The sequence below is a fragment of the Thalia democratica genome, chromosome 5 (genome assembly GCF_965202585.1).
Source record: "Thalia democratica chromosome 5, ktThaDemo2.hap1.1, whole genome shotgun sequence".
NCBI lineage: Eukaryota > Metazoa > Chordata > Thaliacea > Salpida > Salpidae > Thalia > Thalia democratica.
Window position 1 is genome coordinate 72,235,733 of NC_139169.1, and position 72,089 is coordinate 72,307,821.

Here is a 72,089-nt window from a genome sequence, read left to right on the forward strand (position 1 = left end):
TAGCAATATATATTTTTTATTTCACTTAGAATTTAATCTACAAAATTTATTACAAATTTTAAACTTATTATAAACTTAAACTTTTGAGATGACATGATTTTAAAATGAATATGAATAACTTTAAATAGTTTTAGCCAAACATTGTTAATGTTTTCCTGAGTATGTTTAGGTATGAATGACTTAAAAGTTGCATTGATTTTCTTGTTAAACAAAATAAAACTAAAAGACACACTAGAACAAGAACCAGTACATGCCTTTTACAGCAAATTAACTTTAAGTTGTCGATAGATTGAGGTTGTAAGACATTAAACTATTATAATGAAAATGCATAACAGTACTTACACATGTTACTTGGTAAAAATTATGTAACGAAATAGTAATTTCTTCAATTTTTTGATTGAGACTGCACGTACACACGATTCGGGCGAATAGTAATAAACTAAAATATTTGAACTATTTTCAGACCAAAATTTACTTTTATGTCAAAATACTAACATGTAATAATAGTTTTAGATTAAGTCTAAATAAAATATTAAGTGCATTAACATACGAGTTTAAGCAATTTTTTTAGCTGTAATGATATATTGATTATTCATGGATAAAAAAAGCGCTTAGAAAGTTTGGTCTAAGGACCTGGTGTACGAAAAAACCTTTCGGTTATCGAGTAGTACACCACATGCTTATATATTTTCTTACTAGCTATTACACATAATTTTATTATCATCTAAATATTTAAATCTTTAGTAATAAACCAATCAATTAAACGAAATAAAAGAAAAAAAAACTAAACTAACAGTAACTGAATTTTGTGTTCAAAATTTCATTTATTTTATACTTTCAATAAAACGTTTTTTTACAAAAATAGCTTATATATTGAACTTAAAAGGATTTTTTTATTAATAGTTTTAGCATAATAAAACAGGTATGCTATTTGTTAAATTAGAATTTTCTTTTTTGAACTAAAGACGTTGACTCTTTTTACTGTTTTTATTTTGAATTTATGTTATATACAACAACAACAATTTAAATTGCTCAATTGCAAAGTACAAATAAATAAATTTAGTAAAGTTTACAAAAACTTTTGCATCTTTGTTTACCAAAATGCTTTTTATTTTAAATTTGAACTGGCTGAAGATTAAGACAACTTTTTTGTCTTTATGAAACATATGTTCCAGTATTTTTGAAATCGTCATTTCAATAAATTATTTAAAAGCCCTTCAAGTGGGCTTAGTAGAAGGTGTTCAAGTTTGAATATTGACCTTATTTTAATAAAATATAAATATATATATATATTAATAATCAAAAAAAAAAATATATATATAAAATAATCGATTTTAAAGTTTAAAAAGTTTTAATTTCATCTTGAAATAATCTAAATTTCAATTTTTATCTTAATTTTATCTTTATCCCTTTCAATCTACTGTACTAATATATAGTTACTCACTGAATTTTAACGAATTTTTGCCAGTTTATTGTCGATTGATAAATTAATTTTTGGACAAGCCGTTTTGCATGATTTTTGATAGTTTCAAAATTACGTCATAATCTATTTATGCTAAATTTTTTAACTGTCATTTGTTTGTTTTGTTTTGTGCTTTATTTTAAACTTGTTTTGAAGCTGATGAGTGCATAAGCACGAAACTCGAGTCCTTTGAGTTTTACATCTTTAAATAAACCTTTATATATATATATATTTTGTTTTAACATTTTATTACTTGTATACTCTTGCACTTAAGTTAATTTAACTGTTTTTGTTTAAATGTAAAAAATTCTTTTACACCCACTTTTGAAGAAACACAAATTAGGTTGAGCCAAGTTTTATAAGACTGATCATTTGCAAGAAATGTCTTCAGCACAGAGTGACACTTTAGCACGGCGACATTTTAGGTCGGAGTGTCACGATACTTTTTAATTAGAAAGACAAATAATTATTAAGATTGTAGTAAACATAATGTTCATTATTGAACTGTACACAGTCAGCATTCTGTTGATTACGCACTTTAGGCGCATTAAAGTGTGATTACAACGGGACAATTACTTACTAAAGTCATTTAAAATAAAAAAACCTAAATTAAAAAACGTATATTGAAACTGAAATAGATAAATTTTTATTAAGTTACCAGAGCTTTAAAAAAATAAAAGTAACTTAGTTATTCGCATTTATATTTCAAACTTTTTGTTGAAAACTAATGCTTGAAATTAGTTTAAGTTAATTTAAAAAATTTTAAGAAACCTAGAGCTTATATATGTTTTTAACTTTTTAAAAACAGTATAATGTTAAAAATATAGATATAAAAGTATTTTTAAACTGTTAAAGTAAAATAAGATAATAAAATTTGTAAATTAACTTTTTTTTCTTCAGTATATTAAAACATAACTAACAGTAGACTATAAACTAAAAGTTTCATTTAAATCTAAACGTGTAACACATTTAAAGCTTATTAACTTCTAGATTACACTTTAAATAGTTCGTTTTTAAATTTTTAAATATAATAGTACAAATGTTATATAAGCAAAAAAGATTCTTTCAATCATGATAAATAAATAATAACTTTTGTAAAAAAAAAATTTGAGCTAAAGTATCACTCTGTGCTAATGTGATGTCGTGCTTTTCTGACCCGTTCCCAATTATTTAGGGACCTATATAAAAAATGGTTACTACTAGTGTTAGACCCTCAGATCATGAATGCTAAATGTGTGGCCCTATCCTATGAATATTTTAAAGTTCTATTTAACAACTATTTATTTTAGTTGAAAATTGTTGTTCATTATTAATGAACAACAATTACGATGCAATAACGAACTTAATTTGTTAGATTCTAAAAATGTTTACAATGTTTAATAGTACAAAACTACAAACACAGTAGGTTTACTGTACGCACTAAATCTAGAAAAGTTGTACAAAAAACTAAAATAAAAATATTTCATTATAATTTATAGAACGAAAAAAAAAAACATGAACTGATATGATCAAATCAAAGATAAAACAAACATTTACAATTATCAAATAAAAAACTTATGTTTGTATTTATTAAAATAAAGTTATAGTAAGTATGACCAAGTTAAGTAATTAAAAAGAAGAAATAGGAGCATTTAAATATTATAAGTAAGTAAATTAGTATTAGATAATTTCCTGATAGTTAAAAGTTACTTATTAGAATGAGAAATAAGAGAATTTCAAAGTGGAAGCAACTCTTCATTTTGTTCAGGTTCAAAATCCACCCGCGATCAAAATCTACCGTCGTTCAAAATCCAACCAATCAAATTCTAGAACCGCTTTCCGATCGAGGGTGAGGTTTAGGAGTAACAGTGATAGTGAAAAATATTTAAAATAAAGTATAAAAAATATAAAAGAAACTAATAATTAAAAAAAAAAAAAAAATTGGTGGATTTGAACGCGGGTTAATTTTGATATTGTACCGTCCATTTACTAAATTTAATTTAAACATTTTTCAGCTTAGAAAAATTCCCTACTTTGAGGACAAGCTCACAAGCAGCTAAAATAGATAAATAGCATTTGTATTTAAACATAATCATTTCTATTTAATATATAGTATAAACTACTAGGTTATTAAAAAAAGCTAAACATTAAGAACTGTACTATATCAATACTTAGCTTTTTATAATTGTTTGTAACTATTTTTTTTTCATAAACTTAATAAAGTAGATAAATCATTTTAAAAGCATAAAATTTTAACAACAAAATAAAATAACAATCAAATTTTAATTTATTATTTGATTACGTCATTATTTTCAAAAGGAATGGGTAATTACCTAGGATGATGTTGCACCAATATCAAGCTGAAATTATATCATCTTCTATTTCTTTTTTAACCACAGTTTTAGGCAATAATTTACATTTCATAATTAATAAAATAAAATATTGGGCCAACACCATCCTAGTTAATTACCTATAAATTATTATATTGATGTAATCGCCTTATATTGTAAAATAAAAGCGATTAAACACTAAGTTTTTCTAGTTCATGATCAATAAGTTAAATTTTGTTTTAGTATTTATAAAATATAAATTTAAAGCTTAAAAATATTAGGCTTAAAACACTAATTTTTAGGCTAAAATTATGGTTAAAAGGACATGGAATATTTATACAACTTCAGCTTGATATTAGTGGGACATCATTCCATGTAATTACCAAGTTTTGTTCATTTAAACAAGCATTAGGGTTTTTTTGTTAATTTAATACTATTAAAATGATTGTTTTTACAAAAATTAACTTTGGTGTTAATATGAAAGCTTTAAATACAAAATACAAGCCAGTTTTTACAGAATTCAAAAATATCATTTAACTTTTTAGATATTTAAATTTTTGTAAAAATTTTCTGATACAAACATATAGACTGCAAATCTTTTGGAGTCAATTTTCTTGGAAATTTTAAAATTCACTAAAAATCTATCTCCTCCTTCATTTTTCAAGCAATCTTCTTCAAATTTTCATGAAATGTTCCATACATTAAAAGGAAAAAACATTACTTATGAATTTTAATAACTAAAAAAATCAAAATTTTATCACAAAAATTAAAAAAAAAGTGTATTTAAAAAAAAAAAAATTTATTAATTTTTTTTCTAATTCCAAAGTAACGTTTTTTGTTATTGTATAAAGGTTAGACTGTGAAAGTTTAAAGAAGATTGCTTGAAAAATGTAGGAGGAGATAGTTTTTAAATAAAATAGTCTTTTTTTTTTTTTGCTGTTTTAGTTTTCCCTTCCCATAGGGAACCTGTTATGCGGCCTGACTTTGATCGGTCATATCTTAAAAAAGAATTCGAATTTTTTCAAAACTATAAAAAGCATCTTGAAGCTTAGAAAAAATTCTATAAAATAAGATCAACTTGTAAAAAAACATGGCTAACCCCCCTATGGCCATATTGAAGATTTGTTCATTGCATTTTAGGTTGCAATACTAATTGTCTTTGACTTATTTTTATTATTTTTACTTACACACTTTGGAATGTGCTCTTTAATTGTAGATTCAAGGTGCCTAGAGGTTTGACCGATATAGCTGTTTGAGCAACAGCATTTAAACATGTAAACCACACAACTTTTATGTTTTTTAGAAATGAGTTCTTAACCTTTAAGACTCAAAACAGAACTTGATGTAAAAATAACTCTGGGTTTAGCAGCACGGTATACTTTTTCTAACTTCTTTGTTTCAATCCAAATTTTCTTTACTTTTTCACAATTGTATCACACTAATGAAAAATTATTAAAGTATATTTCTTATAAACAAAAGACAATTGCTTGCTTAAAATGAAATACAATGGCAGACTAATGTCCAACATTAATAACTACTTGTGCTTTATAGTTGCATTATTTATCACATTTTTGTAAAAAACAATACATTTTTAACAATTCATTTTATTATTAAAAAATAGTTGCTGTCACAAAGGATTTTTTCTATGTTTAGCTTACGACAGTTTTTTTTAGTAAAAATGGCCAGTTAGTTATAGAAAGCTACCAACCTATGGCTTATTCATAGTTTAATAATTTAATTGTTATATATACACTTCTATTGTTGTCCAATGAGACGATCTTGATTGTTTTCATATTTATTTGCATAGTCTTGGATAGAGAAAAAGCACCACATGACATTTTTACATTATTACATCATTTACATTATAACATCATCTTGTGTTTCTTCCAATATTAGTATATGTGTATAAATACTAATTGTGAGGCTGGTATTTTTTCATAACTAGCTAAAGAGCTTAAAGATAGCAGGTTTTACAGTTGATACGTTTGTTTTCTGCTTAAAATAAGTTATAAAAATTTTTTTAGTATAATTCTTTCGTATTTGGTAACGTAAAATGCACAAAAAGAATTTGTAAGCACTTACAGTTTATAATAAAACTTAAAAACTGTAGAGTTTTAATTAGACAGGCTTGATAATAAAAAAAACTCCTGTCCTGATTAGAACAAATAAGTACTTAAGTTTGCAAACAAAATATGGTTTTCATTTTGATATAGGTCTTAGACCCAGGTTTAAACTGCTACTTTAGTGCTTTTACAAGCTATGACTGACATATTGACTATCTTTCTGTAAAAAGTTTTTTGTTTTTATATCTGATATATTTATTAATATTTTATAAACTTTTGCAGTTAAATTTATGCTTTTTGAATAAAACTTAATAAATAATAGTTATGACTACAGTTGATACAAACACAAGAAATACATATAAACTGCTATGAAAACTGTTTGAGATAACATAGTATTTAATTTAGTTTCAGTCAGTGTTCTGAAAAAAAGAAATTTTAACTTGGAGTTTGTTAGAAAAAATTTCATTTGACTAGAAAAAAGGTTCTAGTTTTTTTGTTTAGTTTTGATTAATAGTCTTTGAATTTGAAAAAACAAATTTTATCTAAATATTATATTTTAAATTTGTGTTAAGTTTTTATACTATTGTCATTTTAGTATTTTATAATATTTATAATTTATTGAATATGTTTTATTAATATATGTATTGTAACAAATACTACAGTCATAAATGTTATTAATTTTTAGCTTGTGCTAATTACCTTACTTACATTAAATGTTTGATTATAGCTAAAAAATTTAAACTTATTATTAAAGTATATTTCACACTCTGTTGGTTAGACCTAGAGTAGTAGTTTATAAAAAAAGCATTTAGTTTACATAAACACATTAACGTTTTGTAGATATTATGCAAAAGTTTAAACTAGTTTTAAAACAAACAAAAACTTTACTGATACGAAATTTTCTATTAAAATGGCGATCCAGGGGTGTTACACTGCAGGTTTGTAGAAAAATGTGCTTGATTGATTAATTACAAAATACTTCAAAAAGTTTATTTTTAATTTTAATTTTGTTAAAAATCCTTCAAGTCTTTGTAAAAGTTTTGATATCTGGTATAATTTTTCACTGTTAAGTATTTTTATTATTGCTTAAGATTATTTTTTAAGTTTAGGCTCATTAAATAATCTTTGGTTTCAAATCAGTGTGAAGTACTTTGTTCAAAAGTTACAAATAAATGAGTTAAACAATAAAATTCACCATATTTGTTTGTAAATATTTCAGGAGGTGCTGTGGCCCATTTACTTTGTCGTGCTTCTTGTCATACTGAAAATCACCGCTTACAAACCAACTAGCTTTCCTGCTGAGCCCAGGTCGCAACCTGACTCCATATTTTTGTCCAACTTCACACAGCAAGACATAACTTTGCTGTATGAGCCAAATGGAACTTATCAGAACGAGTTAGTTGTCATAATGTTTGTCACATTAGTTTTTGTTTTTAAATGTGTTTTTTGATGAAGTTTTAAATTTTGCTTTGAGAAGATATTAAGTATGACTTCATCACCTTTCAGATTTATTAGTTTTTACTGGATTTTAGATTTTCCTACAACTTTACGGTTGTAATAAAACAACAAAATGATAACTATAACCTGTGTTTATAAAGCAATAATTCTTTTAAAGATGAATTACTAAAGTCTTCATACATACACTCTAGTGAGCATTTTTGTTAAGTATGCATAAAGAATTTAATGTATAGATGTTTATCTGCTAAACATATTGTTTTATTTTGTTTTTAATATATAACTACCTTTTGAAAGGTTAATATTCTAAAACAACAATTTTACCTTGGAAGTAAAAATTATATCATTGAAAAACTATATATAACTTTTTATTGAGATTTCTTGATCATAAAATGTGCAAACTCTTTAAAAGTTTTAAGAATAAATTGATGCTAAAACGAATACTTTAGTAAACGAAAAAAAAAGCTTAAGATTAAATGAAACTTATGAATAAATTTGTTTGTATGTAGTTTTAAATTGATCTTTGTTTAAATTTTTATTTAAAGCTTTTAAATATAACTGTGCAAGTTAAATATGTTATTTAACACCAGGTTTCAGTGGCAAAAAAAATTGTGACCTTTTCAAAATAAATAGTAAACTAGTTTAATACTCACTATTTTACTATTTTATTATACCTGAAAAGGTTGCAATTTTTTTTGCCACTGAAACCTGGTGTTAAATAAAATTTCTAATTTGCACATTTTTATTTAAATAAGCTCTTTACATTTCAGTAAATTGAGCAACCTTTTTTAGTTAAGACAAAAAACTTTATACTTAAAGCTTTTAATAACAACGTTATAAGCTTGTTTTAAAAATACTTTTTTATGTGTTTTATTACTTTAGGCTTGACTAACTTTTTTTTTTTTGCAGAGTAGTCCAAAGAATCTTAAGTCTCTCAAAAAGCTCTTCCATTTTAAATGTTTCTGGTTTCAGCAATACAGTCAGTTGAGCTTTTAACATAGAAATATTTCAAGTTTTTCCTTATGTCTACTTGCTTATTAAAACCCTTTTTATTTACTAGAATGAGATGGTGGCAGAGTACAAAAGTCTGGGCCAGCCGCCCTCAGTGTACGGTTTGAGCTTTAGCGGCAGCAGTAATTACGAGTACACGATCAGGGCCGCTTCCAGTCAAATTCCGTCTGGGAGGCAAATGTACTCACCGCAAAGTAGTTTGAATATTTATGTGTAAATCAGTACAATAAAAAATAGTTTTTTTTAATCTGTAAATAGTTTTGTTTAACAACTATTTTGCGTAAATAAATTTTGAAATAATAGAAAATATTATATCTTTCTATAAATTGAAGTTACAAACATTTTTTAATAAAATTTCCGAGATTAAATTAAAAAAAAATAATTAGTTACAAATGTTTAAAACAGCTGACTGCAGAGTTGATAATTACTGTCCGGCTACTCAGTATCTAAACCAGGGTTTTTTAGCCTTGCAGGTTCTTGTTGATACTGCCATTGCACAGGTTTTTATATTCTTTATACATATTTTTTATAATAAGTTATTTTTATAAGTATCAACTGTTTTAGTTACAAACAGTGTAAATTATAAGTTTTGTTTTAAAAAATATGTTTTTAGCCTGTTAGACTAAACTTAGCAAATGACAATTTGACTTTAAATATCTATCAAAACTAGATTTTGTTTGATATGACAAAAGTAACCTGAATACTAATAAATTATTAATGATTTACCTACCAAAAATTACCTTAGAATATAAGTTTTTGTATTAAAATATTTATTCTTTATGTACTTTATTTTTATAATGATAGAGCCTGTTAGTATTATTCATCACACACAAAATAGTAATAAACTTTAATTTTAATTTGTAAAACTTTTATCAAATCAAGCTATCAAATAGGATTATTTTTACTAAAACATTTGTCTTTAATGAGCTCTATATTGAATACTAGAACCTCTTAGCTATACTTAAACACACTAAAAATTGAAAGTTGATTTTGAACAGGGAATAGAACCATCGTTCACTCTGCCCGACGTGAAAGTTGAGGAAATGGAGAAGGACGGGACGATAACGAACGCGCAGACGTTTCAAATCGTCTCCTCCCTGTACCTCGTCATGTCCATGTCCTTCTTCATGCTGTCAGTTGATGTTATTAATTATGTTTATTGAAATCTTAACATTCATGCTGTCAGTTTTTAGTTGTTGTTGTTGTTGTTGTTGTTGTTGTGTGTCCGTTTTGCATAATACCTGCGATTTTATCTCGAAGTGTGTGATCAACTCAAGTTTTTAACGAGAAGTACTTACTCTTCATAAGAATTAGTTTAAGTTTTTTATTTTTATCGTTAAAAACCCCAGAGGTACAGGTGTTATTTTATTGTAAAAGCTTCTGTTATGAATTTAAAATAAGACTTACTAGTAAATTGCTATTTGACTTTTGTTACTATTGAGTTTATTAAAATCTTAAAATTTGTAAATCCAGTTTTCTATTGTAAACATTAATTACTGTTTTCAAAGGTTCCTTCTTGTTTTTATTGTTACTGAAAAAGAAAGGAAAATAAAGGAAGGGATGAAAATGATGGGACTTGAAAACATCGCGTTATGGTTTGTTTATAGTGTTCACTAAGTTTTTTTTTTGATTAGTTTTTAGCTAAAGTTTTACTTAAAAACTTTTCTTAAGTTTTTCCGAAAGGAGCTTACTTTTTTATATCACTTTTGAAAAACGAATTATTATTTAATTTTATTTTTCAAACTAATTACTAATTGAAAAACATATTGTAACTTTGATTTGTGTGTGACATCATTAAAACACGTCTCTTTTTAATCAGTACATTAAAAAAAGTTCTTAAAATAAAAAAATTAACGCAGTACACAATAGTTTATAGTTTTCCACATTCGTTAGTTTTTGTTTATAAAAAAAATATTGTTTTTTAACACAATTTCTTTTAAAACTTGAGTTTGCTTACCTTTCAACCAAAGTTAACGCCGGTTTTTTGTTACAGGTCGTCGTGGTTCCTTACCTACCTGATAATAATATTCTTCATGACTCTGGTGATGTCCCTGATATGCAAGTTCGGCCAGCTCTACCCCAACAGCGACTTCTTCCTCATATTCCTCCTTTTCTTTGAGTATGGCGTCAGCATTGTCAGTTTGGTTTTGTATTTGATAACAAGTAAAAACTTTGACCAAAGAGAATTATCCTTTCTACTTATAGATACTAAGTCTTAGTAAATACCAAAACATCCTCTTGGATTTTTTTGAAATCTAGTTAAAACTTTATGTACACCATTTTAAACATTTTAGTATTTAGTATTTTATTTAGGTTTAGTATTTTAGAATAAAAACTTTGACCAAAGAGAATTATCCTTTCTACTTATAGATACTAAGTCTTAGTACCTACCAAAATATCTTCTTAAAACTCAAAAATTTTATTACAGGTTTATGCATTTTGTTCTTAAAAGTTAAAAGAAACAGCATAAGTTATTGATTTTTATTTGTTTTTGATATTCATTTCTGTACTAATATTTTAATATAATATCATACTTAAGTATAAAAGAAGATTTATTATATTATCAAAAATATTATCACACAACTATGAACTAAGCAAACCTAGTCCAGTATGTTATTTTAACTATCTTCTTTATAAATTGCCACATTCATAATTCATGCGTTATACACTCAACAGGAAGTGTTGGCGTTCATGCTAACCCCGTTCTTCTCGAAAGCGCGGTCTGCGGGCGGTTTCGGTTCGCTGATCACGCTCATAATATCGCTGCTGTACCTGGCGGTGGTGTTCATACCCGATGTTACCAACACCATCATATACCTTCTCTCACTGGTCTCCCCAGCCGCCTTCGCCATCGCCCTCAACCAGGTTTGTGTGGTTGTTTTTGGTTAATTATAATTGAAAAAAGGAGCAAATACTTAAACTTTAGCTTCCCATAAACACTTGGTTTGTGTGATTTGAAGCGAATTGGTTTTGTTAAGTGCTTTTTTGTACAGGTAAATAAAAGTAGAAATTAATAAATTTTAAAGCAGGAGCGGAGAAAATGATATAAACTTTTGATAGTTTAGTATAGATGTTGATTCAGGGTTGCCAAAAAATTCTAAAATTTGGAAAAACCTGGAGTTTGAGAAATTTTGAAAAAAATAAACTGGAAAAACCTGGAATTTTAAACATTTATAACATGTTGTTAAGTACTAAAATTTCGATTTGACACAAAAAATCTATCATTAAATAAAAAAAAATTGTCTTGATCAAAATTGGTTATTTTTGGTTAATTATAATTGAAAAAAGGAGCAAATACTTAAACTTTAGATTCCCATAAACATTGATAGTGAGCGTTTACTTTGTATTGTTTTATGTTAACAGTAATTTCATGTCCTTAATCCAAAAAAAAAAGCTTTGTCAGCTGCAAATGAAATATTAGTTGCTTAAATTTTTATTTTATTTTATATTGTTGTATTTTGTCTGGCTTAACATAAAATGATGGCTTAAACAACTTCTTTTTCTTTAAAGAGCTGTGCTGATAAAATGTTTCAAAATTGGCTATATTAAAGTTTAAATTAAAATATTGAAAGTTTTAATAAATGCAAATAAAAAGGTGTAAAAAATGTGTATGTATGTTTTACTTTTAAAAAACTTTTAGCCCTTGATGCTTTTTATAAGACATTCATTTGAAACTAATGATGCTTAAGCGTTTTTAAAATAAGTTGCTTCCATTAATAATTCATATTTCTTAATACTTTTTGTATTTGTCTTATTAAAGTTCTTAACTTTAGTTTATTTGTTTATGTTTTCTATACCGTGTTCTAAAAATCAATTTTAGTACTTTTGAAAACCTTATTTTTTGTTGTAAAAACTTAATAGACTTACTTATAAACAACTTTCAGTTGTAAAGAAAAAAAAACAATATATTTTTTTTCACACATCTCATTTCATTGGGTTGCCAAATATAAGTAGGTGGTTATTATTTGTTTTAAAAGCTTGATAAGATTTTAGATAAAATTCAACGATAAACAACAAGTAAAACATTTTTTTGTTTTGATTTCAAGGTTGCCATATATGAAGAAGGGGTTTATTTATTTTTTTAGTTTTAATAAAATTACATTTTTATATTTTAATTTCTAGGTTGCCATACTAGAAGTGGGTGTTATTTATTTTTTAGATTTTAATAAAATTACAATTTGTTTTTTTTTTCAAGGTTGCCATACTAGAAGTGGGTGTGGCCGGAGGAGCCACATTCTCCAACATGGACTCAGGGGCTTACCCCGTTTCGATACCGATTATAATGATGGCGGTGGACATTCTGATATATGCCGTTTTGACCCTGTACTTCGACAACGTAGTGCCAGGTAAGTGTTAAAAAAATGTTAACTACATCCATTGTTTTAGAGTACCTTTTTTTTACATCTTTTATAAAAAAAAAACAATTAATTAATCTGTTTCAATTAAGCCCAATCACTTATTTAAAGCACGGTTTCCAAAACTCATTTTCACCATCACTCACTTGTCAGAAATTCACAAGCCGTCGCCTCTTTTGCTAGCTAAATACCTATCTACCTTTTTTTCCACTATAAAGAAGGCGATATCACCTATTTTTGAAAAATTTGGTTTGGTCTTTTTTTTTTTCAAAAAATATCAAGAGTATTGTTTTATACAAATGTAAAGTATGCGTGTTTAAACTAACACTAGTACTTAGGATTTTAAGTAAGTTATTGATTCTTCAAGTTTCAATATAATTGCTTTTATTTCTTAGCTTTTCACAACAGGGTAGTAAATCCGTATACTATCAAAATCCACCCGCGTTCAAAATCCACCCGATTTTTTTTACATTTTCTTTATTTACTAATTTATTATAAATATTTTTTGAATTAATTTTATTTATTTTTTGTTTATTTTTCACTATCACTTTTACCCTTACCTTGATTCGGTATGCGGTTATCGAATTTGATTGGGTGGATTTTAATCTGGTGGATTTTGAACGTGTCCCAGTAGATCAGCGTGTGAGCAAAATTATCCGTTTAATTTAAGGGCATAGGGGGGGGGTAAACACCCTTTTTTGGTTTTTTATCTTATTTTATATAGTTTTTACTAAGCTACAAGATGCATTTTACAGATTTTAAAAATTCAGAATAATTTTTGAAATATAGCCGGCCAAAGTCGGAGGCAACGATAGGAACCTTATGGGAGGCGCAAACTAAAATAGCAAAAATAGACTACTTCATTAAAAATCTATCTTCTCCTACGTTTTTTGAGATAACTACCTCAAATTTTTAGGAAAGGTTCCTTGATATATTTAAAAAATTCTGTCGGAAGGAATTTTAAAAAAATTAAAAAATAAAAATTTTATATAAAAAATAAACAAAAAAAACATTTTTTTTTTACTTTTTTTGTCATAAAATTTTTATTATTTAATTTTTTTAAATTATGTTCCGAAAGAATTTTCTAAATATTGCAAGGAACATTTCCTGAAAATTTTAGGTAGTTATCTCAAAAAACGTAGGAGGAGATAGATTTTTAGTGATTTCTAGTTATTTGCCGTTTTAGTTTGCGCCTCCCATAAGGTTCCTATTGTTGCCTCCAACAATTTTGACCGGCTATATCTCAAAAATTATTCTGAATTTTTAAAATCTGTAAAAAGCATCTTGTAGCTTAGTAAAAACTATATAAAATAAGGTAAAAAACCAAAAAAGGGTGTTTACCCCCCCCTATGCCCTTAACCTTAACTATTTGCTTAATTACCAATACACTTTTTCTTTCACTCACCAAAATTAAGAGGATTTATTTTAAATTCAAAGAACGTACGCGCAGCTCGAGAGCAAACTGATCCGTTTAATTCAATCTCAACTACTTCTTCTATTGCCCATTTACTTTTTATCGACAAGATTGTTGTAACAGTAATTGCATACTTTTAAACAACTTCTCAACAGGTAAATAGAGTTGTCAAAGAACATAATGTTAAAAATGCATAAATTTATTTGTTGGTTTTTACTATCACGAATCTCTGTCTACATAAAAATAGTGAATGATTATCATACAAGTTTTAAACATTGTTCTCAGCTTGTTACAATACAAACTATTAATAACATTTTAATTATTTGTACAAAAATAATAATTAATAAATAATAAATAATCACAAACTTTTCTCACACACCAGGCGAGTACGGGCAGCGCGAGAGCTTGTGGTTCTGCTTGACTCCTTCCTTCTGGTGCGGGTCCTCCACGGAGGTCGTGGTGGATCAGGAGGAAGATAAGGATTATGACGACGACCAGAACGTGGAGGAAATTCCCGAGGAGTTCCGCGGCAAAAAAGCAATCAGGTTCGTTCGGGCTGGAAAAACGTTGAGATCGAAAAATATGTTGTTGTTTGGTGTGGTATCTAGTTCACATGTTTTTTATGAACAGTTTTAAGGTTTAACTACAGTAAAACTACAAATATAAAGCTTATTTAAAAAAGTGAAACTAAATGTTTCGCTGCTACAACATTTAAATCATAAAAGTATTTTTAATCTGTGATTAAGTATACTTTTTTAATGTACTACTGACCATCATACTAAGTAGAATGTTTACATAAAATTATAAGGTGCTTAGTTTTATTAATTCAAAAATTAATGGACATGACTCAGTTATAGCATTACTGCAACAGCCACGTGTTTTATTATTATTAAATAAAAATTACAAATTATGTTGCTCTTATGAATTTAAAACTTACAAGTGCCTTAACAACCAAGTTCAACAGTTTATCTATCAAACAAATTTTATTATATTACATTCTCATACAGGATAACTAATTTGACGTAGTATGAAAGCATATACTTTTAATGTACTGTTTACCATTCCAAGTAAAACTTTTACATCAAACCCTATTTTGCTAACTTTTGATATTTATTACTTATAAACATGATCGAAGTTTAGCATTACCGCAACATCTTACATGTTTTGTGTAATAGTAGTAAATTAACTTTTACCAATAAAACACTTTATCTAACAAAAAAAGATTAAAACATAATGTTTGTTTTCATGATTTTATAAATTAGAACTCTTTGATAACCAAATACAATAACTGATCTGATAGAACTATTATTATTTTAAACTGCATACAGAATATCAAACTTGACGAAAGCTTACTACGGGGAAGGTCTCCTGATGGCCGACAGGTCGAAAGTGACCAGGGCCGTGGACAATTTCTCTTTGGACATATACGAGGGACAGATAACCGCGCTGCTGGGCCACAACGGAGCCGGGAAGACCACCATATTCAACATTCTCACTGGTCAGTTTATATAAACAACATTCTCACAGCTCAGTTTATATATTCAACATTCTCACAGGTCAGTTTATATATTGAACATTCTCACAGGTCAGTTTGTAAAGCTAATTTTATAAGTTTAAATTTTTACCTTTTCACTGGTCAGTTTTGTTGGATTGTCGCCTTTTTGATAAGCATGTGGTATTGTTTGATTAGACGAAAAAGTCAACTTTTTTATCAAAGTTAGCTTTCAATGCTCGATGTTTTTAAGCTGAAAAGTATGCAGCTAATCATCATAATGGTCAGGAGCTGATATAACTTTTAATTTAAACTCATAATTGTGATTTATACTCATCATATTTTATTTGAACCACTTTTCATCTATGACGCAAACATCAGGATTCGTGGAGGCGACGAGCGGGTCGGTGAACGTGTACGGTTATGACGTCAGCAAGTCGCGTGACGTCAGCAAGGTGCGTCAGATGACGGGGGTATGCCCCCAGTACAACTTGCACTTCGACGAATTGACGGTTGAGGAGAACTTGGAGGTGTTCGCCGGCATCAAGTGCATCGAGGAGGAAAAGTGGGAGGGCGAGGTGTGTTGGTGTTTTTGCAAAAAGTTGATTAATTAATTAAAATCATTAAAATATAAAACTAGTTTTTAATTTTACTTTTTAGTTTCGGCGATTGTATTTGTAGTGGGAGAGCGAGGTTCGGTTTATTTATTTGTTGCTACAAATAAATAGTTAACTGATTAATAACTTCAAAATAATAAACTGGTTTTTAAATCTTTACTCGAGGTCTGTTGTTTTTACTTTGCTATTCCGAATTTCTCTACAAAGTTAAGTTGTATTTGATTAATATGCTAAAGAGATTAAACTAGTTTACAAATTTAATTTTTTGTTAGTAATGGACAAATTTTGGTGCATTTCGGGTTTTTTAAAGTTTGTTTTGTTGCGTCACCCTAATTTTAAGTTTTTTAATATATATAATTAAAATATATAATTATATATTAAATATATAATATAATTTTGTATTTTTGTTGTTATAATTATATGTGAGCTCATTTTGTTCACAAAATTTTTTGTTATAAAGAAATTTAAACTAGACTTTTATCCACTTTTAATAATTTCTTTTTAGTTAGTATCTTCTACATTGTAAAAATTAACTACGAAAAAAGTTTTAAGTGTTAATTTTTAAAGTTTTCATTAGATTTTAGAATCTAAAATCTGTTTGAAGTTATGAAAATTGTATAAATGAATGGTTGTTTAAGCTTTAGCACAGTGTTAAATATTTACATAAGATGGAAGTGTTTTGAAATTTTATATTATTAAAGCTATTTTTACTTTTAATTTTGCAATAAAGCCCCTTGAGCGATAAATGGAATTTGAAAAGTTATGATACGACTAAACTAAATTAGTAAGATACTATGAATTTATTCTTTCAAGAATTTATTTTGCAAACTAAGTTTCGGTCAAAGACCTCGTCAGATACAAAAATAACTTTAGTTTTTATTGTTTGCAACTAATATAAAACTAAAATTAAATTGTTAGTTTTATCAGCTGTGATTATGTTCTCCAACATTAAAACAATAATTTAATTTATTACCACAGTAAATGTTGTCTTTGATTTCATGGAAATAAGTTATTAGTTATATTTTATTAAAGTTTCTTATAAATTAAAGTTTTAATACTCTAAGACTTACAAAAAGCTTTAAAATATTGTAGTGATTTAAAATGAAATTTTTAATTAAAAATCGGATACATTGTAAAAAATTAGTTTTTATCATAAACTAATAGCAAGTTTTTTATTTTAACTTTTTTATTTTTAGAGTTTAATATACTTCTAAAAAGGGCTTAATTATATACTGTTAACAAGCTATAAGCAACTATATTACTTATAAAAAAGTGTGAAGTTTTCGACTAATTGTGTTTAAAAGAAAAATAAGTTTATTGTTTGTAAAATAATCACAAACTTCCCACTGTTATATTTTTAATATAAGTAAAAATTTAAGCATAATAAGCTGTATGAAGTTTATATTTCTTAAAGCTTTTAGCTTCTCCAAACGTTTTTTTCATTAGAATAAAAAAAAGTGGTTAATTTGATTGATCAAAAAGTTTTGATTTATTAAGTTTTAATTCTCCTGAAATTGCTTGATATCCTTGAAATAAAATCTATTGTTATACTACGTCGTATAATATTTATTTACTATTATTCTGCTATAGTCATGAAAATTGATATGCTATATATTTTTCAGGAGAAAAAATGTTTTAGTTGTTCTGCTTTAGAGCTTAGTCATTCAGTACTTATGTTTTATAATTTGAAATTTAAAATCTAAAACCTATACTTATTTTTTGCAATGTATTACATAGTTTTTGTTACATTAAGACAACAATATATTACAATATACTAATTTAAAGTAGTTTGGATTGAGTTTTGAATAAAAGTTAGTGTATATTGAATTAACCTTAAGTATTTAAACTAAAAAAAAAGTATTAGAAATTTGTCTTAGTTTTATTATAACTAAACTGTTTAAATATTCAAGACACCGTTTAAATATTTAGAATTAAAATGATAGTTTCAAACTTACAAAACTAAAACTTTCATGCATACACATATAACATTGCAGTCTAATTAAATTAAGATTATTTCATATTTATTTATAGTAACATATTCACAAGCAGATTAAGTTTTGTTATCAAAAAATAAAACAATTCCAACATTAAATTGTTTTTAACTAAAATAGTTAGATAAAATTAACAGTTTTATTTATATAACTACAAAGTCTAAGATAAATTAATGATTTGTTGTTTTTTAAATTAATCTTTACTCACTTAATAACATCAAACAATACTTATTTCGAAAACCTTTTGAAAAATTCCGTACACATCTAGTTTATTGTAAAAATTTCCATAAAAGCTTGGAAATTGGTGACACAATCTTATTTATTCTTTTTTCGAAGTATTTGTGAAAAAAAACTGTATTTCATTGAAAAAAAAATCAATTTTAACAGATGAAGAGAGTATTGAAGTTGGTGGATCTGGAAGATCAACTGCACTCAATAGCAAAGACGCTATCGGGAGGTCAGAAGAGGAAGTTGTCTGTAGGCATTGCGATCATGGGTGACCCCAAGGTTTGTAATATAGTAATTAGTTTCTTTTTTAGTACAATCAACACGTGTATTTTATACGAAAACTTGAGTTGTTTGTTTAAATTGCCTTTTAAGTTCTGTTCAAATGTGTTTCGAATAAACAAATACAAGTTCAAATATAAACAGAAACCAGTCTGAATACTATTGAAGGGTTTCCAAAAAACCTGGAAATACCTTGAGTTTGACAATTTTGACAAAATTAGACCTGGAAAACCTGGGATTTTAACTAATTTTTACATGTAAAATAATTAAATTTAGATCAGTTCCAACAAATTTATCAAATACAAAAATTTTTTTTGTGTTATTTAGAATTTTTTATTAAAAACACTTTTAAAGTGTATTGTAGTATCTTTATAACTTTTTTATAACATTTAAGACAGTTTTTTTTTTACCTTAAATTTAATTTAATACTTGCAATGGACTAACAAGTTTTTATTTTCGTTAGCCTGAAATAAGTTCAGAAGAACTAGAAAAAAACATTAAGATTTTTTTGGCAACTTTGCTATAAGTTTGGTTGTAAAAATAACATTTAAAGACCTAGTGGTAAGTAAATAAGCAAAAGGAAACAACATTTATACAATTATCATAGATATTTTTTGAATACCTAGCAGCAAGAAAATTGTTTTTATTATAATAATTAGTTATTTACGTCCATGAGAAAATTCAAGGTTTTATTCTATCAAATAAAAAATTCTACAACTTGATAAATTTTAAAAATCTACGATTTTGTTATTTGGGACTGTATTTTAAGAGTATTTTAAGAAAAGTAAATAATAAATTAAAATAACTATATTTTTATACATAGACTTTAAAAAATATTTTCAAATTAAGAAACACTGTTTTGGTTATTTTTAAAATACATACTAATTATACTAATTACATACTAATACAATATTTGGAGTACAAACTATTTATAAACTGTAACATGTTAATTTTGTAGTAAAACTGCTTTAATTTACTGAACCAATAAAAACTTGAATTGTTTGTTTAAATTGCCTTTTAAGTTTTGTTCAAATGTGTTTCGAATAAACAAATACAAGTTCAAATATAAACAGAAACCACTAAGTCTGAATACATTTAACGTTGTTATTTAAAAAAATGTGTTTTATATGACGAATTTATTTATAATCAATCAAGAAAGTATAATGATTAGTCTTTAATTTTGTTCACTCAAATTAACATTGTAACAAATGTATTTATTTGTTAAGTGATTAAAAAAAGATAAAAGATTAAACTTTAATTAGTATTAGTATACTTTGAGTCATTGAGTTCTATATAAATAAAAAAAATGTTGCTGAAGAAAAAATTACAACTAATAAATAGATTTACTTAATTTTTAAGTTAGCTTTTAGTACTGGTAGGTGTACATTTGGTTACTCTACAAAGTTTTTAACAGCCATATTTTAAAGAATTACAAGCTTTACAAAAAGTTAAACATTACATAATTTAATCTATATTTAGTCAGTGCCAAATGTAAAATATATTGTACTGAACTAAAATTATTATTTTTCGATATAAATACTTTAATTTGAATGTACTGTAATGGATTAAACTTATTTTTAAGTTTATTTTTCTATAAAGCAAGGTCATGGACCTCAAAACATTACAAGTATTAAAGTAGTAAATAAAAGTCCTTTGTTGAAAGCTAATTTGTAATTTGATAACTTTATTGTTTTTTAACGGACTTATTTACATACCGACATAATAAGTAATGAATCAAAAACTTTATTATTAGTGAAATAATAAAGAGTAAACAGTTTGTTGTAATTTGATAACTTTTTTGTTTCTTCCGCAACTATTTACCTAATGAAATAATTACTATTGTTGAAATTTTATCGCGTCATTCCGATTTATTCATTTTGTTTGCACTACACTCATGCACTATAATGATTTATGTTTTTCTGATTATTCGAAAAGCAAGCGTATATTATGTAAACCTTTAAGGACTGTTTTGTTTAACAACTAAAAAATTACAACTTCTAATGTTTTGATATTCAGATGTAAGTTAAAGTTTTTTAGGGTTTGAAATTTTGTAAATTTTTACACAAAGCTAACACAAATGTACACTAAAATAAGTAAAAAAAAAGTATTTTTTTGAATTGTGACTTATAAAACTTTCTTAAATGCATTGATATTTTTTACAATTCTTTAATAGCTAAGAATAAATAATAAATTTACATAAATTCATTATCTTTGTAAATGATTTTAAACTACCTTAAGTCACAACCATAAATAAATTTATTAGTAATATGGTTAACAATTGTATTTATAATAGGAAATTTCCAATAGACAATCTTTAGATTTTACAATACTAATATAAAAATATAGGATAAAATAATTTAGTCTCAATTAATTACAATTTTTTTTAGCTAATAAACTGTTATTATTTTATAGAAAATAAAATTTTACTTTTAAAGATTGAAAACAATACATACTTATTAACTTATAATTAGATGTTAAAAAAGACCTTAAAAAAGAAAATGTCTGTGGTAGATTGTTATTATAATCTCGTTAAAATATAAAAAAAATGCTGTAATTGCGTTTTAGTTTCTTTATATTTGTATGATATAAAAATACCTAAGCTGTGAAAATAATACAAAAAAGTGTTTGTATTTTGCTATTTTATAGTACTATTGCTAACTAGATTAGATATGTTTTAATTGTGTGAAAGAATAACGCAGTTTGTGTTTTTTTTGTCTAACATATTTGACTAACATTTTTGATTTATTTTGTCAATTTAAAGATAAACTGTGATCATAAAGTGTTTATTTTGATAAATAGAAGTCTTTTTATTTTGTAAAAACATAAATTAAACCCTAACAGCTTTTTCTAGTGTATTTTAATGCAGTTTTTTGACAGATTGATTTTCAACTTTAAAGTGGTGTAAAGTTAATAAAAACATTTATATTTACGCAATAAGTTTTTTAAACTATTATGTTCAATTTCCTAACTCACAAATATAATTTATTATAATTTTTTTTTAATTTGTTTATTTGTACGAACGTATAGCATTTAGAGTATAAATGCTGCATACACAATTAATTTTTTTGATAGTTTTGATAAAAATAACTCTTATAAATAGACAAGGTGTTTAGATTAATAAAATTATTAAACAAAAATTTCTGTACAAAATTAAGATAATGGCCCTTTTTTTCAGTTTAAATTTAGTTATTTAAAAATTTACATTACAGGTATTCGAACTGAAAAATAATAAAAATAAAAAATAATTTATTTTAGCTTGAACTTTTTTGAAAATGTTTTTATGTAACACATAATTATATATCTTTACCAGATCCTAGAACTGAATGAGCTGACATTTAATTGTTTTAAAAATCCCTCTTACAAATGTTGTTATTGAAAAATTATTAAAATGTTTTTTATTCAACGATTGTCAAATTAAGCTAACGCCGTTTCTCCTAAAAGGATCTTAAGAGCATTTTCAGGTGACAATAAAATGATACAAAGCACACAAATATGTAAAATTATATTATTGAAAATTTTCAAATAAAAAGTATGATAATATTTCATCAGATCCTGGTACTGGACGAGCCAACAGCGGGGATGGATCCGCTCTCCAGGAGGAAATTGTGGAGTGTTTTGCGCGAGAGGAGGGAGGGAAAAGTGACGTTGCTGACCACACACTTCATGGACGAAGCTGATATACTTTCTGGTAAGAACTGATATTAATAATCGTAAAGTTATCTCTTTAAAAAATTGCTATATTTACCAAAAAGTTTGCGAGAGTATTAAATGAAATATTTACTTATGACGATAGTGAATGTTTTTAAGCTATTAATGCCATAAGGGGGTGAAATACTTTTTTTTACAAAAATTAACTTCGGCCTTTATATAAAATCTTTAATTACAAACTATAAGCCAGTTTTTATAGAATTAAAATATATCATTTAACTTTTGAGATATTTTTATTTTTTAAAAAAAGTTTCTGATACAAATGTATGGACTGCAAATTTTCTCGGAAGTTTTAAAAATCACTAAAAATCTATCTCCTCCTTCATTTTTCAACCAATCTTCTTCAAATTTTTAGGAAATGTTCCTTACATTATAAGAAAAAAACGTATCTTATGAGTTTTGATAATTTAAAAAAATAAAAATTTTATGATAAAAATTGAAAAAAAGTTTTTTTTTTTTTAAAAGTTTATTTTACTCAAAATTTTTTAAATTCACAAGTAAGGTTTTCTTATATTGTATAAAGATAAGACTGTGAAAAAGTGAAGAAGATTGCTTAAAAAATGTAGGAGGAAATAGATTTTAAACAAAATAGTCTTTTTTCGCTGTTTTAGTTTTCCCTTCCCATAGGTAACCTATTATGCGGCCCGACTTAGACTGGTCATATCTCAAAAAATAATTCGAGTTTTTTAGAACCATAAAAAGGATCTTAAAGCTTAGATAAAATTCTATAAAACAAGATCAACTTGTAAAAAACATGGCTAACCCCCCTATGGCCTTAATATTACTGAAATATTCCTTAAACAATACTGCTGAAATATACTGTAAACAAATACTAAATAAAACTTAATATTTTTATTCAGACAGGAAAGCGATAATAAGTAAGGGAAAGTTGAGGTGTGTTGGATCTTCATTGTTTCTCAAAAACAGATTCGGTGTCGGCTACCATCTCGGGTTAGTTGAAAGTTGTAAAATATTTTATTAAAATTTGATGCTAGGCTGCAACTTTTAATGTGAGTTTATGAAATTTATTTTTTTAAGTATTGTTATAAAATATTTTTTTTTATAAACTAGTTTGAAAATAACAACTAATGTTGAAATTATAAGAAAAGCTTCATACACATTACTGCTTAGTTCTTTCACTAAAAAATTTATATTTGCTGTTTTTTATTTATTTATTAGTTTGTTACACAATTTGTACTGTTCAGTTAATTTTTCTCAACTTATGAGATTGTATATGTATTACATTAATTGCATTTAATCATTGGTATGTAATCTTTCTACGTTACTGTGAATTATAAGTTAATAAAATTAAATAGCCATTAAACAACTGTTTTGTAAGTTTTTATTAGACTTTGAATATTTTTTGATAAAGTATATAATATTTATAAAAAACTTGTACTAACAGAGGAGTAAGTAAAAGTACAGAATTTTTTTTCGAATATAAATCTTATCCTTACAAATAATACACCCAAGTTAGACAGAATGAAGCTAAGTTACTAAGTTGCATTTTCTCCCTTATTACAAACGTAAAAAACGTTTGAACTTTAGTCGCGATGTCTGTCAGCTGTTTGTGTAGCGTACTTCATAATTGAAAATAGTGTTTAAAATAGTAAGGTTACAAACTATGTATACTTTAATACTGCTGTTCAATATTACAACAGTATATGCTTACTAAACTAATTTGGTTACGTAACGTCTTACTTAGTTAACTGTCAATGTCATAATTATTCACTTATTTATATATGAACAACTTATTATTTTCTTCATGCTTGTTTATACATTGTTGACTTGTTTATATTGTACTTATTTACCTGGTTAAACAAAATTAACTCTATAATTAAACTACTTTGTATTAATACATTTTAAAAATAAAATAAATTTTGTTATAACTCTTAGTTAAAATTATTCAGATTAGTGAAAGAGGATCTAATACCTTAAAATATTTTTAAATAGAATTTTTTTTAATGGCTATGGCGAAAACTAACATACATTTATTATTATTGTTTTTATATAAATTTTATTAAAAATACTCAGAGTGGTGAAAGAAGAGGGAGCGGTTGAAGAGAAGATCACGTCAGCAGTGGCGGATCACATCCAGGGATACGATCTTAGCAGGGAGAGTAACCACGAGATTGAATACACCATGCCAATTGATCAAGTTGCTAAATTCTCAGGTGTTTGTTGTTTTTAGTTTTTAATTATTAGTATACTTTATTTATAACCACGAAATTGAATACACCATGCCAATTGACCGAGTTGCTAAATTTTCAGGTATTTGTTGTTTTTTTTATTTAATTAATAATATATTTTGTTTACAACCACGAAATTGAATACACCATGCCAATTGATCAAGTTGCTAAGTTTTCATGTTTTTGTTGTTTTTAGTTTTAAATTTTAGTATACTTTATTTATAACCACGAAATTGAATACACCATGCCAATTGATCAAGTTGCTAATTTCTCAGGTTTTCGGTGTTTTTAGTTTTATTATGTGATTATTAATATATTTTATTTGTTACCCAAAATTGAATACACCATGCCAATTGATCAAGTTGCTAAGTTTTCATGTTTTTGTTGTTTTTAGTTTTTAATTATTAGTATACTTTATTTATAACCACGAAATTGAATACACCATGCCAATTGACCGAGTTGCTAAATTTTCAGGTATTTGTTGTTTTTTTTATTTAATTAATAATATATTTTGTTTACAACCACGAAATTGAATACACCATGCCAATTGATCAAGTTGCTAAGTTTTCATGTTTTTGTTGTTTTTAGTTTTAAATTTTAGTATACTTTATTTATAACCACGAAATTGAATACACCATGCCAATTGATCAAGTTGCTAATTTCTCAGGTTTTCGGTGTTTTTAGTTTTATTATGTGATTATTAATATATTTTATTTGTTACCCAAAATTGAATACACCATGCCAATTGATCAAGTTGCTAAGTTTTCATGTTTTTGTTGTTTTTAGTTTTATTATTTGATTATTAATATATTTTGTTTGTAACCACGAACTCGAATACACCATGCAAATTGATTAATTTCTAAATTCTCAGGTTTTATTGTTTTTTAGTTTTAAATTATTAGTATACTTTATTTGTACCCACGAAATTGAATACATCATGCAAATCGATCAATTTCTAAATTCTCAGGTATTTGTTGTTTTAACTAAACATGTTTTTGTTTACTAGTTTATTTTATTTATAAATACCAAATTCAATACACCATGCCAATAGATAAAGTTACTAAATTCTCAGGTGTTTGTTGTTTTATTGCTGGTAAAAAACTAAATGCTGTAGTTAATTATTCGATTGTTGTTTAATTGGTATTCGTTTTTTTTTTTTTTTTCTTAGCTATTAAAATTGCACTGTTTTTAACATGCTTTTAGAAAATTTTCTGCTCAAAAAAAAAAAAATCCTCAACTTACCTAATCTTTTAGTAAAGTAGGATGTTAAAAACTATTATGCTCAGTTTTAATTTATTAGTCTAACTGATAATTCATGTTACTTATTGATATATAAAGAAACTTCTCGTTCATCTTCTGGAAGTAAAGTATTACGAAGTTTATTACGAGTTTTAAATAAAAATCAAAAGTTAAGTTTTGTATAATTTACAATGTCAGTTCTTAATGTTTGTGTATATTTTATTGTTCATAAATCAATTTAATAATTTAAAACTTTAAGCAGAGGTATCACCTACCTGAAAAGTAAATTTAAATTTAATCTAATAATGTACATGACAACGGAACATTTTCACAACAGACCTGTTCAACTATCTCGAGAAGGAAGGTTCAAGTATTGGGGTGAAAAATTTCGGTGTTTCCATGACAACGCTGGAAGAGGTCTTCCTGAAAATAGGAGAGGAAGAAGAAGAGAATGAAGAAGAATCTTCAGAGAGCAGCTCTTCAGGTTTTTTTTGTTTTTGAATAATTTGTAGTTACTTTTAAATGTTATTTAAACTTTGAAAAAATAAAAATTTTAGTGAATCTTCTGTAAACTTTCAAAATACCTGAACTTAAGATTTTTTGTGGTCGTGCAAAACATTTTTTGATTTTATATTTTTTTTCACCTTTGATCTTTAACTAAGAATTCAGTCCTTCAACAAACATGACCATTAATTTTCATTTTTTACGTTTTCTCTTATTCAAAAAAAGTTCATTACATCACCATATATAAGTTTATCTATTATACAACATTGTTTATTTCAAAGTTAGTTTGTAGCAAGCCATTATATCATAGCGTACTTTCTGTTTATGTTTCACTTTTAAAGTATTTTGCCCTCAGAGAGGTTTTAAGTTCAGCTTTTGTTTTCAACGACTATAAAAAGAGTGGTCAAAGTTTTTCAAATATCGCTAATTAATTGTTAAATGAATATATTTAGTTTTAAAGAGTTTAAGCAGGTTTAATTAATTTACTTACTTAAGTACTAGTTTGACAACTAACTAGAAATGTTACTAAATCTTATAAACAATTAATAAAAATAAAAACTGATCAAAAATATTTATCACTACATTTGCTTTTTACAGGGTTTGCCAAAAACCTGGAAAAACCTGGAATTTGACAATGTAAGCTAAAAAACCTGGAATTTGAGAAATTTTGAAAAAAAAAAACTGGAATTTTGAACAAAAATCACTAAAAAACCTGGAATTTTAAACAATTTTTACATTTTAAGTACAAAATTTTGATTTTACACAAAAAAATTATCATATAGATAAAAAAAAATTGTGATCATCAAAAAAAAATTATTGAAAACCACATTTAAAGATACAATTTAAAGATTTAAGGAATCTTTTCAATGTTGTTATACTATTAAAGACCATTTTTTACATTAAACTTAATTTTAAACTAAAAATAGACCCTAAAACGTCTAACTTTAAAAACTTGAATAAAATTTGCCAAAAATGTTTGGCAACCCAGTTTTTAGAAAACAGGTATAATTTTAAATAACCTCCTGTAAGTCTATTCTGCTAGCATCTAAACAATTAAAAAATGTCACAGAAATATTTTCGGACACAAATAAGCTACTCAAGAAAAACATAGTAGGAACTACTACGTACAGTAAGTTGTAAGATTGCACGATTCTTTTTATCTAATTGGATCACTAACTTCACATAAATTATTTTGTACAAACATTTTTCACAGCTACCACATTAACACTTATGGTAAATGTTGCAATTCTTTCTTACTAATTTTTTAACTTTTTTTCTGTTTGCATGAGTGGTTTACAAATTTGTAAACACAAGTAATTTTTATAGAGATACTTATTATTTTTTAAAACCCAATATGGATTTTTATGACACCTATTGGATGAAGTTTTGGTGTAAAAATTTGAAAATTAAAAACAATAAATTGTTTGTTGTAGTTTGAAATATTCTTATTTCGTTCAGTTGTTATACTAATCTACTTATTCACAAGACGTTGTATCTAGTGTCCTTTCAAAGTTGTTGAAAAATATGTTTGATTTTTTCTAGTAAAAAAATCTTATAATTAATAAAATAAAGCTTCAACAAACCAGCACAAGTTCACATAAAACACTTTACACAACTTAATTTCGAATAAAAATCTTAAGTATCTAAAGTTAATTATAATTTTCTGGGTTAGTTTAAATGAATAGTTGTAAAAAGTAAAACGTTTTGTGAACAGAATTTATACTATGTAGAAACATTTAAGATATGTGAACCATTAAATTTTATTAAAACATTTAAACTATGTATTAAGTGAAATAGTTGTAAGAAAAATAAAGTAAATAATAAACTATGAACTTATCCATTCTTATAGTTTTGTTTGGTTTATACACTAAAAAAACTATTTTACAAAAACTAAACAGATTTTTTAAACATTTTATAATCCAGGTAAGCACTTATAAGAGAATAAAAAATTAAGTTTTTTCAAAACTTGTCTGTATCTACTTGTTTATAGTTGAAATGTTTTTGTTAAGTTTTTAGTTTACTTAAAAAACATTTAGTTATGTTATTGAATTAATGTTTTGTTTTTAAAAGTATTACACGAATTTTTTTTTTAGTTTTAAAGAGCAACTTATGAAATAATTATTACGATCGTTTTTAAGACTTCTGTTTGAAACGTGTGTTAAATTGTTTTCTATGAAACAAAAATAATTTTAAACTAATGTCTTTTTAGTTTTGGAAAAAATAGTATTGTTAAGTTTCAAAGTGAAAATGTTTTATTAATTTTAAACTTTTAATTATTACAATTTGAAAGCGCAAATTATTTCTGTAAAACGCAAAAATATTTTCAGTGCTTCCCGAGTTATCCGAAGGCAAAAAGCAAAACGTCAAAGGCGGCAAATCAAACGGAGCGTTCGCCTCGTCACAATGCGGTGACGTCACGGTGGACATGACGTCATCGGCGTTCGACCCGCGCGTGTGCGAGGTGGGGAGAAAGTCCAACTACCACATATGGAAGGCGCTGACGTACAAGCAGTTTCTCGTTTACTTACGCAACGGCGCCTTCGTCATATTCGGGTTCTTCTTTCCCATCGGGCTGGCAGGTTCGTTTTTTGGTTTATTTATTTATTAATCCTCAAATAGTTGTTTAAGTAAACATTTAATAAATAAAAAATTATTTTTGTGTTATAAAAAAATGTTGTTTAAGCTTGAATCTAAATATTTTTATGGCTACCTTAACGAACCAAAGTTTTTTTACCATTATTTAACTTTCCAGATAACGCTTGAAATTTTTCGTTGCAAAATTAACCTGTTTAGAAAAATTATTCTAATAAAAAACAACAAAAATTTCTCACAGTCGGCAGCGCGGCCCTGCTGAACATCCAGGGTCCCGGCGACGACGGAACTGACCCCACAAAGCTCGAGTTCACCCCGGCCCTCTACCCCTCCGACTTCCTGTACAAGAACTCGACCGGCCACCAGGTTCAAGACTTTTTGGTTGATTCGGGCGGCGAAGTTGTCCTGGACGGTCTGGACGACATTCTGGAGAGGTCGTACGTCTTCATGGCCGTCGACCTGAAAGAATACCTGAAGAGTAATGTTAGAAATTATTTGTTTTTTGTAATAATTTTTAAATTCTTTTGCTCTTTATGGTTTTCGAAGAAAAAATTGAATCTTGATTTTTTTATTTCATCACATTTAATTTATAGTTTAATTTTTTTTTATTGAAATACTTTACATTGTTTTTCGAATTTCGAATTCTACTACTGGGTTTTCCAAGCTCGTTATTTATGAACAATTCCTTGGCAGAAGTTTAAACAATTCTTTATTAGATATCGCCTCTTTATTAATTAACGCTTTACAACCAATAAATACTTCCCGCTTTGGGAAATCCCGGTCTACTATAAGAAAGCTATACATAGTTATTATTTTTTTGCAAGAAATATTCTAAAATACTGTTAAACCACAGGTAACTTACACTGCATTGTACAACTCAACTGGAGTGCACACTCTACCGGTTATAATTAATAAAATGAGCGAATCTATATTGTCTTTACTGCTTGATACCAGACAAGCACTGAAAACCACTGTCCAGAGATGGCCCAGTAACGGTAATATATTTTTTAATTGTGTAAGAGTAGTTTTTTATCAAAAGAGTTTTGTAAAACTTTTGATTTTAAACTGAGATATTGTATCTTTTTTAGATCTTTAAAACCAATGAACATTTATGTGCTTAAAGTTTTATCAAAGCAAAAATATCGTTACACCATTAGTATATTTAAATAACCAACAGAGGTTAATATAACTCATACATTTACTTATTTCCAATAATCAGAAATCACGTCATCATTTGATGGAGCTTCGTTTGGAGGAGCTTTGATGGGAGGCCTTGCTCTTGTCATGAGTACAGGAATAGGGGCTGTCAACCCCGTGAAAGAAAGAGAGGTAAATTAATTAAGATGTATATTTTATATGTTGTTGTACAGGGATCGGTGCTGTTAACACTGTTAAAGAAAAAGAGGTTTTAATGAAAAGTTTACATTGTTGCTTAACTGATATATTTTACTTGTTAATAATTTTCATGCTACATTGTAATTTTTAATTTTTTACAGTTTAATAATTAGAAACCAAATTTGTTTTTTAATTTTGTAAGTGTTAACTTCTACAACTTTCAATTAGAAAGCATCTTATCAATTTTTTTTACTTAGCATGGTATTTTTAAAGTTTTGCAGTAAAAATAAAATTTACTTTAAAAAACAACGGAATCATTTTTTTTACTAAATTTAGCTAATGTATCTTTTAAAAACAAACAAACTATTTACAGACGAAGATCAGGGGACAGTTGCGGATATCTGGAGTGACTTTCTCAATGTACTGGCTGTCCTGCTTCACTGTCGACTACGTCTGGTACCTCATCACAGCACTAGCATACATATTCAGCTTGCTGGGATTTCAGGTGCCAGCATTGAGCTCTGCAGGCCCTATAGTGTGCATGGTGAGCTGTTAGATTGTTGTTAGTCTAATGAATAAAGTAATGTTTCTCGGCCCAATAGTGTGCATGGTGAGTAGTTAGATTGTTGTAAGTATAATGAATAAAAAAAGTTGTAAGTAATATTTTTTAAAAATTGCATACTGTGTTTTGAAATCTGTTTTTTATTGAATGGATCTTGACTAATTTTCTTGAATATGTTTTTATGGTGCTTCATACATAGTTTATATTAATTGAACCAAATAAATCGTAGTTGCAGCGTTTTTTTGTAAAAGTGAAAAATCTACTTGACAAGCTTGCGTGCACAATTTTTTAATAGTTTAAAAACCTATGGTTTTGAAAAAAAAATATTAATGTTTTATTTAACCAAGTTAAAATAAACTTTCGAATTAAATTGCAATATGTTACAAATTATTTTTTACAGATACTCTTAGCGATCGGGTGGGGTGTTTCCGGCATTCTGACGTCATACTGCTTCAGTCACATGTACCAGAAATTTGAAACAGTCCAATCAACGTGGAGCATTCTCCTACAAATGGTAATTTTGTCTCTTTTGTAATAAAAAATTTAAAATCAATTTACTACTATTCATAACTAGTAGTTTAGCCATAACAGCAAAACAATGTAGTCTAGTAAGTTATTCACCCGGTAAGATATTAGCTTGTGTTGTTTTATGTAGTTAAATTTTAATTATAAGTTCCCTAACTGAAACTTACTTGTAACAGAGTGCATTGATTCCTTACACGATAGTGTCGATACTGGATCAACTTTCATCACCGGATGTCGCTATAATCCTCAACATTGTCTTCTCAATAATCGATCCGTTCTATACTGGTTTCGGTGGCCTCTATTACATCACAAAAGTTTGTTGTTATCTTATTTAAATTTGTTTTAAAGAATCTTATAAAAATAAATTTTTGGTTTAAATTAGTTTTCTCGTGTCTAAATTGCAACTTTAATACGGTTTGATTCTTGCTTGTTATAAATCTATAAAAGTTTAAGAGCTGACTAGTCTTTAACCAGTTAGTCTTTAATTTGATGTTTATAAGGTTTAATTACATTGATATATTGAACGTTGGTGTTTTTAATGAAAAATTCAGTAAAGTATACAAAAAATTAGTATCACATTAAAAAATGACTTGGTTTCAAAGATGTCACAAATTTTGAAAAGCTTTACAGAAAATACACAATAAAAATCAACATCAATAAATAAGCGTTATAACAAAGATTAGAAATTAAAAAACATCAAGTACTTATGACAAACCAATGACAGGCGTACACGTCATACACGCGTGATCACCCGGGCGTGACGTTCGTTCCCGCCAAAATATACTTCAACTGGGAATACCCCATGGTTCCGTTCAGCTTGGTGATGGTGTACATTCACGCTTTCCTGCTGTACTACCTGCTGCAGATTGTCGATGTCAAGTACCACGGTGGATCTGTGAAAGATGCACTGCCTTTCATGTGGGTTTTAGTGTTACGATCAAGTTTACATTAGATTGTTTAATGGTTGATTCTTAATATCTATTATAAGTAGTTCAAGATTTTTTTTGTATTTTGTACATTTTGTTTACTGAAATTAATCTAACCTAAAAGTGTTTTGTTTACTATAAAGTGTTATTAACTTAATTTTTAACATTAAGGTATAAAAAGAGACCTTATGTAAACACAATTTGTTTAGTGAAAGTCGTAAAAACATTTGATAGCTTGAAATTTAAATTTTATAGCAACAACAAAATGAAATTGTTTGTTTTCTTTGATATTCTAAATGTTTTTTGTCTAGTCAACAAGCTGTTATTTAGTGAAACAAATTTTGTTTGAACTTAAATGCTTGTTTTTGGGTAAAAACTTAGTTTTAACAAGTGATATGAGTTGTCGCGTATAAGTATGTTATTCTTTACAACATCATACACGTTTACGATCATTAACTACTAATAGTTTAAAAAATCAACTTTGATACAAACGTTTCATAAACAGGTCAGGAAAAAAATCGAGTCCAATCAGAGAATGGTCTTCAGAAGAAATTTCAACAACAGAAGAAGATGATGACGTCATAGAGGAAAAAATGAGAGTGCGAAAGATGATGAAGAGCAAAGAGTTCACTCAAAACGAAAAAGTGTGTTTGAGTTTTGGTGCATTAATATTTGCTGAAATTACATAAATTTATCTCATTTCTCTACAGAATCCAGTTTTTCTGGTTGCTTTAAATAAAGCTTTAATTTTTTTATACGAGCATAAAGTTAATTTTATAGACAAATTTATAAATTTTTCAAAAAACATAAAACTTTAATGTCAATTATTTTCCTTATCTTAAAAGCTATCTAAAAATATTTTTTTTTATCTTAGAGAACGCACCTTTGTCTTTAATTTAAGAAAAAAAGATTTGGTTTGGGGTTTGAATTATTTCATGGGGTCCCTCCAAAAATAAAGGTTTTTTTTTTCTTTTTTTCATTCAAATTGCCTTATAACCAAAAATTTTTTTTTTTTAATTTTTTTTTTGATTTCCCTTAGTTTGCATGTTATTTAAACTCTTAAATAGTTATTTTATAAATAATGTTAATATCTTTTACGATTTGGACTCAAAACAAAATGATGTATATTACACTATCATTTGCCTTGGCCATTTCCTAGATAAAAAATTGATAAAAGGAAAAAAACGATTAATAAGAATGTAAATTACAACAAATTTTAATTAAACTATAATAATTTAATCAAATTTGTTGTAATTCACATTCTTATTAGTTGTTTTTTCCTTTTATCAATTTTTTATCTAGGAAATGGCCAAGGCAAATGATAGTGTAATATACATCATTTTGTTTTGGGTCCAAATCGTAAAAGATATTAACATTATTTATAAAATAACTATTTAAGAGTTTAAATAACATGCAAACTAAGGGAAATCAAAAAAAAATTAAAAAAAAAAAATTTTTGGTTATAAGGCAATTTGAATGAAAAAAAGAAAAAAAAAACCTTTATTTTTGGAGGGACCCCATGAAATAATTCAAACCCCAAACCAAATCTTTTTTTCTTAAATTAAAGACAAAGGTGCGTTCTCTAAGATAAAAAAAAATATTTTTAGATAGCTTTTAAGATAAGGAAAATAATTGACATTAAAGTTTTATGTTTTTTGAAAAATTTATAAATTTGCCTATAAAATTAACTTTATGCTCGTTTTTTTTATAACTGTTTTTAATACATTAAAATATGCCATTTCTCGTATTATAAATTTAAGCTTCATTTTTATGTTTTAACTCAATAACATGTTTAATTTTCTACAGTCTCCTGTTATTTTGGTTGACGGTCTGAAAAAAGAGTTCGTCTTGTTCAAAAAGAAAAAGAAGTTTAAGAAAAACAAAAAAGAATTCACGAAAAAGGTGCGATTTTGTAACTAGTTTATTGTGCAAAACATATTATAAAAAATCAAGTTTCATATTACTAGCTTTATTAAAAATAAAATTCAAACAAATATTATTTAAAAAAAAAAGTTTTATATCACTTAATTTAGCGGGAAAGCGTTTCTTAAATAGATAACATTTTGGTATTATCATTTTTTATTTTGAAAAAAAAGTAGTAAACACTTAGTTCAAGTAACGTATTTGAGAGAAAAAATGGTTTTATGAATATTTTCAACAGACTGTGGTGGACGACTTGTCACTATCTGTATTCGAAGGTGAAGTTTTGGGGCTGCTTGGTCCTAACGGGGCGGGTAAAACCACCACAATCAACATGATAACCGCAGAATTCGAACCCACAAGAGGAAATGTTGGTTGAGTTTGTTATATGTTTTCAAGTATAGCAAAAATAATTAAATTAAACACAAAACTAGTGTTACTGAGTTTCAGTGTAAGGCATCTAGCCAAACGAAACTAGCTCGATCAAATAGTATTTGAAAAAAGATAATTTAAGTGTATCAATTATTGTTTGTTTTTACATACTTAATCTTTTTAAAAAAACATTTAATTTCAGATCACAGTAAGCGGACATGATATTCAATCGAACGTTTCTGAAGCATTTGGCAACATGGGCTACTGTTCGCAGGTTTGTTTAAAAATTAATTTTTATTACTAGAGATACAGTTCGCCAGCTTACTAAAACATCTACTGTTACAATCTTTAACATTGTTTTTAGCTTTCGTAGCATATTTCAGTCATGTAGCTCCAAAGTAATTTTTGTAGTAGAAAAAATAGTGACTGTCAACTTAAATAAATTATTTAAGTTTATTGAACTACTTACTATTCATTTGTTTATTTATTTAAAGGACGACCCAATTTGGGATAACTTAACACTCCGGGAACATCTTCACATTTACGCTCTTGCTCATGGAGTCACTAAAAAGTCACTGAATCCCACTATTGACAGGTTGATTTAAAATATAAGTATTATTAAATATTTCAAAAGTATTAACTTATAAAAAATATATAACTTATGACAGATTAATTTTTACTTTAATATTATAAATTAATATTAAAATATTAGGTTATAAATATGTATATAACTATTGAAAGGCTATTTTAAGTTAAAACATTATATAAGTTCTTTTAAAACTTAAACTTTATTAAAACAATTTTTGTATTCTGTTAAAACTTAAAATCGATGAACATTTAAACTTTAACCTCTTTGTTTTCTTGATATATAAATATTTTATTGAAGTCTCAAACTTATCTAGTTACATTTGCGCAATAGGAACAACCGTACACAAATACGAAAAAAAAAAGGTAAATAAACCAATCATTTTATTTTTGCATCTTGGTAGTCAACGACGTATTAAATTCTTTTTATTTTTGTTTTATTTGTTAAATGTTCATATCTTTTTTTTTTTGCAGTTACATTCGCGCGCTGGGAATCACCGAACACGAGAACAAGCGGGGAAAGCAGCTCTCGGGCGGCACCAAGCGGAAACTGTGTTTCGCGATCTCGATGATGGGAAACCCCCAGGTTGTGTTGTTGGACGAACCTTCGACGGGAATGGATCCCAAAACTAAAAGATTTATGTGGTTTGTTTGATTCACATTAATATAAATGTTTAAAATATCTTTATAAATAGTTTGTTTTAGTTAAAAAACTTTTCAATTGAAGTATAAACAGACATTCTAATTATTGCTTTTAAAATTTACCTATTAAACGCTTCAGTTTCAATCAGGTGTGTAAAAAACTTGAGTTTATATAAAATAACTCATTCAAATTAGTTGTAATTTAATTCAAGCAAGCATTTCATTTAAAGTAGTTTACCAACTATTCAAACAAGAAGGTTTTAATCTATTTTAATTCATCGCATACTTTTATTTATTCTGTTCCGCCCATTAATGATAATCAACACTTAGGTAAACAACCAAGACCTCGATAGGAAAATATTATAATAATTAAAAACAAACAAACTTTTTAGTTCTCACACAAAATTATTTAATTACTAAACTTGTCAACTTGAAGTTATTACGTTAACTTTTTCAGAACAAGTAAATGATGTATACTTAAGAATACATAATAACGCAGGGATACTTGTTAGGCTTTAAAATATTCACTAGCTTTAAATAAACAAAATAGCTCAATCTAACTAATACATTATAACGCCAGGGACACTATAGGGAGAGCGTTCCAAGGAACGAACAGAGGAGCGATCCTCACGACTCATTACATGGAGGAAGCAGATGCATTATGTAACAAAATCGCGATCATGGTCATGGGTAAACTCAAGTTTGTTTTTGAATTATGTTGTGTTGAAATTTAATTTATGAGGATGTGTTTTTTACAAGTGAAAAAGTAAAAACAAAAGTCACTCTTAGTTAAAAGGTACTAAGCTGTAAATGAAGTTTGTTAAGGTTATGGTTTGTTAGAGTATATTATTTTCAAAATTTAAAAGTGAAAGTTGAATACAATTTTACATTTAGCGTTCCATAAAGCCTACTAGTTTAGTCAACTTTTTAATTAAATGCTGAACTATTAAAACACTTAAAAAATGTTTTATGTGTAATTTTAAGTTTATAGTCTAAAAACATACTATCAAAAAGCAAATTTTTCAAAGCTGAATGTTGTGCTCATTGACAGTTATTTATGTACAAAATTATTAATGCATTTATTTTACATGGTGTTTTGATTTTTTTCAGTAATGAATTATGTTAGATAAGTATCCAAGTTATTCTAAACTTGTTAACAAAATATTTTTAACAGGTGCATAGGTTCTACCCAGCATTTGAAGAACAAATTTGGTCAGGGATACGTTTTAGAGATCAAATTGAAGCAATCCACTTTCAACGAGACTGGCCAACAAAATCTCCAGCAGTTTATTAATGAGGTAATAGTTTATTTATTTTTTTTTTTCTGTATGTTCACTATAACCACTCGCTTTAAATGTTTATTACTTAAATTGTTAACGTTGGTAGACTAAAAGAAATTAGTTATTTAATTTTTTTCTTATAGTATTAGTGAAGCACGATTAAAAAAAAGTTGTTTATTTTACTTTTGTTTAGTTTGTATAACTAATTTTTTATATTGTGAGGCGAATTAAGTTAAATCTGAATAACTATATCTACACAAATGTAACTTTAAAATTTAAACTATTTAAAGTTTGATGATCTAAAAACTATTTTTTATCAGTTTTAATTATAACTAAACAGGAACTAAGAATTTTGGTAGTTTTTGTGTAACTTAAATTAACAACTTTAGTATTCCATGTATCTTTAGATTTCTCTCTTTTTATTTTCAAGTTGTCGTAGAAAATACTTTCTTAGTTGTATGTACTTAATTAAATTCAAGTAGGATTTTCAAAACATATCACTTTAAATTTAGTCCGTTTATTTTGCAATCTCTTTACTTCGTGACTTGGCAAAAATAATGTTTTTTTATTTATTTTTTGTTATTTTTTGAAAGACTTGAGCATTAAATTATTTCTATGTAGTTTTTAGTAGAAAATAAATATGAAAGGTAAATTGATATGTATAGTTTATTTATTTTTTTCCACCTGAACATTTTATTAAACAAAACCTTATACTTTTATAAGTTTTTATATTTACAAGTTAAAATCTAAACTGTCTATTCTTAATATGCACAAAGTCTTTCTTTATTTTGTTAAAACATATTTTAGCAAATTTTTAAAAGGTTAACTTAATTTCTAAATAAATCTTCAAATTTATATTTTTATAGTATTTGAAAAAATATTTTTGTTATAGAAAAGCTAATCGAAGCATCTATATTTTGAAAAAGTGTTTTTTTATCTATTCCCGTATGTTTTGTTATAATATTGTAACAGAAGAAACCAACACCACTTATAAAAAATACAAACTAATGTTTTATTAATATTGTTCAAGTTGTTCGGAGATCTGAACGAGGAAGCGGAATGTTTCGGCAACAGGTTCATTTACAAGATATCACGTGACCAGGTCAGCGGTTTGTCGCGCGTGTTCAGCGATCTGGAACGAAGGAAGAGTGAGTTGAACATTGAAGAGTACAGCTTCAGCCAATCAACGCTCGAGCAGGTTTGATTATTTTATTTTTATTTAGATCATTTAGCTGTGTTTTAAAATGACATTAAACATTGGTTGACACTTTTAAGATAAACATTTATGATGTCTGACTCTAGATTAAAAAAAAAATCGTTTTAGTTGTCGAAAACAATGATCAGATGATGCAAAATAAAAACACAATTTTTAATCACAAAAACAAACATATATTAAAAATTAAGATAATATATAATCAACTGTCTTAATATTTGTACTTAATACTTATTATTATTTTAAAAATAACTTTTTTAATACTATTTTTATTATAATTATGTAATTGAAATATAAACATTGAAGATGTAGTTTTTTTATTCGATGCTGAAGTAAGTATAATGCAAATATCAAATATAAATTTTAAGTTAAGAATGAAATTAAGTCCAAGTATTACTTTCTAATTCTTAACTCGGGTTATCAGTGTAAACTAAGTACTGTGACTTAAATTAATTCGATTTTAATTGCATATTTTTATATTGACTAAATTACCATTAAAAACTACGTTATGGTAAATACAATACAAAAGCATAATTAAAAGTTTATTGTAGTTTAAATAAACAACATGTTTTACTAAAAATACTTGCATTTAAAATATTGTATATAAATGTATTGAGTCTAGTTCGTTTTAATATTAATAATAATTTAAATTACAAACTTAAAGATCTATCAAATGTTTTTTGTTTTGTAATCCAAGTAATTTGATACTTGTAATAACACCTGTAAACCATACTAATTGAATAATAATTAATATTTAAGTAAATGATTTGGAATGTAAGCTGTAAATGTTGAATTTTCTTCAAAAGTTGTTATAAATACAAACAATTTATTTTAATTGTATTATTATTTGTTTATTTCGCATAGTCTTAACTTCTTTTAAATTTTAAACCTATATATTAAAATAAAAATAATAAACTAGGTATCTATGCTGATCATCATTTATAATAGAAAGTTTTTTACTGAAGATGTTTAATAATCAAATGCTAACATGAAGTATTTTTTCAGGTTTTTGTTAAGTTCGCGAAAGAACAAGATAGCTCAAAAGTAGACGAAGTTATCGAATAGAAGTTTAGGTGTAATTTTTATCAAACTGGATTATACTAACATGGTAAAGATTATATAAAATTATTGAGTATTTTAGATGATGATTAATGTTTTAAAATATTTTTTTCTAGAGCTAAGATTTTTATTTATTTAAAAGTTGCTGAACAGTTTATAATTAATTTAATTCAATCACTTCAAGTTATCAAGCAGTTATTATATATTGACATTTTTCTGTGATTTTTCTAAGGTATGTATGACATATATAACAGCAAGTGATAATTCGTACCTCATAAATCATTCCTTTCGCTTTACATATGTGAATTAACTTGACTGCCGTTTATTTAAATAGATTAACCACCTTTTTTATGACAATATTTTTTACAATTGAAAATTACTGCTGTAATATTAAAACAAATCTCGTTCTTTTTGTTATTCGCCCAACAAAATTTTATAGTATTGCTCAAAAAGTTGTTATAGATAACTTAATAGAAACTGTTAAACATTATGTCCATTATTCTTAAAGATTATAGTATTTATCTGCTAGAAAAAGTTACGTATCTTGTTGTATTAAATAAATTGTTTTTTTAGAATCCTAGATCTAGTATATAATTAAAATACATATTAAAATGAAATATAATTTAGTAACAGATATGTTATTTGTGATATGTATAACTTAGTATTATTGGACACTAACTTAGTTCCAAAATTATTAGATAAGTAAAATATAAAAAGTAAAAACTACTTATAAAGTTTATTTTTATTCAACTAAATCACCAAAAACATATATTTAAAGAATTAATTATGAAAAAAACAAACTGTTAACTATTGTACTCAACTTTTAATGACTATCAAAAAAACTAGTACTTTCCTTGAGTTACCACAAAGTCTTAGATAAAATGTGAAACATAGTAAACTAACTAATATATATTTTTTTATTAAAAAACACCAATATTTTAAATAAGTTTATAAACATTGTTAACAAGTCAAACTTATAAAATTTGAAAGCATTTTTTACCAGAAATTTTTTGTCACGTTTAAGAAACTACTCGAGTTAGTAAAAACTTAAACTGTTTTATCTAAAGTAGTGATATAAAAATTCCTTTAATAGATATCATTTGATTAATTGTAAACTTTTCGTCTAGCTAGTTTGAGACTAAATTAAGAAAATAAAAAATATAAGTACATGTTATGTTTTAAAGACAAGTAACAATTAAGTTATAAACTAAACGACTAACTTCTATAAAGGTTTTGTAATTTTCTGACCACAATAGTTAACATTTTCTAAAAGAATAGTTGAAGCTATAAGTAAACAAATTAGCTTAAATAACTAATAAAATATATATGTATACAACTTTTTACACTAACTTTGATAAGTAAAAAGCTATTTAAATAGCATCATAAAACAATTTTTTGTAATACACTAAGCATAAATTAGATTTCTGCTAGAAATTATTAAAACAAATCTACTGTTGAAAAAAAAAAAAACCTGTTCGGAAAAAATACCTTAAGGTTCTTGGTTTGAATAGTTTTAAAAACCTCAATGAGTAAATAATTCTTAGTCAAATATAATATTATTTTTAGTTTTGCATTACTTATAAACAAATGAGTTTAAAAACTGGACTATTAGTAAAAATTTTTGTAGCAAATTCCTTGAGTAGAAAAAAAAACATATACGCTTATAATTTCCTTTAAGAGTTAAAACAACTTAGCTTAAAAGGATCTTTTTATAAAAAAGTTTGAATATGATTGAACTTACTGTTTCTATCAGTTTGTCGATTCCAATTGTCAAGAATCCTTTATATTTGCTGAACAGATGCTAGAACTTTAATTAAAGCTTATTTTCACTAAAAAAATAAAACTACGTTATAATATATTATAACCATAATCAACATCTACTTATACATACTGGGCTACGAAAGCAGTGCTTTGTAACAAGCTGAAAAGCTATGTTATACTTAATAATTTAACAGTAAACAATATATAAAAAGGTACAAGTTTCAAAATATGTTTAAAATAAAAAAAAAATTGTAAAAACAATGTTTCTACTTCAATGTTTTTTTACTACAGCTTTAGGTTACTTCGCACATTTTCTTTATTTTAGGCAATTGCTTATTTGTAATTCCGAAATAACGTTGTTCTAAAAAAAAAATCCAACAAACTTACAACTTACAAAACTTTTGGTGAAACTTGGAGTTACATTTATTTTTTAAAAGTACGTATCTTGTGTAATATTTTTTTTAATTTATAGTTATTAACTACTCTAACTGTTTTGATTTATTATTCATAACAAAATACAAGTACTCTTTATTACAAACTAAACAAACTTTATCACAAACAAATTTATATTAAATTTAAAATGGTCCCGTACTAGCCAAAAAAGTGAAAATAAGTGCACTTTATTCTTTTTCTATTTTATCAAGAGAAATCAAGTGCTTTTTCATGAAAATGTGATTTCACATAAAAACTAAGACCAATTCAGTGTAGTGTAGTAAGAAGCCTGCGTAAATGAAGAGATATATAACATTGCTAAAATTGAAGCACTGAATCACTTTGTACAACACAAGTACTTAAGCATCAAGAACAAATAAAAACTTTCATGTTTTTAATATACTAAGTACGTAAGTTGTGTTTCGGCTGAGACTTTGTAGCCAAGTATAAAACTGTTTTTAAAGCTGATATAAATGAACTTTATTTTACTCTAGAACTTCTAATATATATGATATCCGAAAAGACTTGTCAAGGCTAGAAACATGATGGTATATGATAATACAAGAAACCGTAGTATTCAAAAGTCCTAGATATACAAAATATCATACTAATAAAACTGTGGCAGTAAAATTTCCAAACTAAAACCAAAATTATAATGAAATATATACTGTATTTTGCATTGAGTTTTAGTTTTAAAAGCAAAAAGTTTGAAAAAATACTTGTAAATAAAACAAATATTAATAAACTGTTAAAAGTTTTAGCGTTTGTCTGTTATATAAAAACATATGATATGCTCAGTTGTACTGGAATTAAAAAGTTAAACTGACTATAAAATAGTTCGTATAAAACTAACCTATTTTTAAAACCTAACCAAAATAGAGTCTAATAACATCATATATACTAACTTTAAACATGTTAATCTTTAATTAAATTACTATAATTGTAATCCTGACTTTTTATATTACAGTAAAAGCTTGAAAAGTTTCTTTTCTAAACGTATCAGCAATATACTTGAGCTTGTTAAACTAACTTTGTATTAGGCATAAAGGAGTAATACTTGACGTGAAATACGTGATAAGGAATAAAAATAGTGGAGTCAACAAGACAGCCGTTTCGTTTCAATTCTCAGGAGCTTGGGGATAAGTTACAAAAACTGTGGGTCGACAGTTGTAAAATTTTCTAAACACTTAAGTCTGTCTGATAAATTTATTATTTATTACAGTTATTTTTTTTTCAATACTTCTAATAACTGTAACAATAACAGTTTAATAATTTAATACACTAATGTAAGACCTGTTTTAACTAAAGTTTATTTTTTAGAGAATTCTTTGTACAGTACAGATTTATTTTTTATCTTTGAAATATGGTTGACTTCTAAAGTCAACGATGCCATAGTCTGTTCTTCTAACTATAATATAGTCAGAAACAATAGAACAAGTAGGGGTGGAGGTGTAGCTGTCTTTTATTTAAATTCCCTTTAATTATTTAAAGTTAAAAAACAATTAGTCTTTATTAACAAAATAAATGTTGGATACATATGTACAGACGTAATTAAATAAAAACTTTTTTTTTTCTGTGTATACCTACCCCCACTGTCGGCAAAATGTGCATTGACTATAAAAAATGTAATTGCAATCGTCAAAATGTTTTTTGAAATAGTATATTTTTGAACTTATTAAAGTTAAAATCACTATAAACTTTCAATTAAAACATAGTAATTGAAACTTATGAACTTCTTCTAAAAAGTTAAAAACACATTAAACTTTCAAAACAAGTATAGTAATTGGATTTTAATGTTGTTATATTAAACTTAATGTTTAAACTTACCTAGGGTTTTGAACATTGTTTTTAATTTTAATTGTTGAGTTTCATTTCAGTCATCATAAGATGTTTACTGTTCATTGAAATTTTAATTTAATAAAAAAAGTAACTTGATTGCAGAAAACAAAGAAAATTTTACTCATTCAATTTGGCTTAATTAATTACTTAATTACCTAATTACACTTAGCTACAACATCACTTTGAAAGTGTAACTTACAAAAAGAGAAAAAAACATTTGTTTCATTTATTCATACATATATATATTGTTTATTTCACGATAAAAAAAGCGCTAGAAAAGTTTGGTCTAAGGACCTGGTGTACAAAGGAACCTTTCGGTTATCGAGTCGTACACCACATGCTTATAAAGTTTCTTACTAGCTATTACAAAAGTTTATGTTATTATTTAAATATTTATATCTTTAGTGTTAAACAATCAGCTAAAAAAAAGAAAAATGAAAGAAAAAAAAAACCAAACGAAAATTAACTGTATTTTGTGTTTAATAAAGTACTATGAATCTTGTTTAGTAACATGAGAACTAAAAAATGTATACAAACTTTAAATTAACTTTTAAAAGAATATAAACAACAATAATAACAAACGTGTGAATACTTGAATTATAGGTTACAACTTCTTAAAAGAAAGTAAAATGTAATACGCTGAAATTTTCTTACAAAAATTTTTTTCATAAGTGTTTTGTGCTAAAAAGGTAGTTTTTATTTTATTTAATAATTTAACTTGAACAGTACATAGAATTTTACATTTAAATAATTAAATAAAATATTGTAAAAAAAATGTTAAGAATTTTAAAGAAGTGATTTTTACAATAACTGAACTTAACTTTTATAAATGAAAGTATGAAGATAAGTACTGTAAAATTTTAGCTTTTAATAAGAAAAAATATACAGTAATAATTTTTACAATAATAATATTAACAACAACAAATTTCCTTCTATTTTGAAATATATTTGATAAAATGGTTATTTAATTTTTAGTATAAAAATATACAATGCATTTGAAACATTGTTATCTAACTTATTCGAAGCATTTACAAAAAAAAATTTAAAGTTCAGTTATATTGCAGTTTGATCAAGAAACAAAATAAACTCTTCAAACTAAACTTAATAAAGTTATAGTATTTGTTATATAGTAATCAGATGCGTTTCAGCATACCAAGTTATGTTTTAAAGCTAAGTAAGTTTGAGGTTTTTAATTAGCTTTACTTTGCTGACGGCATGTAAAACTCAATAAAGTTAAGTAGTTAACTAATAATAAACTTCTTATAAAAAAGCGAGTTACTTATAGTCATGTTGTTTAGAATAATCAAAGCTATTTCAAAACATTGGTTATTAGAGCAGCTTTCAAAACCGTTTTTTAAGTTTCTACAAATGTAATTTGTTATGCTGAACTAAGTTTAGACAAAAGTTATTCTAAAGCTTCTATAACTTGTCAAAAGAAGTTGTTTTTAAATGGACATCTTATATTTACTGTAATGTTTAGCAGTTATAACTAGCCAAATTGTTAACAGTAGTACTGATAACTGGCGACGCAAGGCATTGTTGCTAAATGGTGCGAAAATTTTTGAACTTCAACTAGTTCTTCTTAGCTTTAAACTACGTTTTTAAACGAATTTGAAAACTTTTATAAGTTGTTCAGTTGAAGTAATTCATTGATTGAATGTTTTTTAATCAAAAATATTTGAACAAAGCTGTTGATTACAAATATATTTACTAAATTTTAGTATTAAGTTTAACTTTTATTTCGTATTAAATCATATTTTTTTTATAAGTTTAAGGTAAAAAGAAGTTAATTACAAAATGTAGCCACTAGTGACTAGTATATAATTAAATTAACTAAAAAGTTTGCGTTTAAACAAAGTTAGTGAAAAGCTAAAAAAATTCTGAGCCAAACTTAAGTAAAATTATAAGGAAACACGTTAACAAAATCAAATAAAAGTAATTGTTAATTTTTTAAAAATAACTTATCAAGCAATTTAAAAACAATTGGTCAGTTATTAAACAAACCTACTTTAAAATATAAACTTTTAAAAGTTTATAAACCACTTTGTTAATATAAATCTGATTAAATATCTTTTAAATGGGAACGGGTCTAAATTGCACTAAAACAAAATTGCACGAGGGGACTAGATTGCACGAAACCAAACTTGCACAAGGACGATTTTGTACCAATGGTCAATTTTGCACGAGAGTAAAAATATACAGAAAATAAATAAATAAACAGAAAAAAACTAAAAATAATTTACAAGTAAAAAAAAGGGAAAAGTTACTGACCTAGGATAAGGGTTAGGGGTAACAGTGATAGTAAAATTAAAATAGAAAAATAACAATAAAGTATTAATAAAAAAAAAGCTACCGAACGAGGGTAAGGTTTAGATGTAACAGTGATAGTAAAAAATAAATAAAAATAAAATAACTAAAATTAAAAATAGAAATAAATATTAATAAAAAAAAAACTTACCAACCGAGGGTAAGGGGTTATAGTAATAGTTAAAAAAAGCAACAGAAAAGTTATAGAAATAAAAAAACTAATAAATTAAATAGAAAAGATTTAACCCGTGCAAAATTGTCTGCGTGCAAGATTGTCTTGTAAATTGTCTGCTCGTGCAAAAGTGACCCTTCGTGCAATTTTATCTTCGTGCAGTTTTATTCCATCGTGCAAAATTATCTTCGTGCAATTTTGTACGTTCGTGCAATTTAGACAGCTACTCCTTTTAAATATATTTCTTACTAATTACTTATTTCATTTTCGTTACTATAGTCTCTATCATTTTAATTTCAACCAATTTCGAGTTTACTTTTTCTTGTATTTTGCAGAACAATTTATGGAAAATCAGAATTTCATAAATATGTTACTATTTAAAAACTGTAGCACTTAATTTTGAGCAAATTAATAATGTACTGTTTTTATAACAAAGTTTGTTTGAAGAGTTTGTACCTAAAATAATAATTTTAGATAGTTTAGCTCAGACAATAGGGTATTTATCATTAAGCACATAATTATGTTTGAAATGTCGTTTATGTTTATTTGCTGTAAGTTGAAATTTAATTATAATTTCATATCTTTATACCTTAAAAATTGACTTTTACTTATATGTTCACCAAAATTTTTAAAAGAACATTAAAAGAACACGAAATTCTTAGTGATATATTTTTACTATATAAAAATTAAAATACAATTTTAAATCAGTTTAGAAACATAAACTTTTGTTTTTAAGATAATCATTGTTTTTAAAAAAAGTATGACAAAACGATGTTATTCTAGGTTATAAAAATCTCAAAATGACAACCAAAACAATCGACGCGAAAGTCGTAGTCGAGTGCGAGTACACAACCAGGCCCGGCGCCAAAAAAGAATACCGGAGGACAATTTTCTATAAGAGAAGCAAAACGGCCAAGGAGAAAATAGACCAGTACTCGGGAAGCGTCGAGGTCAGCGCGAAGTACAAAGACCTCGTCTTTGAGGTTTCCGGCGCCGTCAAAGCCAGCTGGTGCAACACCCACTCGTTCTCCATTTCCACTGAAGAAGAAGAGATGACGTCATACGAATCGCTGAGGGAGTATTACGACGACGTGATCCTTTTGGTCAGATCGCTCAAGTTTAAGTACTTCATTGACGACGTCTTCGTCGAGAACATCGTCGATACCACTGTGCTGAACTTGAAAGAAAACTACTCTGTTGATCAGCTCAACGAAGAAGCCGAAAAGTACATGAAAATGACTTACGGCGCTGAAAATAAAACGGTGATTGAAATTCCAATTGTACTTGAGAAGGAGATCTGTGTGAAATGGAAAAAGTTTAACAAGGGTGATGTCGTGCCTAAAGACGCCGTCTGTGCGGGCAAAACGCGCAACGACGGAGCTGTGTACGTTGCAAGGGTTGCCAATACTCCGGGTAAAGTTGATTTGGAAAAGGGCAAATTGAACAACTTTTGTTCTTATGGATTTTCCGGGTACACATCGGGCGAAATGCTGCTGACCAACGGCGATTGTGATTGGGTGTATATTAAAAAAGGTGACGCTTTTCCGAAACACGCCGTGTACGCGGGTCTGGATTGGCAGGCCATCAAAGTGTGGGTCGGCAAATCGGTGACCGGGGAGCCGGGGTGCATGAATTGCGATGCGAATGGCAAGATGACGAGTTTGTGGTGTCACCATGGTGATCATTTTAACCATGGTTACGTGCTAACCATTTCATAAGTTTAAACTCGCACGTTAGCAGAAATGAAAAATGGTGTAAAAGTTTTATCTGGTTTTAAACGGTTGATTTTTTTATTTCCTTTATCATTTGTTAATGCCCTCGATTTCATCATCATTTTTATTTATAAATTACTTTATGTTTTAAAATCAATGTTAAACAGTTTATATTAAACAAACACCTACTTATTTGAACTTGATTAAAACACTTAAACATATTTTTATTAGTGTTATAATCAGTTTTATTTCATTTTAGTACACAATTTTTATGATTTTAATTCGACTTCGATAAAAAGTTACTATGTTTAAAATTGTCTTGAAAAGTTTGTAATATAGTTGGTGATATTAAAGGTTTCTATATAATTACAATAAACTGTTATGTTTTATGTGTATGTGCTATTTGCTTTACTAATACGACTATAATAATTCTTTTTTAAGTAAATTAGCATTCTTAAAAATTGCTTTAAATTTTCTTCAATTTTTATCTTTAAAAAAAAAAAAAAACTGGTTTAGTAAAAAACAGCTTATGAACTTTACTTAATTAATATCTCATTTCTACTTATTTTAATAAAAATAAACGTTGTGCTTTATCTAACAAGCAAAACTTTAGATAAGGTTAGATTTATTTAACTTTTTTTTTAAATTGAGTACATAACGTTCTATTCTCTTGCTTGATTATCGAGCGTAAATAAAATCAGTCAACCGGAACGCATTCCTGATGAAACTTTTATTTTTACTTGTAAGTAAATGGCTTAGTTTACTTAACCATCGTATTTATTTAAGCCGTAATCTACTCAAACTTTATAGATACTTTTATGTTCTTTGGGATTTTAATCTGCCAAACACAAATCGGTCAATTCTTCCAATAAATGCCATGAATGTTTACTTTATTTTTGCCCGGAAAGTTTTTTAATTCAGCTAATTTAAAGTCCAACTCATAAAAATGGAAACATACTTGATCTCTTAATTTGCAATCATTTTGGTCTAGATAGAATCTTATCTCATTCATCTACTTTACCATTAACAAGCATGTGTGACCATAACTCGATTTGGTAAAAAAGTAAAAGTCAAATAGTATAGTACCCAAAGCTGAAAATGATTCATATGATTTTATTCAGGCAGATTTTGAAAACATCAATAATTACCTGTAAAAAAATAATTGTAAGTCATTATTTAACTGAGAATGAATAGTTTGATGGTATTTTTAAAAGAGTTAATACAGTTTTTTTCTATGTTTGTCTTAAACCAATTTTATTATATTTAAAAAATGTAAAAAATCTCCAACATTTTTCGATCAGTTTATTAGCTTAAATCAAAAGTTTTATTCCAACTTATTCTATAAATAGCAAAAGAAAAAATATCCATTTTACATTAAAAAATTATTAAAAGAAATATTTATTCTATGCAAAAAAGTAAGACAAACAAATAATGTTATAAAGTTTATAATAATAAGTGGAAAAAATATAAATTAGTCGTTAAAAGACATTTTTTTAGAAATGAAAAAAGTTTCTGCAAAAGCCCAAATTAAAAAAGTTTTATAATTACGTAACATCTAAACTTAAGTTTAGTATTGCAATACTCCTTTTATATGACAATGATAAAGAAAAAATATTAACCTCAGATTTTGAAATAGCCTCTTATTTTTAATAGAAGTATTCAAAAAGTATTTAAAAAAGACCGTAACCACAAAAGGTTTAAACTAGCTCAAAAAAATTGTAGGAAAATGGAAAACTTTCTATGAAAACATTGAAAATTTAATTAACAACCTAAAATATAAAATCATTTGTACCCAAGAAAACATCACAACCTGTTTTATTAAGTATGTGATTCCATCAATAATATTTCCACTTTCTCTAAGTTTCAGATGCTCTATAGCATTAGCTGGTGTTCAAAAACTACGAAAAATATATTTTGTCATTCCAGTGAATAAGAAAGGTAACAAACACAATCTCTTAAACTATAGGCCAATATCTTTAACTAGTGACTATTCTCGAATTTTTAAACTTAATTTATCTATAAAAACTAATGATGTACCGGACTCGGATCCGGAATATTTTTTTCAAATTAGGATCCGGCCGGACCTGGATCCGGATAGTTTTTTCAAATTAGAATCCGGCCGGAACCGGATTTTTTTTTTATCGAGATCCGGCCGGAACCGGATCTTTTTTTCATATCAAGATCCGAATATCAGACAAAAACGGCAATATCCGGCCGAATATGGACCCGGATAGTGAGTCACATTATGTCAATTATGCTATATTATATATATATCATAAAAATTGGTCTAGCACTAAAAAAAGTTAAATCTAGAGAAATCTAGGAAAATTCATGATTTTTCAATTTTAATTTGGGAAATTTAGGTTTTTTTTTGGATAATTGCAAAAATCTAGGGATATCTAGAGAAACTTAGGGATATGGAAACCCTGTAAAGTGACTATAAACTAGCCTGAGTCAGAATGAAGTTTTTAAATACTGAAAAAAATACTTTATCTTATTATAAATAGAACAGCTGGCCACAAAGTTGACAATTTTAGATAATATTTATAATTAACAATCTGAAATCAAGTTCTTAAACAAAATTAACTAGAAAATCACAATATATTGAAAACTGGATCAGCTCAAACTCATTTAAAATATAAAAGTAAATTAGCCTGAGTTTTTCAATAAAACTTAAAACTACTCCGAGTTTTTATAAAAAACTAAAATAGCCTGAGGCAGCCTAAGATTTTCAAAAACTCCCAAAAACATTTAAACTAGCAGGATTGCAACTGTTTAAGTCAAAAAAAAACTAGCTAGAGTGAGAATAAACTAGCCTAAGTCAGAATGAGGTTTTTAAAAACTGAAAAAATCACTCTAATCTAATAGTCAGCATAACAGTTAGCCATAAGATTGACAATTTGGTAGTAAAGTTTTTAATTTTACAACATAGGTAAAGAGAAGTGATGTACCGGACTTACAATTTCGGGTCCGTCCGAATCCGGATCCGGACTTTTTTTCAAATTAGGATCCGGCCAAACCCGGATCTGGATTTTTTTTTAAATCGAGATCCGGCCGGAACCGGATACGGATCTTTTTTTCATATCAATATCCGGCAGGATTCGGATATCAGACAAAAACTGCAATATCCGGCAGGATCCGGACCCGGACAGTGAGTCCGGTACATCACTAATAAAAACCCTTAATTACGTTTTAGATTATTAGTTTAATAACTAATAAGCATTTTTGTTTTGTCCCTAACCGCTCGTCAAACATTTAAATATAATAAGCTTACATTTGTGGATATTTCTTATCTCAAAAACAAATATATTAAAGTAGTTTACACTGATATTAAAAAAGCTTTCGATTAAGTATCGCACAAACGATTATTAAAAGTTTTGAGTAAGCATGGACATCAAACCTTATTAAATTGGTTCAATAGTTTTCTCATTAAGGTTACAATGAATAATCATTAACAACACGTTATCAGACCTTAAAACAATACACAGTGGATTACCACAAGGTGGCGTAATTGGTCCCTTTCTTTTTACAATCTACATTAAAGATATTTATTCAAACACTGACGTTCAAAGTGATATACGTTTATTTGCAGATGATGCAAATATTTTTAGTGAATTAAACACTTCTTTACAATTTAATCTAGATAATTTTTACAAAGACAAGAAAACTTGGTTTAAATCCGAACTAATGTAAAATTCTAATCATTAAGAAAAAGAAAACTTGCTCGATTGACTTATTAATCAATAACACTAAGATACCAACAGTTGAAATTTTCAAAGATTTAGAAATATATATCTCTGAAAATTTAAAACGGAATGAACACATAAATTACTTTTATAATGTTGCACAAATTTCATTTTATCAAATATTAATAAAGTTTTAAACCTAATTCATCTAAAATTTAAAAAAAACTATTTAAAGTATACGGTCGTCCTAAGCTTGAACAAAACCCAAATTTGGTTCCCCTATATAAAATTTACGACAATCATTCTAAAATAAGGAAAATTCGAGTCAATTTTCTTTACTTCAAAATTTCAAAACACAATAACTTACTAATTTTTAATAGTAAGTTAATATTGATTAATTTACCATTTAAAACTAAGTTATAGTAAATACAATACAAAAGCATACTTAAAAGTTTATTTATATTTATAGAATGAATGAACCACATGTTTTACTAAAAATCTTTGCATTTAAAATAGTGTATATAAATGTATTGAGTCTAACTCGTTTTAATATTAATGATAATTTAAATAACAAACTTTAAAAATCTATCAAATGTTTTCTGTTTTGTAATTTAAGTAATTTGTTCTTGTAATAACATCTGTAAACAATTGTTATTGAATAATAATTAAATCTAAGTAAATATTTTGGGGTGTAAGATGTAAATATTTATATTGGATTTCCATAAAAAGTTGTTATCTATTTTGATTAAATTAATCAATTTTGCATAGTCTTGACTTCTTTCAAATTTTAAACCGATATACTAAATTAAAATTTCAAACTAGGTATCTATGCTGATCATCATTTACAATAGAAAGTTGTTTAATAATCAAATACTAAAATTTAGTATTTTTCAAGGTTTTTGTTAAGTTCGCGAAAGAACAAGACAGCTCAAAAGTAGACGAAGTTATCGAATAGAAGTTTAGGTGTAATTTTTATCAAACTGAATTATACTAACATGATAAAGATTATAAAAAATTACTAAATATTTTAAATGATGATTAAATGTTTAAAAAGGTTTTTTCTAGAGCTAAGATTTTTATTTATTTAAAAGTTGCTGAACATTTTATAATTAATTTAATTCAATCACTTCGAGTTATCAAGCAGTTATTACTTATTGACATTTTTCTGTGAGTTTTTTTTATAATATTTTTATGACATATATAACAGCAAGTAATCATTCGTACCTCATAAACCATTCCTTTCGCTTTACATATGTGAATTAACTTGACTGCCGTTTAAATAGATTAACCACCTTTTTTATGACAATATTATTTACAATTGAAAATTACTGCTGCAATATTTTTAAAAATCTCGTTCTTTTGTTATTCGCTCAACAAAATTTTGTAGTATTGCTCAAAAAGTTGTTATAGATAACTTAAAGGAAATTGTTAAACATTATGTCCATTATTCTTAAAGATTATAATATTTATCTGCTAGAAAAAGTAAATTATCTTGTTGTATAAAATAAATTGTTTTTTTAGAATCCTAGATCTAGTATATACTTAAAATACATATTAAAATGAAATAGAATTTAGTAACAGATATGAAATTTGTGATATGTATAACTTAGTTTTATTCGACACTAACTTAGATCCAAAATTATTAGCTAAAGTAAATTATAAAAACTAAAACTACTTATAAAGTTTATTTTTATTCAACTAAATCACCAAAATCATATATTTAAAAAATAATTATTTTAAACAAACTGTTAACTATTGTACACAATTTTTAATTACTATCAAAAAGGAAACATCAAATGTTTTTTTTTTCAGTAAAGTATAAAAAACTTATATATTTCTTCAGTTACCACAAAGTCTTAGATAAAATGTGAAATATAGTGAATTAACTAAAAAGGTTTTTTAATAAAAATTACCAATGATTTTAAATAGGGTTATAAATATTTTTAACAAGTCAAACTTTTGCGAATTTTGAAAGCATTTTTTATCAGACATATTTTGTCATGTTTAAAAAAATACTCGAATTAGTAAAAATTTAAACTGTTTTATCTAAAGTAGTGATATAAAAGTTTATTTTAATAAATATCATTTGGTTAATTGTAAACTTTTCGTTTCGCTAGTTTGAGACTAAATTAAGAAAAATAAAATTATAAACTAAACGACTGACTTCTAAAAAGATTTTTTAATTTCTGACCAAAATAGTTAATATTTTTTAAAGAATAGTTGAAGCAAAAAGTAAACATATTAGCTTAAATAACTAATAAAAAATCTATGTATACAATTTTTAACGATAATTTTGAAAAGTAAAAAGCTTTTTCATTAGCGTAATAAAACAAATCGTTTTTTTTTTGTAACACTCTAAACATAAATTAGATTTCTGCTAGAAATTATTAAAACAAATCTACTGTTGAAAAAAAAAAAACCTCTTTGGAAAAAAATACCTAAAGGTTCTTGGTTTGAATAGTTTAAAAAACCTCAATGAGTAAATAGTATTTAGTCAAATATAATACTATTTTTAGTTTTGCATTACTTAAAAACAAATGAGTTTAAAAACTGGACTATTAGTAAAAATTTTGTAGCAAATTCCTTGAGTAGAAAAAGAAACATATATGCTAATAAGTTCCTTTGATAATTAAAACAACTTAGCTTAAAAGGATCTTTTTATAAAATAGTTTGAATATGATTTAACTTACTGTTTCTATCAGTTTATCTATTCACATTGTCAAGAATCCTTTATATTTGCTGAACAAATGCTAGAACTTTAATTAAAGCTTATTTTACTAAAAAAAAAATTATGTTATAATATATTATAACCATAATCAACATCTGCTTATGCATACTGGGCTACGAAAGCAGTGCTTTGTAACGAACTAAAAAGCTATGTTATACTTAGTAATTTGTTAGTAAACAATGTATAAAAATTAAAAAGGTACAACTCTTAAAATATGTTTAAAATAAAAAAAAAGTAAAAACAATGTTTCTACTTCAATGTTTTATTACTACAGCTTTTGGTTACTTCGCATATTTTCTTTATTTTATACAGTTGCTTATTTGTTAAAGTAAAACAACATAGTTAAAAAAAAACCTAATGAACTTACAAATATAAAAACTTTTAGTGAAACTTGGAGTTACATTTATTTCTAAAAAGTACGTATCTTGTGTAATATCTTTTTTAATTTATAGTAATTAATTACTCTAACTGTTTTGATTTTTTGTTCATAACAAAATACAAGCACTCTTCATTACAAAATTAACAAACTTTATCACAAACAATTTTGTATCTAACTAAAAAATGGTCCCGTACTAGCCAACAATGAGTGCATTTATTATTTTTCTGTTTTATCAAGAGAAATCAAGTGTTTTTTCATAAAAATGTGATTTCACATAGAAACCCAGATCAATTTAGTGTAGTGTAGTAAAAAGCTGCGTAAATGAAGAGATATATATTGATGCTAAAATTGAAGCACTGAATCACTTTGTACAACACAAACACTTAAGCATCAAGAACAATTAAAAACTTTCATGTTTTTAATATACTAAGTACGTAATTTGTCTTTTGGCTGAGACTTTGTAGCCAAGTTTAAAACTGTTTTTAAAGCTGATATAAATGAAATTTCTTTTAATCTAGAACTTCTAATATATAAAATTTGCAAAAATCTGTCAAGGCTAGAAACATGATGGTGTATGAGATTGCATGAAACCGTTGTATTTAAAATTTCTCGATGTACAAAAGATCATAACTGTGACAGTAAAAGTTCCAAACTAAAACCACAAGTATAATGAAATATATACAGTAATTTACATTGAGTTTTAGATTTAAAAGTAAAAAACATTTGAAAAAATACTTGTAAATGAAACAAATATTAATAAAACTATCAAAAGTTTTTATCGTTTGTCTGTTATATAATAACATATAGTATGTTCAGTTACTTTCATTAAAAAGTAAAACTGACTATAAATCAGTTCGTATAAAATTAACTTATTTTTTTAAACCTGACCTTGAAAGAGTCTAATATCATATATACTAATTTTAAACATGAAAATCTTTAACTATATCATTATAAATGTAATCCTGACTTTTTATATTACAGTAAAAGCTTGAAAAGTTTCTTTTCTAATCGTATCAGCAATATACTTAAGCTTTTTGAACTAACTTTGTATTAGGCATAAAGGAGTAATACTTAGACGTGAAATACGTAATAAGGAATAAAAAATAGTGGAGTCAACAAAACAGCCATTTCGTTTCAATTCTCATGCTCTTGGGAATAAGTTACAAAAACTGTGAGTCGACAGTTCTAAAAACTTCTAAACAATTGAGTCTGTCTGATAAACTTAGCGTTACTTCTAATAACTGTAACAGTAAAAATTTAATGGTTTAATACACTAATGTAAGATATTTTTTAATAAAATTTATTTTTTAGATAAGTCTTTGTTTACTTTTTACTCATTTTTTTTTCTCACTAAAATATGGTTGACTCCTAAAGTCAACGATGCTGTCTGTTCTTCTAACTATAATATAATTAGAAACGATAGGACAAGTAGGGGTGGAGGTGTAGCTGTCTTTTATTTAAATTCCCTTTAATTATTTAAAGTTAAAAAAGAATAAATAACTATCAACATAATAAATGTTAGATACATATGTACAAATGTAATTAAAAAAGACTTTTTTTTTGTGTATACCTACCCCCACTGTCGGCAAAATGTGCACTGACTATTAAAAATGTAATTGCAATTGTCAAAATGTTTTTTCGAAATAGTATATCTTTGAACTTCTAGAAGTTGAAAAACACTATAAACTTTCAATACAAACATAGTAATTGAAACTTATGAACTTCTTCTAAAATTTAAAAACACAGTAAACTTTCAAAACAAGTATAGTAATCGGATTTTAATGTTGTTATACTAAACTAAACGTTTCAAATTATCTGGGGTTTTGAAGATTGTTTTTAATTTTTATTGTTGAATTTAATCTCACTCATCATAAGATATTTACTGTTCATTGAAATTTTAATAAAAAAAGTAACTTGATTGCAGAAAATAAAGAAAATTTTACTCATTCAGTTTGGCTTAATTACTTACTTAATCACCTAATTACACTTAGCTACAAAATCACTTTGAAAGTGTAACTTACAAGAAAAGAAGTAAAACATTTGTTTACATTTATTTATACATATATATATATATTGTTTATTGAACGATAAAAAAAGCGCTCAAAAAGTTTGGTCTAAGGACCTGGTGTACAAAGGAACCTTTCGGTTATCGAGTCGTACACCACATGCTTATAAAGTATTTTACGAGCTATTACAAATAGTTTTTTTTATTATTTAAATATTTAAATCTTTAGTAATAAAAAAATCAGTTAAACAAAAAGAACAATGAAAGAAAATAAAACTAAACGAAAATTAACTGAATTTTGTGTTTAATAAAGTACTATGAATCTTGTTTAGTAACATGAGAACTAAAAAATGTATACAAACTTTAAATTAACTTTTAAAAGAATATAAACAACAATAATAACAAACGTGTAAATACTTGAATTATAGGTTACAACTTCTTTAAAGAAAGTAAAATGTAATACGCTGAAATTTTCTTACAAAAATTTATTCATAAGTGTTTTGTGCTAAAAAGGTAGTTTTTATTCTATTTAATAATTTATCTTGAACATAAAAAAAAATTTACATTTGAATAGTTAAATAAAATATTGTAAAAAAAATGTTAAGAATTTTAAAGAAGTGATTTTTACAATAACTGAGCTTAACTTTTATAAATGAAAGTAAGAAGATAAGTACTGTAAAATTTATGCTTTTAATAAGAAAAAAGATACAATAATAATTTTAACAATAATTATATTACCAACAACAAATTTCTTGTATTTTGAAATATATTTGATAAAGTGATTATTTAATCTTTAGTATAAAATTATACAATGCATTCAAAACATTCTTATCTAACTTATTCGAAGCATTTACAAAAAAAAACTTAAAGTTCAGTTATATCGCAGTTTGATCAAGAAAAAAAATAAACTCTTCAAACTAAACTTAATTAAGTTATAGTATTCGTTATATAGTAATCAGATGCGTTTCAGCATACCAAGTTATGTTTTCAAGCTGAGTAAGTTTGAGGTTTTTAATCAGCTTTACTATGCTGATAGCATGTTAATTCAATAAAGTTTAGTAGTTAACTAATAATAAACTTCTTATAAAAAGGCGAGTTACTTATAGTAATGTTGTTTAGAAAAATCAAAGCTATTTTCAAACATTGGTTATTAGAGCAGTTTAAAGTTTTCAAAAATGTTTTTTTAATTTCTACAAATGTAATTTGATATGCTGAACTAAGTTTAGATAAGAATTATTCTAAAGCTAGAATTTGTCAAAAGAAGTTGTTTTTACATGGACATCTTACATTTACTGTAGTGTTTAGTAGTTATAACTAGCCGAATCGTTAACAGTAGAACTAATAACTGGCGACGTATGGCATTGTTGTTAAATGATGCGAAAGTTTTTAAATTTCAAATAGTTCTTCTTAGCTTTAAACTACGTTCTTAAGCGAATTTGAAAACTTTTATAAGTTGTACAGTTGAAGTTATTAATTGACTGAATGTTTTTTAATCTAAAATATAAGAACGAAGCTGTAGATTACAAAGATATTTACCAAAGTTTAGTATTAAGTTTAATTTTTATTTCGTACTAAATCATGTTTTAGACGATTTTGCACCAAGGGTCAATTTTGCACGAGAGTAAAAATATACAGAAAAAAAAAAACTAAATAGAAAAAACTAAAAAATAATTCAAAAAAAAAAAAAAAAGTGAAAAGTTACTGACCAAGGATAAGAGTTAGGAGTAACAAGAAATAGTAAAAATAAAAATAGAAAAATAACTAAATAAAAAACTAATAAAAAAAAAAGCTATCGAACGAGGGTAAGGTTTATATGTAACAGTGATAGTAACAAAAAATTTAAAAGCATTATGATAAAAAAAAAAGTAGAAAAAAAAAAAAAAAACTTACCAACCGAGGGTAAGGGTAGGGGGTAATAGTAATAATTTAGAAAAAAACTAAAAATAATTAAAATAAAAAAAATAAAAACTTAAATAAAAAAGATTTAACCTGTGCAAAATTGTCTGCTCGTGCAAAAGTGTTTTCGTGCAAAAGTGACCCTTCGTGCAATTTTATTTTCGTGCAGTTTTATTCCCTCGTGCAAAAGTATCTTCGTGCAATTTTTTACGCTCTGGCAATTTAGACAGCTACTCCTTTTTAATACAGTTCTTACTAATTACTTATTTCATTTTCGTTACTGAAGACTCAGTCATTTTAATTTTAACAAATTTCGAGTTTACTTTTTCTTGTATTTTGCACAACAATTTATGGAAAGTCAGAACTTCATAAATATGTTATTATTTTAAAAGTCTAGCACTTAATTTTGAGCAAATTAATGATGCACTGTTTTTATAACAAAGTTTGTTTGAAGAGTTTGTACCTAAAATAATAATTTTAGATAGTTTAGCTCAAACAATAACTTTTTTATCATCAAGCACATAATTATACTTGAAATATCGTTTATGTTTATTTGCTGTAAGTTCAAATTTCGTTTCAATTTTTTATTTTTATACCTTAAAAATTGACTTTTACTTATTTGTTCACCAAATTTTTTAAATTAACATGAAATTCTTAGTGATATATTTTTAGTATATAAAAATTAAAGTATAATTTCAATTCAGTTTAGAAACATAAACGTTTGTTTTTAAAATAATCATTGTTTTTAATAAATACATGACAAAACGATCTTATTTTAGGTTATAAAAATCTCAAAATGACAACCAAAACCATCGAGGCAAAAGTCGTAGTCGAGTGCGAGTACACAACTAGGCCCGGCGCGAAAAAAGAATACCGGAGGACAATTTTCTACAGGAGAAGCAAGTCGGCCAAGGAGAAAATAGACCAGTACTCGGGAAGCGTCGAGGTCAGCGCGAAGTACAAAGACCTCGTCTTTGAGGTTTCCGGCGCCGTCAAAGCCAGCTGGTGCAACACCCACTCGTTCTCCATTTCAACTGAAGAAGAAGAGATGACGTCATACGAATCGCTGAGGGAGTATTACGACGACGTGATCCTTTTGGTCAGAACGCTCAAGTTTAAGTATTTCATCAACAACGTCTACGTCGAGAACATCGTCGATACCACCGTGCTGAACTTGAAAGAAAACTACTCTGTTGATCAGCTCAACGAAGAAGCCAAAAAGTACATGAAAATGACTTACGGCGCTGAAAACAAAACGGTGCTTGAAATTCCCATTGTGCTGGAGAAGGAGATCTATGTGAAATGGAAAAAGTTTAACAAGGGTGACGCCGTGCCTAAAGACGCCGTCTGTGCGGGAAACACGCGCAACGACGGATTTTTGTACGTTGCAAGGGTTTCCAATACTCCGGGTAAAGTTAATTTGGAAAAGGGCAAATTGAACAACTTTTGCTCTTATGGATTTTTCGGATATACATCGGGCGAAATGCTGCTGACCAACGGCGATTGTGATTGGGTGTATATTAAAAAAGGTGACGCTTTTCCGAAACACGCCGTGTACGCGGGTCTGGATTGGCAGGCCATCAAGGTGTGGGTCGGCAAATCGGTGACCGGGGAGCCGGGGTGCATGAATTGCGATGCGAATGGCAAGATGAAGAAGTTGTGGTGCCACCATGGTGATCATTTTAACCACGGTTACGTGCTAACCATTTCATAAGTTTAAACTCGCACGTTAGCAGAAATAAAAGATGGTGTAAAAGTTTTATCTTGTTTTAAACAGTTGCTTTTTTTTATTTCCTTTATCATTTGTTAATGCCTCGATATCATCATCATTTTTATTTACAAATTACTTCATGTTTTACAATCAATATTAAAAAGTTTTTATTTAACCAACACCTACTTATTTGAACTTGATTAATACACTTAAACATGTTTTTATTAATGTTATAATCAGTTTTATCTTGTTTTAGTACACAATTTTTATGATTTTAATTTGACTTCGATAAAAAGTTACTATGTTTAAAATTGTCTTGAAAATTTCGTACTATAGTTGGTGATATTAAAGCTTTCTGTATAATTACAACAAACTGTTTGTTTTATGTGTATGTGCTGTTTGCTTTACTAATATGATTATAATAATTCTTTTTAAAAATTAAATTAGCATTCTTAAAAATTTCCATAAGCTTTTTTTAATGTTTTTCTTAAAAAAAAAACTGCTTTAGTAAGAAACAGCTTATGAACTTAACTTAACCAATATCTAATCTCTACTCACTTTAATAGAAATAAACGTTGTGCTTTATCTAATAGGAAAAACTTTAGATTAAGTTAGGTTTTTAAACTTTTTTTTTAAATTGAGTACATAACGTTCTATTCTCTTGCTTGATTATCGAGCGTAAATAAAACCAGTCAACCGGAACGCATTCCTGATGAAATTTTTCTTTTTACCCATTAGTAAATGGTTTAGTCTACTTAAGAATCGTATTTATATAAGCCATAATCTACTCAAACTTTTTAGATACTTTAATGTTGTTTGGGATTTTAATCTGCCAAACACAAATCGGACAATTCTTCCAATGAATGCCATGAATGTTTACTTTATTTTTCACGGATAGTTTTTTAATTCAGGTAATTGAAAGTCCAACTCATAAAAATGGAAACATACTTGATCTCTTAATTTGCAATCATTTTTTTCTAGATAGAATCATATCTCAATCATCTACTTTTCCATTAACAAGCATGTGTAACCATAACTTTATTTCATAAAAAAGTAAAAGTCAAATAGTACCTGATGCTGAAAAAGATTCAAATGATTTTAAAATGGCAGATTTTGAAAACATCGTTAATTACCTATAAAAAAATAATTGTAAGTCATTATTTAGTTGAGAATGAATAATTTGATGGTTTTTTTAAAAGATTTTTAACAGCTATTTTCTATGTTTGTTTTAAACCAATTTTATTATATATAAAAAAAGTAAAAAATCTCCAACATTTTTCGATCAATTTATTAGCTTAAATCAAAAGATTTATTCCAACTTATTCTATAAATAGCAAAAGAAAATATATCCATTTTACATTAAAAAATTATTAAAAGAAATGCTTATTCTATGCAATAAAGTAAGACAAACAATTAATCTTATAAAGATTATAAAAATAAGTAGAAAAAATATCAATTAGCCGTTAAAGAAAATTTTTTGGAAAAGAAGAAAGTTTCTTCAAAAGCCAAACTAAAAAAGTTTTATAATTACGTAATATCTAGAGTTAAATTAAGTATTGCAATACTCCTTTTATATGACAATGTTAAAGTTAAAATAGTTACCTCATATTTTGAAATAGCATCTTATTTTTAACAGAAGTTTTCAAAAAGTATTTAAAAAAGATCGTAACCACCAAAGGTTTATACTAGCTCAAAAAATTGTAGTAAAATGGATAACTTTCTATGAAAACATTGAAAATTTAATTAACAACCTAAAATATAGAATCATTTGTACCCAAGAAAACATCACAACCTATTTTATTAAGTATGCAATTCCATCAATAATATTTCCACTTTCATTAATTTTAAGATGCTCTATAGCATTAGCTGGTGTTCAAAAACAAGGGAAAATATACTTTATCATTCCAGTGAATAAGAAAGGTAACAAACACAATCTCTTAAACTATAGGCCAATATCTTTAACTAGTGACTATTCTCGAATCTTTAAACACATTATACCTATAAAAACTAATGATGTACCGGACACGGATCCGGTCTTTTTTTTCAAATTAGGATTCGGCCGGACCCGGATCCGGACTTTTTTTTTCAAATTAGGATCCGGCCGGACCTGGATCCGGATAGTTTTTTCAAATTAGAATCCGGCCGGAACTGGATTTATTTTTAAATTGTGATCCGGCCGGAACCGGATCTTTTTTTCATATCAAGATCCGGCCGGATCCGGATATCAGACAAAAACGGCAATATCCAGTTGGATATTGACCCGGATAGTGAGTTATATTATGTCAATTATGTTATGTTATAAATATATCATAAAAATTGGTCTAGCACCAAAAAAAAGTTAAATCTAGAGATATCTAGAAAAATTCATGATTTTTCAATTTTAATTAGGGAAATTTAGGTTTTTTTTGGATAATTGCAAAAATCTGGGGATATCTAGAGAAACCTAGGGATATGGGAACCCAGTGAGTATAAACTAGCCTGAGTCAGAATGAAGTTTTTAAATACTAAAAAAAAATACTTGATCTAATTATAAGTAGAACAGCTAGCCACAAAGTTGACAATTTTAGGTAATATTTACAATTAACAATCTGAAATCAAATTCTTAAACAAAATTAACTAGAAAATCACAATATATTGAAAACTGGATCAGCTCAAACTCATTTAAAATATAAAAGAAAACTAGCCTGAGTTTTTCAAGAAATCTTAAAACTAGTCTGAGTTTTTATAAAAAACTAAACTAGCCTGAGGCAGCCTAAGATTTTCAAAAATTTCCAAAAACATTTAAACTAGCAGGATTGCAACTGTTTAAGTCAAAAAAAAAACTAGCTAGAGTGAGAATAAACTAGCCTGAGTCAGAATGAGGTTTTTAATAAATGAAAAAATCACTTTGATCTAATAGTCAGCATAACAGTTAGCCATAAGATTGACAATTTGGTAGTAAAGTTTTTAATTTTACTATAGGTAAAGAGAAGTGATGTACCGAACCTACAATTTCGGGTCCGTCCAAATCCGGATCCGGACTTTTTTTTCAAATTAGGATCCGGCCAGACCCAGATCCAATAGTTTTTTCAAATTAGAATCCGGCCGGAACCGGATCTGGATTCTTTTTTTAAATCGAGATCCGCCCGGAATCGGATCCGGATCTTTTTTTCATGTCAAGATCCGGCAGGATACGGATATCTGACACAATGCAATATTCGGCAGGATCCGGACCCGGACAGTGAGTCCGGTACATCACTAATACCCTTAATTACGTTTTAGATTATAATTTAATAACTAATAAGCATTTTGGTTTTTTCCCTAACCGCTTGTCAAACATTTAAATGTAATTAGCTTACATTTGTGGATATTTCTTATCTCAAAAACGAATATATTAAAGTAGTTTACACTGATATTGAAAAAGCTTTTGATTAAGTATTGCACAAACGATTATCAAACGTTTTGAGTAAGTATGGACATGAAACCTTAGTAAATTGGTTCAACAATTTTCTCGTTAAAGTTACAACGAATACTCATTAACAATACGCTATCAGACCTTAAAACAATACACAGTGGATTACCACAAGGTGGCGTAATTGGTCCCTTTCTTTTTATAATCTACTTTAACGATAACTAATCAAACATTGACGTTAAAAGTGATATAAATTTATTTGCAGACGATGCAAACATTTTTAGTGAATTAAATACTTTTTTATAATTTAGTCTAGATAATTTTTACCTATGGAAAAAAACAAGAAAACTTGGTTTAAATCCGAACTAATGTAAAATTCTAACCATTAAGAAAAATAAACTTTGCACGATTGACTTATTAATCAATAACACTAAGATACCAACAGTTAAATTTTTCAAAGACTTATGAATATATATCTCTGAAAATTTAAAATGGAATGAACACATAAATTACTTTTATAAAGTTGCACAAACTTTATCTTATCAAATATTAATAAAGTTTTAAACCTAATTCAGCTAGTATTTTAGAAAAAAACTATTTAAAGTATATTTTCGTCCTAAGCTAGAATTAATACCCAAATTTGGTTCCCAAATATAAAAATAAATATCAATACAATTGACGACAATCATTCTAAAATAAGAAAAAATTTGAGTCATCTTCTTGAGTTAAAAATTTCAAAACACAAACAAAAAAGTATATTTTTTACAAAACTTAATAGCTAAATGATAGAGCTAATACATGTACTTTTTTAGTTTGGGCATAGTAAATTAGTGCTAGAGCCCATAGAAAAATTAGCGCATTTTGGCTCTTTTTAGTCCTCAAGATACTCTAGGATATGGTGCGGTGTGCGAATTTGGAAAATTGTCTCTTAAAACTAAAAAGGTTTAATTTAATTACTACAAATATTAGTAAAATTCATTAATTTTTCGTTGAAAACAAAAGAAAATTATCTCATTCAAGTTAACTGCTGGTTCTTCATTTTTCATTTATAATATTGAATGTTTTTATTTCAATACGCCTCCCCTTACCGACTCAAAATTTAGTTCTATTATTTTTGCACAAACAAGTTATGTCTTAAAAACTATTCTTCTGGAAAATTGTCTATTTTTTTGTACTTTCTTATAAACGTGTATTTAATATTTCTTTTTTGTATGTACTAGTTATCGTCTGTTATATTAAACAAATAGATCTAAACTTAACAATTAGTTCTTTACATATTTAACTATGCAAAATTTTTTGTTTATGTTTATTTTTTTATCTTAAATAAAGTTTTACAAAACAAAGTATTTTTTAGAATCCTAGATATTGTATACACTTAAAATACATATAAAATTGAAATAAAAGTTAATAGCAGATATGCTATTTGTGATATGTATAACTTAATCTTATTGGACACTAAATTATTTCCAAAATTATTAACTAAAGTAAAATATAAAAAGTAAAAAATACTTATAAAAATTATTTTAATTCAACTAAATCATTAAAAAAATATACTTAAACAATTAATTATAATAAAAACAAACTGTTAACTATTGTACGCAATTTTTAATGACTATCAAAAAAATCAAACATCGAATGTATTTTTTCAGTAAAGTTTAAAAAACTAATATACTCCTTGACTTACCACAAAATCTTAGACAAAATGTGAAGTATAGTAAATTAACTAATATTTTTTTAAATAAAAACTCCAATGATTTTAAATAAGTTAATAAATATTGTTAACAAGTCAAACTTTTGAAAAATTTTGAAATCATTTTATATCAGACATATTTTGTAATATTTAAAAAACTACTCGAGTTTGTAAAAATTTAAACTGTTCTATCAAAAGTAGTGTTATAAATTTTTTTTTTAATAAATATCATTTAATTAATTGTAAACTTTTCGTCTAGCTATTTTGAGACTAAATTAAAAAAAAAAATTATAAGTACATTTTATGTTTTAAAGACAACTAACAATAAAGTTATAAACTAAACGACTGACTTCTAAAAATTTTCTGACCAAAATAGTTAACATTTTTTTAAAGAATAGTTGAAGCTATAAGTAAACAAATTAATTAACTTAAATAATTTAAAAAAATCTATGTGTACAATTTTTACAATAAATTTGAAAAGTAAAAGCTATTTCATTAGCATCATAAAACAAATCTTTTTTTTTTTAGTAATACCCCAAACATAAATTAAATTCCTGCTAGAAATTATTAAAACAAATCTACTATTGAAAAAAAAAACTTGTTTTGAAAAAATACTAAAGGTTCTTAGTATGAATATTTTTTTAAGCTAAATGAGTAAATAATTCTTAGTCGAATATAATATTATTTTTAGTTATGTATTACTTAATAACAAATGAGTTTAAACACTAGACTATTAGTAAAAATTTTTGTAGCAAATTCCTTGAGTAGAAAAAAAAACATATACGCTTATAATTTCCTTTAAGAGTTAAAACAACTTAGCTTAAAAGGATCTTTTTATAAAATAGTTTGAATATGATTGAACTTACTGTTTCTATCAGTTTGTCAATTCCAATTGTCAAGAATCCTTTATATTTGCTGAACAGATGCTAGAACTTTATTTAAAGCTTATTTTTACATAAAAATGAAACTATGTTATAATATATTATAACCATAATCAACATCTACTTATACATACTGGGCTACGCAATCAGTGCTTTGTAACGAACTGGAAAGCTATTTTATAATTAGTAATTTAATAGTAAACAATATCCAAAAAGGTATAAGTTTCAAATATATCTAAAATAAAAAAAAGGTAAAATCATTGTTTCTACTTCAATGTTTTTTTATTACAGCTTTTGATTACTTCGCATGTTTTCTTTATTTTAGGCAGTTACTTATTTGTAATAGTGAAACAACATAGTTAAAAAAATCCAATAAACTAACAAATACAAAACTTTTGGTGAAACTTGGAGTTACATTTATTTCTAAAAAGAACGTACCTTATGTAATATCTTTTTTAATTCATAGTAATTAATTACTCTAACTGTTTTGATTTTTTATTCATAACAAAATACAAGCACTCTTCATAACAAAATAAACAAATTGTATCACAAACAATTTTGTTTTTAACTAAAACGCTACTAACCAAAAAAGTAAAAATGAGTGCATTTTATTATTTTTCTGTTTTATCAAGAGAAATCAAGTGTTTTTTCATAAAAATGTGATTTCACATACAAACCCAGACCAATTCAGTGTAGTGTAGTAAAAACCTGCGTAAATATATATATTGATGCTAAAATAGAAGCACTGAATCACTTTGTACAACACAAACACTTAAGCAACAAGAATAAATAAAAACTTTCATGTTTTTAATATACTAATTGAGTAAGTTGTCTTTTGGCTGAGACTTTGTAGCCAAGTATAAAACTGTTTTTAAGCTTTTATAAATGAAATTTCTTTTAATCTAGAACTTCTAATATATATAATTTGCAAAGATCTGTCAAGCTAGAAATATGATAGTGTATGAGATTGCAAGAAACCGTAGTATTTAAAACTCATCGATGTACAAAAGATCATACTATTAGAACTGTGCCAGTAAAACTTCCAACAAACTAAAAGTATATTGAAATATATACAGTAATTTGCATTGAGTTTTAGTTTTAAAAGCAAAAACGTTTGAAAAAATACTTGTAAATAAAACAAATAATGATAGAACTGTTAAAAGTTTTAGAGTTTGTCTGTTATATAATAACATATGATATGCTCAGTTACTGTCTTTGAAAAGTAAAACTGACTATAAAACAGTTCGTATAAAACTAGTTTATTTTTTTTAGCCTAACCAACTTAGAGTCTAATATCATATATACTAATTTTAAACATGTTAATCTTTAATTAAATTATTATAAATGTAATCCTGACTTTTTATATTACAATAGAAGCTTAAAAAGTTTCTTTTCTAATCGTATCAGCAATATACTCGAGCTTTTTAAACTAACTTTGTATTAGGAATAAAGGAGTAATACTCAGACGTGAAATACGTAATAAGGAATAAAAATAGTGAAATCAACAAAACACCCGTTTCGTTTCAATTCTCAAGAGCTTGGGGATAAGTTACAAAAACTGTGAGTCGACAGTTCTAAAAACTTCTAAACCCTTTAGTTTATCTAGTTTATTTAGTATCAATTACAATAGCTTTTTTTTAATACTTCTAATAACTGCAACAGTAATAATTTAATAGTAAAATACACTAATATAAGATATTTTTAAATAAAGTTTATTTTTTAGATAATTCTTTGGTTACTTTTTATACATTTAATTTTTTGTTTTCACTAAAATATGGTTGACTTCTAAAGTCAACGATGCTGTCTGTTCTTCTAACTATAATATAGTCAGAAACAATAGAACAAGTAGGGGTGGAGGTGTAGCTGTCTTTTATTTAAATTCCCTTTAAGTATTTAAAGTTAAAACAAAATTTATCTCTTTTAACAAAATAAATTTTGGATACATATTATTAGAAGTAAATAAAAAAAAACTAAAATCTTTCTGTGTATACCTACCCCCACTGTCGGCAAAATGTACACTGATTATTAAACTGACTGTCAAAATGTTTTTTCGAAATAGTTTATCTTTGAACTTCTAGAAGTAAAAAACACTATATACTTTCAATACAAACATAGTAATTGAAACTTATGAACTTCTTCTAAAAGTTAAAAACACATTAAAATTTCAAAACAAATATAGTAATTGGATTTTAATGTTGTTATATAAAACTTAACCTTTCAACCTACCTAGGGTTTTGAACATTGTTTTTAATTTTAATTGTTGATTTTAATCTCAGTCACCATAAGATATTTACTTAATAAAATTTAATTTAATAAAAAAGTATCTTGATTGCAGAAAACAAAGAAAATTTTACTCATTCAGTTGGGATTAATTACTCACTTAATCACCTAATTACACTCACCTACAAAATCACTTTGAAAGTGTAAACTACAAAAAAAAAAAAAACATTTGTTTACATTTGTTCATACATATATATATTGTTTATTGAACGATAAAAAGCGCTCAAAAAGTTTGGTCTAAGGACCTGGTGTACAAAGGAACCTTTCGGTTATCGAGTCGTACACCACATGCTTATAAAGAATTTTACGAGCTATTACACATAGTTTTTTTTATCATTTAAATATTTAAATCTTTAGTAATAAAAAAAATAAGTTAAACAAAAAGAAAAATGAAAGAAAATAAAACTAAACGAAGATTAACTGAATTTTGTGTTTAATAAATCATTATAAACCTTGTTTAGTAACATAAGAACTAAAATATATATACAAACTTTAAATTAACTTTTAAAAGAAGATAAACAACAATAATAACAAACGTGTAAATACTTGAATTATAGGTTACAACTTCTTAAAAGAAAGTAAAATGTAATACGCTGAAATACTTTTACGAAATTTTTTTATAAGTATGATGTGCTAAAAATGTTATTTTTACTATATTTAATAATTTAACTTGAACAGTAAAAACGGTTTTTCATTTGCATAGATATTTAAACTATTGTAAAATTTTTTTAAAGAGTTTTAAAGAAGTGATTTTTACAATAACTGAACTTAACTTTTATAAATGAAAGTATGAAGATAAATACTGTAAAATTTATGCTTTAAATAAAAAAAAAGAAACAATAATAATTTTAACAATAATGATATTAACAATAACAAATTTCCTTCTACTTTAAAACATACTTAATAAAGTGGAACTTTAGTCTTTAGTAAAAAACTATACAATGCATTCAAGTTATGTTATCTAACATATTCGAAGCATTTACAAAAAAAAACTTAAAGGTCAGTTATATCGCAGTTTGATCAAGAAATAAAATAAACTCTTCAAACTAAACTTAATAAAGTTAAAGTATTTGTTATATAGTAATCAGATGCGTTTCAGCATACCAAGTTATGTTTTTAAGCTAAGTAAGTTTGAGGTTTTTAATTAGCTTTACTATGCTGATAGCATGTATAACTATATAAAGGTAAGTAGTTAACTAACAATAAAACTTCTTATAAAAAAGCGAGTTACCTATAGTTATGTTGTTTAGAATAATCAAAGCTATTTTAAAACATTGGTTATTAGAGCAGTTTAAAGTTTTCAATGCCGTTTTTTAAGTTTCTACAAATGTAATTTGTTATGCTGAACTAAGTTTAGATAAAAATTATTCTAAAGCTAGAAGTTTTCAAAAGAAGTTGTTTTCACATTGACATCTTATATTTGCTGTAATGTTTAGAAGTTATAACTAGCCGAATTATTAACAGTAGTACTGATAACTGCCGACGTATGGCATTGTTGTTATGTGATGCGAAAGTTTTTAAATTTCAAATAGTTCTTCTTAGCTTTAAACTACGTTTTTAAGCGAATTTGAAAACTTTTATAAGTTCTACAGTTGAAGTTATTCATTGATTGAATGTTTTTTAAACAAAAATATAAGAACGAAGCTGTTGGTTACAAATGTATTTACCAAAGTTTAGTATTAAGTTTAACTTTTATTTCGTAGTAAATCATGTTTTTTTTTATAAGTTTAAGGTAAAAAAGGTTAATTACAAAATTTAGCTACTAGTGACTAGTATAATGTTAAACTAACTAAAAAGTTTGCGTTTAAACAAAGTTAGTTATAAGCTAAAAAAAGGTTCTGAGCCAAACTTAAGTAAAATTATAAGGAAACACGTTAACAAAATCAAATAGAAGTAATTGTTAATTTTTTAAAAATAATTTATCAAGCATTTTAAAAACAGTTGGTCAGTTATTAAACAAACCTATTTTAGAATATAAACTTTTAAAAGTTTATCAACTTCTTTGAATTTAAATCTGATTAATTATCTTTTAAATGAGAACGGGTCTAAATTGCACTAAGAAAAAATTGCACGAGGGGACTAAATTGCAGGAGGGAACTAAATTGCTCGAAGACGATTTTGTACCAATGGTCAATTTTGCACAAGAGTAAAAATATACAGAAAAAAAAAATAAACAAAAAAAAACGAAAAAGTAATTTACAAGTAAAAAAAAGGGAAAAGTTACTGACTGAGGATAAGGGTTAGGGGTACCAGTGATAGTAGAATTAAAAATAGAAAAATAACTAAAAAATATATTAATAAAAAAAAGCTATCGAACGAGGGTAAGGTTTAGATGTAACAGTGATAGTAAAAATAATAATAAAATAAAAAATTGAAATAAATATTAAAAAATAATATTTACCAACCGAGGGTAAGGGTAAGGGGTTACAGTAATAGTTAAAAAAAACAACAAAAAAATTATAAAAATAAAAAAACTAAAAAATTAAATAGAAAAAATTTAACCCGTGCAAAATTGTCTGCGTGCAAAATTGTCTGCTCGTGCAAAAGTGACCCTTCGTGCAATTTTATCTTCGTGCAGTTTTATTCCCTCGTGCAAAATTATCTTCGTCAATTTAGTACGCTCGTGCAATTTAGACAGCTACTACAGATTTCGAGTTTACTTTTTCTTGTATTTTGCACAACAATTTATGGAAAATCAGAATTTCATAAATATGTTACTTTTTAAAAACTCTAGCACTTAGTTTTTAGCAAATTAATGGTGTACTGTTTTTATAACAAAGTTTGTTTGAAGAGTTTGTACCTAAAATAATAATTTTAGATAGTTTAGCTCAGACAATAGGGTATTTATCATCAAGCACATAATTATATTTGAAATATCGTTTATGTTTATTTGAAGTAAGTTGAAAATTAATTTTAATCTTTTATCTTTATATCTTAAAAATTGACTTTTACTTATATGTTCACCAAAATTTTTAAAAGAACATGAAATTCTTAGTGATATATTTTTACTATATAAAAATTAAAATATTATTTTAAATCAGTTTAGAAACATAAACTTTTGTTTTTAATATAATCATTGTTTTTAAAAAGTATATGACAAAACGATCTTATTTTAGGTTATAAAAATCTCAAAATGACAACCAAAACCATCGAGGCGAAAGTCGTAGTCGAGTGCGAGTACACAACTAGGCCCAGCGCGAAAAAAGAATACCGGAGGACAATTTTCTATAGGAGAAGCAAGTCGGCCAAGGAGAAAATAGACCAGTACTCGGGAAGCGTCGAGGTCAGCGCGAAGTACAAAGACCTCGTCTTTGAGGTTTCCGGCGCCGTCAAAGCCAGCTGGTGCAACACCCACTCGTTCTCCATTTCAACTGAAGAGGAAGAGATGACGTCATACGAATCGCTGAGGGAGTATTACGATGACGTGATCCTTTTGGTCAGAACGCTCAAGTTTAAGTATTTCATCGACAACGTCTACGTCGAGAACATCGTCGATACCACCGTGCTGAACTTGAAAGAAAACTACTCTGTTGATCAGCTCAACGAAGAAGCCAAAAAGTACATGAAAATGACTTACGGCGCTGAAAACAAAACAGTGCTTGAAATTCCCATTGTGCTGGAGAAGGAGATCTATGTGAAATGGAAAAAGTTTAACAAGGGTGACGCCGTGCCTAAAGACGCCGTCTGTGCGGGAAACACGCGCAACGACGGATTTTTGTACGTTGCAAGAGTTGCCAATACTCCGGGTAAAGTTAATTTAGAAAAGGGCAAATTGAACAACTTTTGCTCTTATGGATTTTCCGGGTACACATCGGGCGAAATGCTGCTGACCAACGGCGATTGCAATTGGGTGTATATTAAAAAAGGTGACGCTTTTCCGAAACACGCCGTG

The 72,089-nt window shown here is 26.4% G+C and overlaps 1 protein-coding gene across 3 annotated transcripts; it reads left to right on the plus strand.

Annotated features, from left to right (window-relative positions):
* The first annotated feature begins 6,678 nt into the window (after positions 1-6,678).
* On the plus strand, positions 6,679-52,209 carry LOC145837143 (cholesterol transporter ABCA5-like). 3 transcript variants are annotated; one of them, XM_082944910.1, is made up of 37 exons: positions 6,679-6,772; positions 7,054-7,229; positions 8,199-8,268; positions 8,350-8,494; positions 8,706-8,800; positions 9,299-9,432; positions 9,809-9,895; positions 10,294-10,435; positions 10,977-11,165; positions 12,496-12,646; positions 14,452-14,614; positions 15,398-15,567; positions 15,943-16,139; positions 18,557-18,676; positions 22,226-22,364; positions 23,245-23,335; positions 24,419-24,558; positions 26,150-26,296; positions 27,386-27,445; positions 28,644-28,895; positions 29,150-29,391; positions 29,762-29,903; positions 30,128-30,237; positions 30,617-30,787; positions 31,206-31,319; positions 31,507-31,644; positions 32,055-32,248; positions 32,762-32,900; positions 34,063-34,158; positions 34,418-34,546; positions 34,751-34,822; positions 35,043-35,143; positions 35,608-35,778; positions 36,356-36,475; positions 36,950-37,073; positions 38,086-38,253; positions 52,132-52,209. In XM_082944910.1, the coding sequence occupies exons 1-37, from the start codon at positions 6,680-6,682 to the stop codon at positions 52,189-52,191; spliced, it is 5,052 nt and encodes a 1,683-aa protein (XP_082801036.1). In that variant the 5' UTR covers position 6,679; the 3' UTR covers positions 52,192-52,209. The 3 variants fall into 3 exon arrangements, with proteins under 3 accessions (XP_082801036.1, XP_082801035.1, XP_082801037.1); XM_082944909.1 differs by lacking the exon at positions 52,132-52,209 and adding an exon at positions 39,274-39,766; XM_082944911.1 differs by lacking the exons at positions 27,386-27,445; positions 52,132-52,209 and adding an exon at positions 39,274-39,766.
* The last annotated feature ends 19,880 nt before the right edge of the window (positions 52,210-72,089 follow it).

Excerpts from the sequence above, each read along its gene's own strand:
- LOC145837143 (XM_082944910.1), top strand. The coding sequence starts at position 6,680 with ATGCAAAAGTTTAAACTAGTTTTAAAACAAACAAAAACTTTACTGATA. Across the intron at positions 10,436-10,976 it reads TTGAGTATGGCGTCAGCATT|GAAGTGTTGGCGTTCATGCT; the intron begins GTCAGTTTGGTT and ends TACACTCAACAG. Across the intron at positions 24,559-26,149 it reads TCAAGTTGCTAAATTCTCAG|ACCTGTTCAACTATCTCGAG; the intron begins GTGTTTGTTGTT and ends TTTTCACAACAG.